At 48.4% G+C, this 72,089-nt stretch overlaps 2 protein-coding genes across 2 annotated transcripts in view; both read right to left on the reverse strand.

Annotated features, from left to right (window-relative positions):
- Nucleotides 1-27,620: 27,620 nt before the first annotated feature.
- Nucleotides 27,621-59,510, reverse strand: LOC140065871 (uncharacterized). The gene is made up of 8 exons (XM_072113430.1): nt 59,307-59,510; nt 54,090-54,144; nt 52,661-52,705; nt 50,575-50,805; nt 37,520-37,658; nt 31,457-31,527; nt 30,676-30,726; nt 27,621-27,856 (listed from the first exon to the last, which is right to left on the reverse strand). The coding sequence occupies exons 2-8, from the start codon at nt 54,127-54,129 to the stop codon at nt 27,621-27,623; spliced, it is 813 nt and encodes a 270-aa protein (XP_071969531.1). The 5' UTR covers nt 54,130-54,144; nt 59,307-59,510.
- Nucleotides 59,511-68,159: 8,649 nt separating this feature from the next.
- The window catches only part of LOC140134620 (chymotrypsin-elastase inhibitor ixodidin-like), a 6,279-nt gene continuing 2,349 nt past the window's right edge, over nt 68,160-72,089 (reverse strand). The window contains exon 4 of the mRNA XM_072155066.1: nt 68,160-68,512. Within this exon, the coding sequence (XP_072011167.1) occupies nt 68,310-68,512 (203 nt within the window). The 3' untranslated portion in view covers nt 68,160-68,309. The remainder of the gene's footprint in view (nt 68,513-72,089) is intronic.

The following is a 72,089-nucleotide window of genomic DNA, read 5'->3' on the forward strand; positions in this document are numbered from 1 at the left end:
TGTCATTAATCTGCCATATATAAACATTTCTGCAATTAGATGTTATTAAAAATAATGTTCATGTGTGAAGATAATTACTCATAAATGTAGTCATGTCGTCCTTTAGAAACCAGACTGTGTCCTTGGATACGACCACCTCTGCTGGAGTAATTGTACAAAGAAACAAAAAGGTTTTTGTATATGAAATGTCTGGGAGTTACTGCAGGTCCCACAGCCGTCCTGTGGTAATGATTGCGGAATCCTGGTGGTCGGGCAGGACTCTATAGCGCATGTCTGACCATTGCTTCCAGAGTGGGAGGTGGTCGTATCCAAGGAAGCTATCTCATTTCTAAGGGACAACATGGTGACATTTATGAGAAATTATCTTCACACAAGAACATTTTTTTCAATAACATCCAATTGAAGAAATGTTTACATATGACAAATACCCAGAAGAGAAAACCCCTTTAAGAGACTCCTTTTGGAGTGAGAGGCATATTGGATTATGCTGTTAAACACAATGTCACCTACGGCCATGAACATCAGAAATGAATTGATCCTACATTACCATTGACATCTCTATTCCTGTCTTTGCTTTATTCATTTATTAAGTTACCGGATGTTTTCATGTGATTGCGGTTCATATTGCAGCCAGCGAAGTTTTATATGTCTTATGTGTTTTTTAATTTTTCTATACTTTGTGTTTGTATATAAAGAATTTATGGCTACAACTCTCCATTACATACATTGATGCACCGCGTGAGACACGGTTACATTGGGTACAATAGGACACAATTCTTCGCTTACCTCATAGCGATTATCGTAGCCATGTTGCCATTCTCCTGTTGTTTCCATGTTCTCTCAAGTGATCGGATCACTATGGAGGCGGGGAACTTCGGTGGAGGGAGGTAAGTAACAGGACTTGCTGTATCACTCTGAGCTGTCTGCTGTGAGATATTGACAATGTAGTACAGGTATAATACAGGTAATTCATATGCTGCTTCAGTGACAACATTTTCAAGCCATCTATGAGATTTCATACACTGTGTCCAATAGGACTGATAATTTCATCAATTCTATAATTGAATTTTGACTTAATTTTTATGGTGTTCAGTGTATACCCCAAATAACATGTTGGGGGGGTACCATGCCAGTGTTGTACAAGACCTAAAATAGTTTATTGCTAGCATTTGTAATTACTTTCCCCTTTCCACCACCTCCATGCCAGGGCGGCAGGCCGGGAGTAGGAGCCGGCACAAGATGTTCCTGTCCCTGCGCATGCGCACTTGTGAAAATTTGCCAGCTGCATTTCTTTCCACGCCAGTATGTGTTTATTTCAGCGCTGCGCAGGACCCCACCGGATACATCAAGAGTCTCAATGTATCCGGCAGCACGGGAGCAGCAGTGGAGCTATCATATGCTGAAACACGAGTGCCGGCGTATGATAAATAACCCCCATTATCTTTATTCTGCAGGTCAGTATCATGCGGACGATACTAAATTTCTGTTTTTTGGGGGTTTTTTTTTGCTTGAGTGCTACTATTTTTGTAGAATAAAACCTGATGTGGGGAAAAAAACTAGAATTTTTGCATCGCCAATTGCCAAGTGTTATACCTCTTTTAGTTTTTGCTTATATTTTGTGTAAAATGATGTACTTTACAGCCGTACCATTTCCGTATTGATACATTTTTTTTATCCGTTTTAATTGGATTGTATGTGTTCTTTTTGTATCTGGTTTAATAATGATTTCCTGTGTTCCTGAAGAAGGCTCAGCCACTCTCCATGCCGTAATAGTAGGTCATGGAGGGGAAACTGGTTAAAGGAAATCTACCATCAAAATCCATCATGTGATTAATGACCCCCAGAGCCCTTCTGACTCATTAGCATAATTTTAATAGATGATATTAGAAGGAAGGAGACCATGGATAAGAAATATAAGCAGATTACCACAGTCCCGGTGCCTGGATCTATGAGTAATGTCCCTGGTTTATCAGGATGGAGTGTGATGGTAGATTTCCTTTAAATTAACCCTTTGACTCCTTTGATTGTTTTGCTGAGTTACATCTCCCGGTTTTTCCTATACTATTGATAGTGTCCCCTGTTCTATTTGTGCACTTTAGTTCTTGTGTTCCATTCATGCACCAGGAGGCACTTGATGAGCATTGGTGTCCGTTTTGTTTATACAGAGACAGGACTCGGTAAAATAACTTTATTAATCCATTTATTAGAGTGACGCACTAGATCCTGCATTGGATCTTTCTTCAACGTCTCACAAGTAAAGGATCTTTTGCAGGTTTGGTTTTCATCTTGGGACATTGGTCCGGGAGAACACAAGGACCAGAGTTTCCATGCAGAAAGATGTGTGGATGGAGGCAGAAACATCCCGGGACACACTTGGACTCACATAACCTGTATCTTGTCTCAACGTTTTCACAGTTGGTTGGGCAGGGGGGTCCACATTCAATCCATTCTTGATTGTCGAGACAATTTTTTTCTAAAAAAATATTTTTTTAAAAAATGAGTGAGTCACCAGATCCTATGAAATCTGAAGTGAAATCAGTCACATCCAGAATATTATGTAGTTTCAAAAAAAATAAAGTCCTATATCTATGGCTTCATGGAGACTATCAGCAAGCAGGTCAGGTGCTTTTGATGGATCCTTTCACACATATCACTTCTCTTTTCCTTTCATCCTATGTAAGTGCACATGGAGACCCAGGCAAGGGAAGGAAAGGGTCAGGATAATACAGGAATGGGATAGTGCGCCCGAGCACCTTACTGGCCCCGCCTACTTGACAATCACCCTAAATTATGGCCCCAACTAGGCAACATTCCATAACCTAACAGAATCACAAGAAAAAAGACAAACCACAGCCACAACAAAGGTCACAACAAGAAGGAAACCTCAGAGGAAGAGCCAAAGGTCAGAAGAATCATCAGACAGAACCATCCAAACAGCAAACAGAATATCAGCCCGGAACCGGGAGACTGGGGTTGTGTTCACACTTTCAGTTTTTCAGATCCAGTTTTTAAGCCAAAAGCAGGTGTGGATGATAATGGGCGATAACTAGTGATGAGCGAGTATACTCGTCCGAGCTTGATGCTCGGTCGAGTATTAGCATACTCGGACCGGCTCGTTGCTCGGACGAGTATTTGCCCTGCTCGATAACGAGCATTTAATTAAAAAAAAAGAAGTGAAGAACAGTAAAAAAATACAATTAAAACATTTAATTTAATCATTTAATTGAAGAAAACAGCGAAAGAACACAGTGCAGAATAGATTGCAGATGTTTGGCAACATCTGCAAGTTGTTCTCTACACATATTGTTCTTCAAATACTATTGCGGAGAACACCGTTCTGCACGCGTGTCTCCGGAACAGATCGCAGATGTTCCCGAACATCTGCAATCTGTTCTGCACTGTGTTCTTTAACTGTGCTCGTTCAGTTTGTAATTTTACTGAAAAATGCTCGGGTCTCCCGCTGATTTCAATGGGGCTCGTTACTCGAAACGAGAACTCGAGCATCTGGAAATGTTCGGCTCGAGTAACGAGCACCCGAGCATTTTAGTGCTCGCTCATCTCTAGCGATAACATATCATGGAGAGAAGCTGCTCCTGGTTTGGACATCAAAAACTGCAGCTAAAAATACTGAACATGTGAACACGTCCTCAAAATGAACTGGCACCTGGTTCAGGACCAGAAGGGATTTTATCTGGTCCATAATCAGCTGTGGTTCTGGACAGGTTCTGGAATTTAACCCATTCTTGCCAAAATTAGACCTGATACATCGTTTTTACCACCAGGCCCTTCACATCCATGTTGGACACAACCAGGAGTACACCTGATACCTGATAGACAAAAGCTCTACTTCAGCACAAGCTTTTATTTTTGGGCCACAGGTCCAAGGATTTCTTCCTTCCCCTAATTCTCAATGATCTAATTGTATGTCGAAAAAAAAAATAATATTGATGCCTTAGTGGAACATTTCAAAATACAGCGGAAAAGGCAACAATGGAGGTATAAATTACTGCAGGGATTTAACACCTTACAAAGTGGTCTTAAAATCCATGCCAACTTCATGACCCCCGACCTCTGACCTGGAAGCCACAAGCAGATAAGAGCCAGTGCTCTCTCTTTACGCCTCACAGGTTTTTAGTCTGTTTATTACCATCTTGTTGTAAATCAGATCTCTGTGTATATATCATTCTGTTTTACAATTTTTTTTACAACCTTTGATGATCACTGCCTAGTTTGTAAAAAATGCTGTTAATTTTCTGTTTCATGCATCATGCCTGACAAAGAGAACTAGTATTTCCGAATGTTCACCGTTAAATATACTCAAAAGGCATGACAAAGGTATCGCCTGATGTCTTCACTGCACAAGTCCATACTACTTGATTTTATACTGACCTACTAACACTTCTGACATAAACTAAGTGATTTTCTAATTTCTGGAAGCAAGTGTCATCAATCTAAGCGCAGAGAGTAAGATTGGATGATTTATGATACTTAAATTGCTAATAGTCAAAGTTTTGTTTTATAGCTTATGCTTTTGAAATTCGTGAAACAACAACTATTTATGCATAAAAAGGGAAAGAGTTGAATGAATTTGGTGAAAAATCCTGTATATTAAGGACTGCGCATCAGGTCTACTCATAGGAGGTGCAGACACCAGACTTTTCCATATTCCACCATGTACTTCATTTACTTCATTACCAACCTTGTATTGCTTCTGGTACATTATCACTGGTGCCATTCGCATGCAGGACTAGAGGAAATAAAAGAGGTGGAGCTTCTTATTAACCCCTAAAAATTAGTAGCCATAATCATCATCATCATATACATAACAACATCTATAACAAACTCAAAGCTATAGACTTTATCATAGAACACTATAGATGACTTTGCTGGAAGTCTCTGTCCGCAGTTAGTTTATAGTCCCAGAAATATAATTTGAAATGCAAAATGCAATCTATAGTTTGGCTTGATAAGGAAAGCTACATTTTGGGGAGTTTTTCAGAAGAAAAATGTATGTTCCCTGTGAGTCCCTCTATCCCAGTCTGTGATTCTGCAGAACTTTCTTTGTTTCACTTTAAACCTCATGAATAGAGATGAGCGAACACTAAAATGCTCGGGTACTCGTTATTCGAGACGAACTTTTCCCGATGCTCGAGTGCTCGTCTCGAATAACGAACCCCATTGAAGTCAATGGGAGACTCGAGCATTTTTCAAGGGGACCAAGGCTCTGCACAGGGAAGCTTGGCCAAACACCTGGGAACCTCAGAAAAGGATGGAAACACCACGGAAATGGACAGGAAACAGCAGGGGCAGCATGCATGGATGCCTCTGAGGCTGCTTAAACGCACCATTATGCCAAAATTATGGGCAACAGCATGGCCATGACAGAGTGACAGAATGAAGCTAGATAGCATCTAAAACATGCAATAATTGACCCTGACACTATAGGGGACGGCATGCAGAGGCAGCGGCAGCAGGCTAGAGAGTGTCATGGCGACATACCCTAAATGGACTCAGGCTTCAAACCAATGGGTGGCAGAGAGGAACCAAAGGAGGTGAGCAAGAAGTGCTCAAATAATATCGGTACATGATAAAAGTTTGCCAGTATATTTTGTGGATTACACAGCAGGGTGGCGACAAAGTTAACATGGAAGCCATGAAAACAACCCAAAATTCTGCCTGACACAGCTCGTTTGATAAGGGGACCATGTATGGAGGCAGTGAACTAGTAGTAGATTAAAGGTGCTGCAGTTAAAACTATGTTAGTTGGATCTTGGCATGGAGCTGGCGCTCCGCTGCCAGGCGAGCTTTCGCCAATCCAAGCCCCTGTCTCTAGGCTACTCCCCAAACAGCACTTTTGTATAAGATCAAGTGTAGTAGCGTTCTTATAAGTTTAGGATATGCCGGGTGAGGGGAATGTAAACAGATACGCAAGAAGCGCATGATGCGCATGGAGCTGGCGCTCCGCTGCAAGGCGAGCTTTCGCCAATCCAAGCCCCTGTCTCTAGGCTACTCCCCAAACAGCACTTTTGTATAAGATCAAGTGTAGTAGCGTTCTTATAAGTTTAGGATATGCCGGGTGAGGGGAATGTAAACAGATGCGCAAGAAGCGCATGATGCGCATGGAGCTGGCGCTCCGCTGCCAGGCGAGCTTTCGCAAATCCAAGCCCCTGTCTCTAGGCTACTCCCCAAACAGCACTTTTGTATAAGATCAAGTGTAGTAGCGTTCTTATAAGTTTAGGATATGCCGGGTGAGGGGAATGTAAACAGATGCGCAAGAAGCGCATGATGCGCATGGAGCTGGCGCTCCGCTGCCAGGCGAGCTTTCGCAAATCCAAGCCCCTGTCTCTAGGCTACTCCCCAAACAGCACTTTTGTATAAGATCAAGTGTAGTAGCGTTCTTATAAGTTTAGGATATGGCGGGTGAGGGGAATGTAAACAGATGCGCAAGAAGCGCTGAAATAATATCCCTAAATGGTAAAAGTTTGCAAGTATATTTTGTGGATTACACAGCAGGGTGGCGACAAAGTTAACAACTTTGATGTGGAATCCATGAAAACAACCCAAATTTCTGCCTGACACACCTCGTTTGATAAAGGGACGATGTATGGAGGCAGCTATATGGACGACTTTTGGAGGTAGCAATGGAGACAACGTGTGGAGGCTGCTATGGAGACAATTTAATTTGGATAGTGCCTGTATGTGGCAGTCCCAAACATTTTTCAAACCAGAGGAGCAGGTAGGTGGCCCTCCAGTAAAATGGGATAGATTGAGTGCCTGTATGTGGCAGTCCCAAAAATTGTTCAAACCAGAGGAGCAGGTAGGTGGCCCTCCAGTAAAATGGAATAGATTGAGTGCCTGTATGTGGCAGTCCCAAAAATTGTTCAAACCAGAGGAGCAGGTAGGTGGCCCTGCAGTAAAATGGAATAGATTGAGTGCCTGTATGTGGCAGTCCCAAAAATGTTTCAAACCAGAGGAGCAGGTAGGTGGCCCTCCAGTAAAATGGGATAGATTGAGTGCCTGTATGTGGCAGTCCCAAAAATGTTTCAAACCAGAGGAGCAGGTAGGTGGCCCTCCAGTAAAATGGAATAGATTGAGTGCCTGTATGTGGCAGTCCCAAAAATTGTTCAAACCAGAGGAGCAGGTAGGTGGCCCTGCAGTAAAATGGAATAGATTGAGTGCCTGTATGTGGCAGTCCCAAAAATGTTTCAAACCAGAGGAGCAGGTAGGTGGCCCTCCAGTAAAATGGAATAGATTGAGTGCCTGTATGTGGCAGTCCCAAAAATTCTTCAAACCAGAGGAGCAGGTAGGTGGCCCTGCAGTAAAATGGAATAGATTGAGTGCCTGTATGTGGCAGTCCCAAAAATGTTTCAAACCAGAGGAGCAGGTAGGTGGCCCTCCAGTAAAATGGAATAGATTGAGTGCCTGTATGTGGCAGTCCCAAAAATTCTTCAAACCAGAGGAGCAGGTAGGTGGCCCTCCAGTAAAATGGAATAGATTGAGTGCCTGTATGTGGCAGTCCCAAAAATTGTTCAAACCAGAGGACCGGGTAGGTGGCCCTCCAGAAAAATGGAATAGATTGAGTGCCTGTATGTGGCACTCACAAAAATTGTTTCAAACAGAGGACCGGGTAGGTGGCCCTCCAGAAAAATTAAATGCATGAAGTATAGCAAGAGCCAGTGGGCCCTGTCAAAAAATAGCCATTTTCCTCTGCTTTACTGTACAAAGAGGAGGAGAAGGAGGAAAATGAGGAGGAGGAGGAGGAGTGGATCAATTATTCAGGTTGAGCTTCCTTCACCTGGTGGAGATTGGAAATTCTGAGAAATCCAGCCTTTATTCATTTTAATAAGCGTCAGCCTGTCAGCGCTGTCAGTCGACAGGCGTGTACGCTTATCGGTGATGATGCCACCAGCTGCACTGAAAACCCGCTCGGACAAGACGCTAGCGGCAGGGCAGGCAAGAACCTCCAAGGCGTACAGCGCCAGTTCGTGCCACATGTCCAGCTTTGAAACCCAGTAGTTGTAGGGAGCTGTGTGATCATTTAGGACGATGGTATGGTCAGCTACGTACTCCCTCACCATCTTTCTGTAAAGATCAGCCCTACTCTGCCGAGACTGGGGACAGGTGACAGTGTCTTGCTGGGGTGACATAAAGCTGGCAAAAGCCTTGTAAAGCGTACCCTTGCCAGTGCTGGACAAGCTGCCTGCTCGCCTACTCTCCCTCGCTACTTGTCCCGCAGAACTACGCACTCTGCCGCTAGCGCTGTCAGAAGGGAAATACTGTTTCAGCTTGTGCACCAGGGCCTGCTGGTATTCATGCATTCTCACACTCCTTTCCTCTGCAGGGATGAGAGTGGCAAGATTTTGCTTGTACCGTGGGTCCAGGAGAGTGAACACCCAGTAATCGGTGCTGGAATAAATTCTTTGAACGCGAGGGTCACGGGATAGGCAGCCTAGCATGAAATCTGCCATATGCGCCAGAGTACCAACGCGTAAGAATTCACTCCCCTCACTGGCCTGACTGTCCATTTCCTCCTCCTCCAACTCCTCCAACTCCTCTTCTTCTGCCCATACACGCTGAACAGTGAAGGACTCAACAATGGTCCCCTCTTGTGTCTCGCCAACATTCTCCTCCTCTTCCTCCTCATCCTCCTCCACCTCCACCTCCTCCGATATGCGCTGAGAAACAGACCTCAGGGTGCTTTGGCTATCAACAAGGGAATATTCTTCCCCCGTCTCTTGTGACGAGCGCAAAGCTTCCGACTTCATGCTGACCAGAGAGTTTTTCAACAGGCCAAGCAGCGGGATGGTGAGGCTGATGATGGCGGCATCGCCACTGACCATCTGTGTTGACTCCTCAAAGTTACTCAGCACCTGACAGATATCAGACATCCACGTCCACTCCTCATTGTAGACTTGAGGAAGCTGACTGACCTGACTACCAGTTCTGGTGGAAGTTGACATCTGGCAGTCTACAATCGCTCTGCGCTGCTGGTAAACTCTGGATAACATGGTCAGTGTTGAATTCCACCTCGTGGGCACGTCGCACAACAGTCGGTGAGCGGGCAGTTGGAGGCGGCGCTGCGCTGCCCTGAGAGTGGCAGCATCTGGGCTGGACTTCCTGAAATGCGCACAGATGCGGCGCACCTTCGTGAGCAAATCAGACAGATTGGGGTATGTCTTGAGGAAACGCTGCACTATCAGATTTAACACATGGGCCAGGCATGGCACATGTGTCAGTCTGCCGAGTTGCAGAGCCGCCACCAGGTTACGGCCGTTGTCACACACAACCATTCCCGGCTTGAGGTTCAGCGGTGCCAGCCACAGATCAGTCTGCGCCGTGATGCCCTGTAATAGCTCTTGGGCGGTGTGCCTTTTGTCGCCTAGGCTCAGCAGTTTGAGCACCGCCTGCTGTCGCTTAGCGACGGCACTGCTGCTGTGCCTAGAGCTACCGACTGATGGCGCCGTGCCCACGGATGGTAGTTCGGAGGAGGAGGTGGAGGAGGGGTGGGAGGAGGAGGAGGCATAGTAGGCCTGAAACACCTGGACCGAGGTAGGCCCCGCAATCCTCGGCGTCGGCAGTATATGAGCAGCCCCAGGGTCAGTCTCGGTCCCAGCCTCCACCAAGTTAACCCAATGTGCCGTCAGCGATATATAGTGGCCCTGCCCGGCAGCACTCGTCCACGTGTCCGTGGTCAGGTGGACCTTGTCAGAAACGGCGTTGGTCAGGGCACGGATGATGTTGTCTGACACGTGCTGGTGCAGGGCTGGGACGGCACATCGGGAAAAGTAGTGGCGGCTGGGGACCGAATACCGAGGGGCGGCCGCCGCCATGAGGTTGCGAAAGGCCTCGGTCTCTACTAGCCTATAGGGCAGCATCTCCAGGCTAAGCAATCTGGAGATGTGCACATTAAGGGCTTGGGCGTGCGGGTGGGTTGCACTATATTTGCGTTTCCGCTCCAGCGTCTGGGGTATGGAGAGCTGAACGCTGGTGGATGCTGTGGAGGATCGTGGAGGCGACGATGGGGTTTTTGGGCCAGGGTCCTGGGCAGGGGGCTGACTAGCAGCTGACACAGGGGAAGGAGCAGTGGTGTGCACGGCCGGAGGTGAACGGGCTTGTTGCCACTGAGTGGGGTGCTTAGCATTCATATGCCTGCGCATACTGGTGGTAGTTAAGCTAGTAGTGGTGGAACCCCTGCTGAGCCTGGTTTGGCAAATGTTGCACACCACAGTCCGTCGGTCATCCGGTGTTTCCTTAAAGAACCTCCACACTTCTGAAGATCTAGCCCTCGCCGCAAGAGCCCTCACCACGGGAGCTTCACTAGTTGACAGTGGCGCTGATGCACCAGCTCTGGCCCTGCCTCTCCGTCTGGCCCCACCACTGCCTCTTCCAACCTGTTCAGGTCGAGGACTCTCCTCCGTCTCAGAAGCACTGTGTTCACCCGGCCTCTCAACCCAGCTTGGGTCTGTCACCTCATCATCCTCCGATCCCTCAGTCTGCTCCCCCCTCGGACTTCCTGCCCTGACAACAACTTCCCCACTGTCTGACAACCGTGTCTCCTCATCGTCGGACACCTCTTTACACACTTCCACTACGTCAAGAAGGTCATCATCACCCACAGACTGTGACTGGTGGAAAACCTGGGCATCGGAAAATTGCTCAGCAGCAACCGGACAAGTGGTTTGTGACTGTGGGAAGGGTCCAGAAAACAGTTCCTCAGAGTATGCCGGTTCAAATGGCAAATTTTCCTGGGAGGGGGCAGACTGGGGGGGAGGAGGCTGAGGTGCAGGAGCTGGAGGAGTGGGGATTTCGGTGACATGGGTGGACTGCGTGGAAGACTGACTGGTGGTGGACAAATTGCTCGAAGCATTGTCAGCAATCCACGACATCACCTGTTCGCACTGTTCTGGCCTCAACAGTGCTCTACCACGAGTCCCAGTAACTTCAGACATGAACCTAGGGAGTGTAGCTCTGCGGCGTTCCCCTGCTCCCTCATCAGCAGGTGGTGTCTCACCCCGCCCAGGACCACGGCCTCTGACCCCTGCAGTAGTTGGACGCCCACGTCCCCGCCCTCGTCCTCTACCCCTAGCCCTGGGGTTAAACATTTTTAAAATGAGAGTTATAACTTTTTTTTTTTTTTTACTTTTTTTTTTTTTTTTGTGTGTTTTTTTGTGTTTTTTGTTTTTTTTTGTGTTTTTTGTTTTTTTTTGAGTTTTTAGAACCAAACAATCCTATCCTATTGCTATGGCTATTTTCTAGCCAAGTATCAAAGGAAGCACACTACTATGCCAGATGAGATGACACTGAGTTATTGCCTAATAGAAATCCAACCCCTACTGAATTTTGCCACTTCAGCCTTTGCTATGGATATGTGCGCCACTAAGCGCAGAACACAGCGGTCGCAAGTCTCACTACAAATTGCTCAGAATTGGCAAGTACATGCACTGCAGAAACTACAGCCACCAGCAGATCAACCAGAAATCAAATATATAGAACGCTACTGTAGGCTTCAAGAAGCTATTTGTATTCTCCTATGGCTATTTTCTAGCCAAGTATCAAAGGAAGCACACTACTATGCCAGATGAGATGACACTGAGTTATTGCCTAATAGAAATCCAACCCCTACTGAATTTTCCCACTTCAGCCTTTGCTATGGATATGTGCGCCACTAAGCGCAGAACACAGCGGTCGCAAGTCTCACTACAAATTGCTCAGAATTGGCAAGTACATGCACTGCAGAAACTACAGCCACCAGCAGATCAACCAGAAATCAAATATATAGAACGCTACTGTAGGCTTCAAGAAGCTATTTGTATTCTCCTATGGCTATTTTCTAGCCAAGTATCAAAGGAAGCACACTACTATGCCAGATGAGATGACACTGAGTTATTGCCTAATAGAAATCCAACCCCTACTGAATTTTGCCACTTCAGCCTTTGCTATGGATATGTGCGCCACTAAGCGCAGAACACAGCGGTCGCAAGTCTCACTACAAATTGCTCAGAATTGGCAAGTACATGCACTGCAGAAACTAAAGCCACCAGCAGATCAACCAGAAATCAAATATATAGAACGCTACTGTAGGCTTCAAGAAGCTGTTTGTATTCTCCTATGGCTATTTTCTAGCCAAGTATCAAAGGAAGCACACTACTATGCCAGATGAGATGACACTGAGTTATTGCCTAATAGAAATCCAACCCCTACTGAATTTTCCCACTTCGGTCTTTGCTATGGATATGTGTGCCACTAAGAGCTAAACACAACGGTAGCAAGTCCCCCTGCTAATTCCTCACAAAATGGTAAAAGATGCAAATTAAAATAAAAAAAGTAGAACGTTATTGTAGCCCTAAGAAGGGCTGTTGGGTTCTTTGAGAATCACTCCTGCCTAACAGTAAGCTAATAGAACACCCTAACGCTTTCCCTGACCAGCAGCAGCTCTCTCCCTAGCGGCATCCAGAGACAGAATGATCCGAGCAGCGCGGCCAGCGGCTAGTCTATCCCAGGGTCACCTGATCTGGCCAGCCAACCACTGCTATCGACGTGTAAGGGTACCACGTCATGCTGGGTGGAGTGCAGAGTCTCCTGGCTTGTGATTGGCTCTGTTTCTGGCCGCCAAAAAGCAAAACGGCGGGAGCTGCCATTTTCTCGAGCGGGCAAAGTATTCGTCCGAGCAACGAGCAGTTTCGAGTACCCTAATGCTCGACCGAGCATCAAGCTCGGACGAGCATGTTCGCTCATCTCTACTCATGAAGTATCATACTCTCTTCTGAAGCAACTTCCTCTCAGCTCTTGCTCTCGGACACTATCTTCCCAGCAGTGAAGCTGTTTACTTTAGTGCTCACACAGCACATACTAAACTTCTTGAAGCTGTTTCACTGCATGTTTCTACTACTTATTAATTGCTGCATATTCCTCCATGTGATGAAAGCTTCCAGGCTAGCGATTCTATAGATAGTGCAACATCCTCACTAGCAGATGTGAAATTGAGTGGCTAGTTTTATTGTTGTCTTACCAGATGCACAAATTAGTAGGAAAATGGTCAGTTTCCACATTTTTGAAGAATACGGGACCTAAAAGACATAAAGATGTTTTCACATTTCACATCCCAATAATTAAACCAGTAGACACCTATTACTGGGGGTCTTAAACTCTATATAAGTTATACCACTGTGTGGGCACACTAGTGATTATGGTGATCTGCTCAATCTCTTTGTTGGCACTACAGTAGTGATGATGCTATAGTCTACCTCTGTTCTGGGATGAAGTGTTGGTAGCATTACCTCTGTGTGGGCACCATAGTAATGATGGCATTGAAATCTGTGTTGACACCGGAATAGTGATACTAACCTGTGTGGGAACCCCAGTAGTGATGCTGGCATACTCCACTTCTGTGTGTGCACCCTTTCAGTGTTGGTGGCATTCTGTACCTCTATAGGTACCACATAAGTCGTCTATATACATAGACAATCAGCTGGAAATAATACTCACACTTCAGCTTCCTGTCTCTTCTGTAACAAAAATTTTTGCTCCCACTGAAGTCCATAATTTTCTTTTTATGCTGAGTATAAATGTGTGGCCAATGGGCGTCCTACACGACGCACCTTATTATACAAACAAAAGGATAACAATAGGATCATATTAGCAGAAACTAGTCTGATTCAGTATAAATCAGAATCTGTAAATCTGTAATATTTTTGCAGGATCGTAATAAAAAAGTAATAAGAATTCTACCTCAAATTCTAATTTTATTTTAAGATAGCGGTCTGTTTTTTGACTCTCTCCTTTTTCTATAATTTGGGGGCTGCCCTCTGTAGAGGTCCTGGGTGTTACCTGTGTAAGGTTGCTTTGTTTAGTGTGTTACAAAATTAAGTAAATGCTGCAGAAAAGATCTACTAAAAAATATTATTTAAAGGTCTGGGGGAGCACAGCACAAGAACAGAGGCGCAGGGGGAGCACAGCACAAGAACAGAGGTCTGGGGGAGCAAAGCACAAGAACAGAGGCACAGGGGGAGCCCAGCACAAGAACAGAGGTCTGGGGGGAGCACAGCACCAGAACAGAGGTCTGGGGGAGCACAGCACAAGAACAGAGGTCTGGGGGAGCACAGCACAAGAACAGAGGTCTGGGGGAGCACAGCACCAGAACAGAGGTCTGGGGGAGCACAGCACAAGAACAGAGGTCTGGGGGAGCACAGCACAAGAACAGAGGTCTGGGGAGCACAGCACAAGAACAGAGGTCTGGGGGAGCACAGCACAATAACAGAGGTCTGGGGAGCACAGCACAAGAACAGAGGTCTAGGGGAGCACAGCACAAGAACAGAGGTCTGGGGGAGCACAGCACCAGAACAGAGGTCTGGGGAGCACAGCACAAGAACAGAGGTCTGGGGGAGCACAGCACAAGAACAGAGGTCTGGGGGGAGCACAGCACCAGAACAGAGGTCTGGGGGAGCACAGCACAAGAACAGAGGTCTGGGGGAGCACAGCACAAGAACAGAGGTCTGGGGGAGCACAGTACAAGAACAGAGGTCTGGGGGAGCACAGCACAAGAACAGAGGTCTGGGGGAGCACAGCACAAGAACAGAGGTCTGGGGGAGCACAGCACAAGAACAGAGGTCTGGGAGAGCACAGCACAAGAACAGGGGCGCAGGGGGAGCACAGCACAAGAACAGAGGTCTGGGGGAGCACTGCACAAGAACAGAGGTCTGGGGGGAGCACAGCACCAGAACAGAGGTCTGGGGGGAGCACAGCACCAGAACAGAGATCTGGGGGAGCACAGCACAAGAACAGAGGCGCAGGGGGAGCACAGCACAAGAACAGAGGTCTGGGAGAGCACTGCACAAGAACAGAGGTCTGGGGGAGCACAGCACAAGAACAGAGGTCTGGGGGGGGGGAGACAGCACAAGAACAGAGGTCTGGGGGAGCACAGCACAAGAACAGAGGTCTGGGGGAGCACAGCACAAGAACAGAGGTCTGGGGGAGCACAGCACAAGAACAGAGGTCTGGGGGAGCACAGCACAAGAACAGAGGTCTGGGGGAGCACAGCACAAGAACAGAGGTCTGGGGGAGCACAGCACAAGAACAGAGGTCTGGGGGAGCACAGCACAAGAACAGAGGTCTTGGGGAGCACAGCACAAGAACAGAGGTCTGGGGGAGCACAGCACAAGAACAGAGGTCTGGGCGAGCACAGCACAAGAACAGAGGTCTGGGGGAGTACAGAACAAGAACAGAGGTCTGGGGGAGCACAGCACAAGAACAGAGGTCTGGGGGAGCACAGCACAAGAACAGAGGTCTGGGGGAGCACAGCACAAGAACAGAGGTCTGGGGGAGCACAGCACAAGAACAGAGGTGCAGGGGGAGCACAGCACAAGAACAAAGGTCTGGGGGAGCACTGCACAAGAACAGAGGTCTGGGGGGAGCAGAGCACAAGAACAGAGGCGCAGGGGGAGCACAGCACAAGAACAGAGGTCTGGGGGAGCACTGCACAAGAACAGAGGTCTGGGGGAGCACAGCACAAGAACAGAGGTCTGGGGGAGCACAGCACAAGAACAGAGGTCTGGGGGAGCACAGCACAAGAACAGAGGTCTGGGGGAGCACAGCACAAGAACAGAGGTCTGGGGGAGCACAGCACAAGAACAGAGGTCTGGGGGAGCACAGCACAAGAACAGAGGTCTGGGGGAGCACAGCACAAGAACAGAGATCTGGGGGAGCACAGCACAAGAACAGAGGTCTGGGGGAGCACAGCACAAGAACAGAGGTGCAGGGGGAGCACAGCACAAGAACAGAGGTCTGGGGGAGCACTGCACAAGAACAGAGGTCTGGGGGGAGCACAGCACAAGAACAGAGGCGCAGGGGGAGCACAGCACAAGAACAGAGGTCTGGAGGAGCACTGCACAAGAACAGAGGTCTGGGGGAGCACAGCACAAGAACAGAGGTCTGGGGGAGCACAGCACAAGAACAGAGGTCTGGGGGAGCACAGCACAAGAACAGAGGTCTGGGGAAGCACAGCACAAGAACAGAGGTCTGGGGAGCACAGCACAACAACAGAGGTCTGGGGGAGCACAGCACAAGAACAGAGGTATGGGGGAGCACAGCACAAGAACAGAGGTCTGGGGGAGCACAGCACAAGAACAGAGGTCTGGGGAGAACAGCACAAGAACAGAGATCTGGGGAGCACAGCACAAGAACAGAGGTCTGGGGGAGCACAGCACAAGAACAGAGGTCTGGGGGAGCACAGCACAAGAACAGAGGTCTGGGGGAGCACAGCACAAGAACAGAGGTCTGGGGGAGCACAGCACAAGAACAGAGGTCTGGGGGAGCACAGCACAAGAACAGAGATCTGGGGGGAGCACAGCACAAGAACAGAGGTCTGGGGGAGCACAGCACAAGAACAGAGGTCTGGGGAGCACAGCACAGGAACAGAGGTCTGGGGGAGCACAGCACAAGAACAGAGGTCTGGGGGAGCACAGCACAAGAACAGAGGTCTGGGGGAGCACAGCACAAGAACAGAGGTCTGGGGGAGCACAGCACAAGAACAGAGGTCTGGGGGAGCACAGCACAAGAACAGAGGTCTGGGGGAGCACAGCACAAGAACAGAGGTCTGGGGGAGCACAGCACAAGAACAGAGGTCTGGGGGAGCACAGCACAAGAACAGAGGTCTGGGGAGCACAGCACAGGAACAGAGGTCTGGGGGAGCACAGCACAAGAACAGAGGTCTGGGGGAGCACAGTACAAGAACAGAGGTCTGGGGGAGCACAGTACAAGAACAGAGGTCTGGGGGAGCACAGCACAAGAACAGAGGTCTGGGGGAGCACAGCACAAGAACAGAGGTCTGGGGGAGCACAGCACAAGAACAGAGGTCTGGGGAGCACAGCACAAGAACAGAGGTCTGGGGGAGCACAGCACAAGAACAGAGATCTGGGGGGAGCACAGCACAAGAACAGAGGTCTGGGGGAGTACAGCACAGGAACAGAGGTCTGGGTGTGTTTTATACAAAATGTTAAAAATGATACATATGTAAGGGTAGGGATTTATTAAAACTTGCAAAGTTGAAATAGTGTATTAACTTTACTCTTTTGTTACAATATTTACTGTTAATTGTTTTCACTTTTCTCTCCTTACATTGATTGTTCTGTTTGTTATCACTTGTCTCCGCCACCATAGCCTTACTTTGTCCGTTTTTGTATAGATTTGTGTTCCACTTAAATGTTTTCTTTTACCCAATGCCTGATGAAGAGACCTGCGGAGTCTTGAAAACTTGGCATTGTCATCATTCTTTTTTTGTTAGCCACAAAACGAATCAACAACTGAGGACTCTCAACTTTTATGTATCCACAGCCAATACAAATCTCAGTTTCAAATCTGAAAACACACAAATCTCATACCGTATATTAGATATGTGTGAAACTGTGAATGCAGCTTTGGATGGGAGTAGAGTATAAGACTCTTTTCCCATGACTAGATTTCATTATAGTGTGTAGAGCAAGAATCGTGGTCATAATAGATATTTTTTATAGAGTCAGGTGCTTGGACCTAATGGGGCACATTTACTTACCTGTCTGGGGGAGTTCACTGAAAGTGCATTGCATAATGCACTGTGCCACAATTCACTAAGATCGTGCGCCCGATATCCTGCATGTGTCGCTTCCCTGCTCAGGTCCGCCGGAGTTCACCATCTTCTTCCTGGTGCATGTAAGTGCTTGGGCTTGCGACACAATTTGAACGATAAATCCGAATCATCCGCGCAGTCTGAATTAGACGGAACTTCCAACGGCATGTCCCCCGATTTCTGTAGCATGAAAGCAGCACAGCGGCTGCAAAATCTCATCGCGTGCGACACAATCCCAGCGCAAACCCCTGTTACAATGCCCGAAAAAAGTCCAACAAAAGGGCGTCCGCGGACCCTTAGTTAATGGATCTTTGAATAAACACAGAAATCATGACATTTGTATGAATTGAACCATTTTAATACAAAATATTTAACCCCTTAAGGACGCAGCCATTTTACAGCTTAAGGCTCAGCCCCATTTTTTAGATTCTGACTTGCGTCTCTTTATATGGTTATAACTTTTGAACACTGTTACTTATCAAAGCGATTCTGAGAATGTTTTTTCCCCACATGTTGTACTTCATTTTAGTGGTAAATTTTGGCTCATAAGTTTTGCGTTCATTTACAAAAAAAAGAAAAAAATGATGAATTTTTAGAAAAATTTTACATTTTCGAAATTCAAAATCCCCGCGTTTTCAGGCAGACGGATTTACCACCTAAATAACTTGCTGAATAACATTTCCCATTTGTCTACTTTACATTTTCATAATTTTTGAAATGTTTGGATAATTTATTTTGACGTCACGCGGCTTACAAATCGAATAGCGATTTTCCGTATTTTCAGAATTGACTATTTTGGGGATAAATACTGTTTGAAATCAAATTTTAGATATTTAGCAACAAAAACCCCCTATATAACCAACCCATTTTCAAATCTGCACCCCTCAAACTATCAGAAACAGCATTTACAAAGATTGTTAACCCCTTGAGATCTTCATAGTAATTGAATCAAAATGGCGGTGAAATTTAGAATGGTCAAATTTTGTCGGTTATACGTTCATTTAGCCCTAAAATTTACACATTTCCAAAAGATAAAAAGAGAAAACCCACCATAAAATTTGTTCTACAATTTCTCCTGAGTGCAGCGACCCCCTACATGTGGACATTACTTGTGTTATGGGGGCACAGAAGGGAAGGAGCACCCTGCAGCTGCCAGGATTTTAGTTTTCTCGTTGCCCCCTTTTGAAGGCTATAAAATTTTCGCTTTTCCGTTATTTGGGTCATGTGATGGCATTTTTTTTGCGGGATGAGATGCTTTTTCCAATGTTACCATTTTGGGGTTGGTATCACCTATTGTTGAAAATGTAGGAACTTTTTTTGAGGTCATGAGTAGAAAAGCATCAATTCTGTACTGGATTTTTTACTTTTTTTTTTTTTCGTGTTCACCGTATAGCCTAATAATCCTGTTGTCTTTATTCTATGGGTCGATACGATTACGGGGATACCAGACATGAATATTTTTTCTTAAGTTTTACTAAATTTGCCAAATAAAACCCTAATGTGGGGAAAAATCTATCATTTTTGCATCGCCATCTTCCAAGTGGCATAACATTGTTACGTTTTTGGCTACAGAGCTGGTTGATGGCTTGTTTTTTGCGGGACATGTTGTTCTTTGCAACAACATCATTCTGGAGTACATATGTTTTGTTGATCACTTTTTATTGCATTTTTAGTGGGATATAATAGGTAAAAATCATAATTTTTGGCGGGTTTTTAACGGTTTTTTTTTACGGCGTTCATCATATGGGTTCAATAGTTATTTAGTTTTATTCTATGGATTGTTACGGACGCAGTGATACTATATATGTGGGGTTTGTGTTATGATTTTGACTTTTTTGAGCGTTATATGTCTCTTTATATGTTTTGGGGCTTATGGGCATTTTTAGTGATTTATAAAGTAATTTTTTATTGAAAAACATTTTTTTTTACATTTTTTTACATGATCCACCTTGGGACATGAACAAGCAATCATCTGATTGCTTGTTCTTGATAATACTCTGCAATACTAATGTATTGCAGGGTATTATCAGTGCCAGCCTATGCAGATGCATAGGCTGACACTAAGCCTTTAAGATGACGTCACAGACGCCAACTTAAAGGTAAACCCTCCAGGCTTCTCTGGGGTCCCGATCGGACCCCAGAGGTGCCAAAGCAGCGATTGGCCCCCCCGAAAACGGTGCGGGGGGGCCGATTGTGGGGTAAAGACCCCCAGAAGGCATGTTAAATGCCGCGGTCGCGTTGACCGCGGCATTTAACGGGTTAAACACCCGCGATCAGAGCCCACTCCGACCACGGGTGTTAGCCAGGGATGTCAGCGGTAAATTACCGCTGAAATCCCGCGGCTAACGATGCCGGTTCGGCTGCCGTGCAGCGCTGAACCGGCATCGTATTTGCGCCGTAGCTGTACTGCGCTGAGCGCTAATCGTCGGAAGCTGCGCAGTACAGCTACGGCGCGGAGCGCTAAGGGGTTAAAGGGATGTGTTACAGCTTTCCTCTCTTTCCTATGATTACACTTCCTGGCTTCCTGTATTTTCATCTATTTTGCCTTAATCCTAATTCTAGAAAAAATTATCTCAATCCTTTCTATTGTATCTTCTGTTGGTTTCTTCATTCACAGACAAAGTTGCAGAAAACTTTGGGCCACATTTATCACTTCTGTGCGCCTAAGTGTAGTAGTTGCGCCTAAATTCTGGCGCACTGTTTTGCCAGAATTATCACAAGCTACAACCATCTGTGATAAGTATATTTTCTGCCTCTTATTAATCACTTTACTTTAACACAGTTTAGGCGCAGTTTAGGCGCAATGTTAGATTCGGGCTCTTACATGTGATCCTGCTACAAGCTCCTCTCTGCTTCTCCCACAGCCCAGAATGAAGATAACACTCACAGCAGCACCCAGGTGTGTGACACCCAGCACCCAGTGACCTCCTCAGCAGCACCCAGGTGTGTGACACCCTGCACCCAGTGACCTCCTCAGCAGGGGCTTCTCCTGGAGGGGATCCCCCAGTGCTGGTCTCCTGCTGCACCCCTGTAATTCTGCACAATAACCCCCTCAGACACTGTGCAGAATTACATGGGGGACACTTGTTTGCAGTATCTGCAAAATTCTGCAAACTTGTGCAAACTTGTGCAAGCTTCTCTTCTCTCTTGCTTTGAGCTCAGGATTCTGCAGAATATTTTGTAAATAGAAGGTGATGAACTGTAAATAGAGTCTGCAGCTCCTGTCTGTAATGTATCTAATGTATCTATTATATGTTCTAGTGTCTGCAGAGTATCTAATGTATCTATTATATGTACTAGTGTCTGCAGAGTATCTAATGTATCTATTTTATGTTCTAGTGTCTGGCTGAGCTCTGCTGATAGAAATGAGCTCTTCTGCAAAGGGGCTCAGTGCTTTCTTCTCAGATAACGCCACCTTCGGACTGGAGTGTTTTTGCGCCCGTTTTTGCGCCTAAATGCAAAAGTCGCACGTGATGAATATCATTAGGCGCAGCAAAACATCTGGAATTGAACGATAGATGAGGGAAAGGTGGTTATTTTTGCTGCGCGGCTAATTTGACGTTTAATCGCAAAAATGGCGCAAAAACGGTGCGCCTATACGAAAAGGCGCAAAAACAACAGAAAAAACAAGTGATAAATGTGGCCCATAGATTGTTAGGTAAGAGAAATACTAAGGGCCACATTTATCACTTGTTTTTTCTGTTGTTTTTGCGCCTTTTCGCTTAGGCGCACCGTTTTTGCGCCATTTTTGCGATTAAACGTCACATTAGCCGCGCAGCAAAAATAACCACCTTTCCCTCATCTATCGTTCAATTCCAGATGTTTTGCTGCGCCTAATGATATTCATCACGTGCGACTTTTGCATTTAGGCGCAAAAACGGGCGCAAAAACACTCCAGCCCGAAGGTGGCGTTATCTGAGAAGAAAGCACTGAGCCCCTTTGCAGAAGAGCTCATTTCTAGCAGCAAAGCTCAGCCAGACACTAGAACATATAATACACACACTACATACACTGCAGACACTAGAACATATAATAGATACATTAGATACATTACAGACAGGAGCTGCAGACTCTATTTACAGTTCATCACCTTCTATTTACAAAATATTCTGCAAAACCTGAGCTCACAGCAAGAGAGAAGAGAACTCTGCACAAGTTTGCAGAATGTTGCAGATACTACAAACAAGTGTCCCCCATGTAATTCTGCACAGTGTCTGAGGGGGATACTGTGCAGAATTACAGGGGTGCAGCAGGAGACCAGCACTGGGGGATCCCCTCCAGGAGAAGCCCCTGCTGAGGAGGTCACTGGGTGCTGGGTGTCACACACCTGGGTGCTGCTGAGGAGGTCACTGGGTGCAGGGTGTCACACACCTGGGTGCTGCTGTGAGTGTTATCTTCATTCTGGGCTGTGGGAGAAGCAGAGAGGAGCTTGTAGCAGGATCACATGTAACTGCCTGAATCTAACATTGCGCCTAAACTGCGCCTAAACTGTGTTAAAGTAAAGTGATTAATAAGAGGCAGAAAATATACTTATCACAGATGGTTGTAGCTTGTGATAATTCTGACAAAACAGTGCGCCAGAATTTAGGCGCAACTACTACACTTAGGCGCACAGAAGTGATAAATGTGGCCCTAAGTATTCACAAGGAAAACATTGGGGCAGATTTACTTATCCGGTCCATTCGCGATCCAGCGGCGCGTTCTCTGCGCTGGATTCGGGTGCGGCCGGGATTCATTAAGGTAGTTCCTCCGCCGTCCACCAGGTGGCGCTGCTGCGCTGAAAAGCATCAGAACGCACTGGAGTTCACCGAGCCGGGCTGAGTGAAGGTAAGTGCAAGCTCCGCGACAGATTTTTTTTTTTTAAATGCGGCGGTTTTTCCGAATACGTCGGGTTTTCGTTTGGCCACGCCCCCCGATTTCCATCGCGTGCATGCCAGCGCCGATGCGCCACAATCCGATCGCGTGCGCCAAAATCCCGGGGGAATTCAGGGGAAATCGGCGCAAATCGGAAATATTCGAGTAACACATCGGGAAAACGCGAATCGGGCCCTTAGTAAATGACCCCCATTGACTTTAAAAGAACAAAGTTTCTACATTTCTTTCCTGATTGTATCAGCACCTGTAGGACTGGTTATAGTACAGGGTGACGGATGTAGCAGTGCTGAGCTGTCAAACTGAGTCATGGGGCACAACTATAGGGAAATCACATTGGGGCAGATTTATCAAGCAGTCTGAAAGTCAGAATATTTCCAGTTGCCCATGGCAACCAATCACAGCTCAGCTTTCATTTCACCAGTGCTCATGAATATTTTAAAGGGGAGCTGTGATTGGTTGCCATAGGCAATTGGAAATATTCTGACTTTCAGACACTAGATAAATCTGCCCCATTGTGTTGTGTCATGCAACACCGGAATACAGGTCGTCTCGCTCCATCATCTGAGCTCCGCCACTCATCAGGATACACTAAAACAAAGCGCAGGAAACGCAGCTCTGCCACAGCTGCTGAATTATAAAGGAATTATTGTCAGGAAACAATAGCATTGAGCTTATTTCATAAATGGTGTGTACTGTAAAGCACAGAGCTAAAATGTAAATGAGACAAATGAGCGTTTTTAAACATGCGTTTTCAGTCCGATTTTAAAAAATGCATCAGTTTTTGAACGTTTTTGTCAGTTGTTCCCTATTATCTTAATAGATAAACAGGTTGTAAGCAGCCAAACGCATGGTAAACGGTAAAAAAAAAACGGTCAAAAACTGATGCGTTTTTAAACGGACTGAAAATGTAAGCATAAAAAGGACCAAACCCGCCATGTGTGGCATCACCCTAAGGCCCCTTCCCCACTTGCGAGTGTGATGCGATGAACTCGCATCACACTCGCAACGCAAGCTGTCGGGAACGCACGGCCCGAACGCTGCACCGCGGGAGTGAACTGACATGCTGAGTTCACTCCCGCGGTGCAGCGTTCAGGCCGTGCGTTCCCGACAGCTTGCGTTGCGAGTGTGATGCGAGTTCATCGCATCACACTCGCAAGTGGGGAACGGGCCTAAGAGAACCTGCAAATTATTGCTGTTAATCTGCACCCTTTGCTAATTTCCTTAAAGGAAACCTACCACCACAAATCTACCTATAAAGGTAGATCGGGTGGTAGGTGAATCAATGGGACGTGAGGATAGCCCTTTTAAGGGCTAATCCTCACGTCCCCGCACTTTTTTGTAAACTTTTATTACCCTAATATGTTAATTTTGTTATGCGGCTACTCCACGCCCCGGCAGCCACTTTACCCCTCCTACTCACCATGTTTGCGCTTGTGCGGTCACTGCTCCGAAGCCGGGGCTGCACAGACGCGGGCCTGCTGTTCTGCGCATGCGCAGACGGCAGGATCGTCGGACGAGGGCGCGCAGCTGCGCGCCGAACATGGTGAGTAGGAGGGGTAAAGTGGCTACCGGGGCGTGGAGTAGCCGCCTCGTGTAACCTCAGATGCGGCTACTCCACGCCCAAGTAGCCGCATAACAAAATTAACATATTAGGGTAATAAAAGTTTACAAAAAAGTGCGGGGACGTGAGGATTAGCCCTTAAAAGGGCTATCCTCACGTCCCATTGATTCACCTACCACCCGATCTACCTTTATAGGTAGAATTGTGGTGGTAGGTGCCCTTTAAAGGACATCTACCATCAGGATTACGGATTATAAACCGAATACACTTACATGCTGGTGTTCGCCCCCTTTTTCAGGATCTGCTCTACTTTAAGCTTTGTGTGCCTTTGTTTTGATGAAAAAAGGCTTCAAAATGAGCCCGAGGGGCTCCATGCTCCATAGAAGTGGCTTTTTAAAGCATGTTTTATTGAAAATCAAGGGTATAAGAAGTTGAAAGTAGAGCAGATCCTGATAAAGGGGGCACACACCAGCATGTAAGTGTATTCGGTTTATAATCCATGATCCTGATGATGGATTTCCTCTAACTATCTGACAACCCCTATGTGTGACTGGCCCCTAAAAATGTTGTGCTGTTCCAAAGTGAATGAACCCCTCCGGGAGCAGGTTTTCTAGGTGAGGGCCAAAGGGGTGACCCTATCATCCATAGTAAGAGCAGCTGGTCCTTCCAAGTCTGTGATTTCTATTATATTGCATCTTTACATCATCACAAACTCATACAAGTCCCACAATGAGGCTTATTGCCCTTGAAAGATAAACGCAAGAGAGGAAAGGATAATGTGGAGAAGGGGCAATTGTCCACATCTGTAGCTAGAATTGCTCTCCAGTTCAGCACTGAACAGGGTAAAGCTCTGCCTCGACGACTATGCAGTGACCAAACCTCTTACTAGCAGAAAGTTCATTTTAGTGATGAAAGCAAGTTTAATTTATTTTGGTCTGATAAGATACATTGGGGCAGATTTACTAACCTGTCCCTGCGCGATCCCCGAGGTGCGTTCCCCGACGAGAGATTGCGCGCATAGATATCCTGCCTGTGTCGCTTCCCCGATCAGATCCGCCGGAGTTCACCTTCTCCTTCTCGGTGCATGTAAGTGCTTGATCTTGCGACACAAATTTGAAGTTAAATCTGCGCTCAGTCCGAATCCATCGGATCGTCCCCCGGTTTGTGTCGCGCGAAAGACGGCGCCGATGCGCCAAAATCCGACCTCATGGGCCAAACCCTGCTAAATGCGATGCAAAATGAAAATCATCCTAATATCCGACAATAGTGGGGTCAATTGACCCTTAGTAAATGAGCCCTAATATGTTCATCGACAAACTGGAGAAAGACTGAACCCAAAGTGTGTAAAGAAGTCAGTGAAAGGTGGTGGAGGAAGTGTCAAGATTTAGGGAATGTTCAGCAGGAGTTGGACTCCTCATACAGCAAAATGTGAAGGGCAGTGTGTATCAGGACCTATTTCAACAACATGTGGTTACTTTTTTGCGTTATCACTCAGTCAGCAATTTTCATTGAAAAATGGACACACATTATGCAAAATGAAGGATTTATATGTTGATATGCTTTGGTAATTGTGCAAAATGTATCTAGTGGCATGATGAGCCTTTACAAACTCTTCTTCATATGTTAAAATATTTCTGGAAAAAAAAATCAAATGACCATACATTGTTCTCTAATTTTGATCTCCAGAATATATGCTTGGGATATACACTCACCGGCCACTTTATTAGGTACACCATGCTAGTAACGGGTTGGACCCCCTTTTGCCTTCAGAACTGCCTCAATTCTTCGTGGCATAGATTCAACAAGGTGCTGGAAGCTCCTCAGAGACTTTGGTCCATATTGACATGATGGCATCACACAGTTGCCGCAGATTTGTCGGCTGCACATCCATGATGCGAATCTCCCGTTCCACCACATCCCAAAGATGCTCTATTGGATTGAGATCTGGTGACTGTGGAGGCCATTTGAGTCCAATGACCTCATTGTCATGTTCAAGAAACCAGTCTGAGATGATTCCAGCTTTATGACATGGCGCATTATCCTGCTGAAAGTAGCCATCAGATGTTACAGGGTACATTGTGCTCATGAAGGATGGACATGGTCAGCAACAATACTCAGGTAGGCTGTGGCGTTGCAACGATGCTCAATTGGTACCAAGGGGCCCAAAGAGTGCCAAGAAAATATTCTCCACACCATGACACCACCACCACCAGCCTGAACCATTGATACAAGGCAGGATGGATCCATGCTTTCATGTTGTTGACGCCAAATTCTGACCCTACCATCCGAATGTCGCAGCAGAAATCGAGACTCATCAGACCAGGCAACGTTTTTCCAATCTTCTACTGTCCAATTTCGATGAGCTTGTGCAAATTGTAGCCTCAGTTTCCTGTTCTTAGCTGAAAGGAGTGGCACCCGGTGTGGTCTTCTGCTGCTGTAGCCCATCTGCCTCAAAGTTTGATGTACTGTGCGTTCAGAGATGCTCTTCTGCCTACCTTGGTTGTAACGGGTGGCGATTTGAGTCACTGTTGCCTTTCTATCAGCTCGAACCAGTCTGCCCATTCTCCTCTGACCTCTGGCATCAACAAGGCATTTCCGCCCACAGAACTGCCGCTCACTGGATGTTTTTTCTTTTTCGGACCATTCTCTGTAAACCCTAGAGATGGTTGTGCGTGAAAATCCCAGTAGATCAGCAGTTTCTGAAATACTCAGACCAGCCCTTCTGGCACCAACAACCATGCCACGTTCAAAGGCCACAAATCACCTTTTTTCCCCATACTGATGCTCGGTCTGAACTGCAGGAGATTGTCTTCACCATGTCTACATGCCTAAATGCACTGAGTTCCCGCCATGTTATTGGCTGATTAGAAATTAAGTGTTAACGAGCAGTTGGACAGGTGTACCTAATAAAGTGGCCGGTGAGTGTAGATGACTATACCATATAAAGCGTATAGACAGTAATAGAACTGGCAGGGTTGATATAGAGATGATATCCATTTGACTACTATTCTATTGCTGACACACTGGTGGTCATTTACTAAGGGCCCGAATCGCGTTTTTCCGACGGGTTATCCGAAAATTTCCAATTTGCGCCGATTTTCCCTGAATTGCCCCGGCATTTTGGCGCACACAATCGGATTATGCCGCATCGGCGCCGGCATGCACGCGACGGAAATCGGGGGCGTGGCAGACGGATTCGGAAAAACCGCCGCATTAAAAAAAAGTGTTGCTTGACACGCGCTTACCTGCACTCGGCCCGGCTTGGTGAACTTCAGTGCATCTCGATGAACTTCAGCGCAGCAGCGACACCTGGTGGACGTCGGAGGAACTGCCTTAGTGAATCCCGGCAGAACCCGAATCCTCCGCAGAGAACGCACCGCTGGATCGCGAATGGACCGGGTAAGTAAATCTACCCCATAGTGTCAGTCTTCACTTTAATTTTCATGTTCTGTTCATGCACCAGGAAGCACTTGATGAGCACCTCAGTTTTGCTTACACACATAACATAACTCAGAATAATTACTTTTTTACTCCATTTATTAGAGTGACATTGTTTCCACACTAGATCCTGTATAATTTATAGGATCATTTTTCCAAGTCAAATGTTGGAAATCTTGGATCGTTGGGTTTCTTTGGACAATCTTCTGGGAGGACACAGGGACCAGAGTCTCCAGCCAGAAAGATGTACGGAAAGATGCAGAAACATCCCTCCTCACATTTCCTTTTACAAAGCCTGAATGTTGACACTTGGTAATTCTCACAGTTGGTCGGGCAGGCGGGCCCACATGTTACCCATTTTTGATTGTCTGGACAGTTATGAACTAAAAAAGAAAAAAAAAATGTGAGTTACCAACAGATCCTATGAAATCTGAACTGCAATCAGTCACATATAGATTATTTTGTAGTTTCAGTGAATAATAATAATAATAATAATAATAATAGTAATTTCTTTATTTATATACAGTCATGGCCAAAAGTTTCGAGAATGATACAAATGTAAATTGTTACAAAGTCTACGGCATCAGGTTTTATAATGGAAATTTGCATAAAATCCAGAATGTTATACAGAGGGATCAGCGTAACAGCAATTCATTGCAAAGTCAATATTTGCCTAGAAAATGAACTTTTTCCCCCCAAAACACATTTCAACTTCATTGCAGGTGCCTTAGGCGGAGCAGCTAACATGGTGTCAGTGATTGCTGGGTAACAGTAAAAGAATAGTGAGCTGCCACCTGGGTGAGGGCAGGAGGGGAAATTATCCGACCTATAAGCAGCTGTGGACAGGTTCTGGAAGTTAACCCATTCCTGCCTCTCAGATTTGTACTTACAAGACTAAATACATAGTTTGTGCACCCAGGCCCCTCACGTCCATATTGGACACAACCATGGGTATACCTGAAGACATAAAGACCCCAGGACAGCTGAACTTCCCTTACTCCCAATAATCTATTTCTATTTGTATGTTGAAAAAAGAATATTAATAACAGATCTAGAATATCAACTCTATGTAAGGAGTAACGAATGGCAACTTAGATGAAGCTCAGCTCTATGTATACAATGGTAGGTTCTATACATCAGCTTAGCTCTATGTAGGGTGGATGCCTATGCGGCAGATGAAGCAGGCTGGCTTTTTGTAAGTTGAATGCCTACATTAAGGCTATGAAGATAAACCTACACAGATCTGTGATTGTTAATGTGTGAATGTGGAAATATGGGGGAAAGTTGTTCCAGACTAACTCAAATCAAAAGACGAGGGGGCACTGTCTCCATCTGGAGAAAACAAGGTTTAATCACCAGAGGCAACAGGGCTTTTTTACTATGAGAACTGTCAATCTGTGGAATAGCCTGCCTCAGGTGCTGGTCACAGCAGGGACAGCAGAGAGCTTCAAGAAGGGTCTAGATGCCTTTTTACACCTAAATAACATTGATGATTATGTTATATGGAATTGTTTCCCCTAAATCCCTTCCTCATCCAATCCCTTCCTTTCCTTGGTTGAACTTGATGGACAAGTGTCTTTTTTCAACCTTATAAACTATGATACTATGAATGTTAAATACATATAACAACTGTATGTATTCCCTGAATGCAGTGACAATGGTGTAAAAGGAGAACTCTGTAACCCCCGCAGCTGAACCTTTCTCTTTAGCCTCAGTTACTTTACTTTATGCTCATTCTACTACCACTACTTGTGAGCTAAACTGAATGATCTTCATTTATGATACTTTAATTGCTAGAAGCCAAATAAGATGGAAGTGTTGTATTGTGATATTACATTGATAGCGTTATCAGAAACCTCCGGTAACGCTATCTAACACCGCTGCGGAGCACAATTGAAACATCGAACCGGCGTATTAATGAGGGGGTCGCCCCGATCTCTATAGCTTGGCGGTAACTGCCACGCTTCATGCTGCAGTCACTACCCTAAACACTCCCACAATCCCGCCCCCCCCCATGAATACGCCGGACCACTTTGCAAGCGGTCCGGCATATCTATTGTGCTCTGCTTCGGTGTTAGATAGCGTTATCGGTGGTTTCCGATTGTAACATACTTTAGTAACATCTCCTAGTGCCGAATTTATGGGAGACGGGTTCTCTTTCAGTTCTGTGGTTGGGAAGCTGTACAGTAGGTAGAGTTTCTTGGTAGTGAGGCAATGACTACATTGTATAATTTGTGGCCAGAGGACTTTATTTTTCTTCTGTTTAGTTTTGTCACTTTTTTCCTGCTTCAAATAAGCTAAAAAAAACCAGTGGTGGCCAGTTGTGCCCTACTTGTCTGGAGTGGACTGTGTCTGATAACTGCTAAACAGTGCGGTGATTTCAGAACGAATCCCGATTTTTATAGTAGATAAATAAGCCCCCCCCTTCACAACCTTTAAAACAAACTAAGGCTATATTCACACCACCGTATGGTAGCCTAAGAGTATACACCCCAAAAAGTTTGCATTTCATTAATAGAATTCTGGAGCAGCTGGACTTGTGTCTGTAACCTGTGCCAATTCCAAGTTTAGGCTGCATTCACACTACAGTATGGGGGACGTAAATACGGCCAACGTATGTGGGGCAGATATACGTCCCCCATACACTTCTAGGGCTCGCGGCGCTCTACGGGAGCGGTATGGTGCCGCACGTGTGCCGACATGTCCTATCTTTTCCCATATTATGGCGCCACGGCCACACATCGCTATGGAGAGGGGCGGGGATGAGTGGCGCTCACCTCCTCCTCCTCTCCCCGCGCTGACGTGTGCCCCCCGTGCTACGGTGCGGCGGGCTCACGGCAGTGGGAATGTAGCCTTACACTGTATTTCAACAACAAATGTTAGAAACCTGTCAAGTAGGCGGTGCCAACTAAGCTGAAGCTTCGAACTTCCAAAGTAGAGAGTCTAATTAGCATATTACATGCCAAAACTAATGACACTGATTGCTCAAGAACCGTCAGGGCTAAGAAGAAATGTTCTAATTACATCAGAATTATTGGAACAACAACTATTTAGGAATAAAAAGAGAAAGAGAGTTTAAACGTTGTCTATAATAAGGACTGGACATCATGTCTCCTTCGTAGAGGTGCAGACCTTGGACTCTTCCATATTCCATCATGTACGGAACAAGGGAAATCCGTAAGGAATTATTATCATTACCAACCTGGCAAGTCAACTGGTGGATAGTACTTAATGGCGTCAATCACGTGGAGAACTACAGGAGACAAAGAAGAGAAGCTTCTTATTAATCCATAAAATTACATAGCCACATTCATCAGCTATAGACAATGGGGGTCATTTACTAAGGGCCCGATTCGCGTTTTCCCAACGTGTTACCCGAATATTTCCGATTTGCGACGATTTCCCCTGTATTGCCCCGGGATTTTGGCGCACGCGATCGGATTGTGGCGCATCGGCGTTGGCATGCACGCAGCGGAAATCGGGGGGCGTGGCCGAGCGAAAACCCGACGGATTCGGAAAAATCGCCGCATTTAAAACAATAAAGGTGTCGCGCTTACCTTCACTTGGTCCGGCCCGGTGAACTCCAGCGCATTCAGATGCTTTTCAGAGCAGCAGCGCCACCTGGTGGACGGCGGAGGAACTACCTTGATGAATCCCGGACGGACCTGAATCTACCGCAGAGAAAGCGCCGCTGGATCGCGAACGGACCGGGTAAGTAAACCTGCCCCAATGTTATCATCTCTTTACTAATTCAATAACTCACTTTGTGAATCATAAAAGACTTTACTGCTGGAATCTCTTTCCTAGTTAGGGTTTAGTCCCAAAAATATGGTTTGATATATAGTCAATATTTCAAAGGCTGTATATGCTGTATATGTGTGTATACTGTATATACTAAATGTGTGTATAAATTTATATCATTGTCCTTAACCCAAACACACATACTGTTATGTGATCTGAAATTGTCATTATGGTTGTCATACCGGATGTAGAAATTAGGAGGATTGCGCTCAGTTTCCACATTTTTGAAAGGAGAACTGTGGCTTCTCTGTATCTGAAAGACAGAAAAACAAAATATTTCCCTATTTCTATTTTATGTTCAAGTTATGAAAGGGCTGGCCCTCCCAAAATCACTACACCCTAGTGATTATGGTGCCATATTCGACCCTTGTGAGATCACCCTAGTGATTATAGTGTTGTATTCTTCCCCTGTGTGGGCCCCCTAGAGATTATAGTGTTGTATTCTACCCCTGTGTGGGCACCCTAGAGATTATAGTGTTGTATTCTACCCCTGTGTGGGCACCCTAGTGATTATAGTGTTGTATTCTACCCCTGTGTGGGCACCCTAGTGATTATAGTGTTGTATTCTACCGCTGTGTGGGCACCCTAGAGATTATAGTGTTGTATTCTTCCCCTGTGTGGGCACCCTAGAGATTATAGTGTTGTATTCTACCCCTGTGTGGGCACCTTAGAGATTATTGTGTTGTATTCTACCCCTATGTGGTTACCTGCTGACTATGGTACCGTATTCTACCCCTGTGTGGGCACCCTAGAGATTATAGTGTTGTATTCTACCCCTATGTGGGCACCCTAGAGATTATAGTGTTGTATTCTACCCCTGTGTGGGCCCCCTAGAGATTATAGTGTTGTATTCTACCCCTGTGTGGGCACACTAGAGATTATAGTGTTGTATTCTACCCCTGTGTGGGCACCCTAGAGATTATTGTGTTGTATTCTACCCCTGTGTGGGCACCCTAGAGATTATAGTGTAGAGATTATATGTACTGGCACACTCCACCTATGTACTGGCACACTCTACCTATGTACTGGCACACTCCACCTAGGTACTGGCACACTCCACCTATGTACTGGCACACTCCCCCTATGTACTGGCACACTCCACCTATGTACTGGCACACTCTACCTATGTACTGGCATACTCTACCTATGTACTGGCATATTCCACCTCTGTTAGGGCTTCCGATTAGTAACAAGCTTTATCTATTTGCTGACACAATAGGGTTGATAAGGAAGCATATATCACCTCTCCATAATGATGGTGTCATACTTTACATATATATGTGTGCGCCACTTTAGCATTGGTATGATACTTTACCGATATAGGCAACATTATAGTTACCTATAAAAATAGACTATTGGATGAATATACTGCATTAGGATGTTATACTCACACTTCAGCGCTTGTCTCTTCTCTGCAGAATATCTTTGCCTCCACTATCCTTTTTATGGCCAATGTGTGGCCAATAGGAGACACGCAGGACACTCCTCATTGTACACACACAATGATAACAATAAGATCTCATTACAGAAAGATATATCAAAAAAATAAATATTCACTGTAAATCTAATGATTTTGAATAGAAATTAAGAAAAATTCGGGCTGCAGGTTAATTTGTAAGTTGTCGAAAAGAGTTAAAAGAAATCTGCCACGTAATCTTTTTAAAAAGAAAGATCTACTCCAAATAATAAATTAAAAAATAAAGCTCTGTGGAAGCAAGGTACAAGAACAGAGATCTGGGGGAGCACAGCACAAGAACAGAGGTCTGGGGGAGCACAACACAAGAGCAGAGGTCTGGGGGAGCACAGCACAAGAACAGAGGTCTGGGGGAGCACAGCACAAGAACAGAGGTCTGGGGGAGCACAACACAAGAACAGAGGTCTGGGGGAGCACAGCACAAGAACAGAGGTCTGGGGGAGCACAGCACAGAAAACAGAGGTCTGGGGGAGCACAGCACAAGAACAGAGGTCTGGGGGAGCACAGCACAAGAACAGAGGTCTGGGGGAGCACAGCACAAGAACAGAGGTCTGGGGGAGCACAGCACAAGAACAGAGGTCTGGGGGAGCACAGCACAAGAGCAGAGGTCTGGGGGAGCACAGCACAAGAACAGAGGTCTGGGGGAGCACAGCACAAGAACAGAGGTCTGGGGGAGCACAGCACAAGAACAGAGGTCTGGGGGAGCACAGCACAAGAGCAGAGGTCTGGGGGGAGCACAGCACAAGAACAGAGGTCTGGGGGAGCACAGCACAAGAGCAGAGGTCTGGGGGAGCACCGCACAAGAACAGAGGTCTGGGGGAGCACAACACAAGAACAGAGGTCTGGGGGAGCACAACACAAGAACAGAGGTCTGGGGGAGCACAGCACAAGAACAGAGGTCTGGGGGAGCACAGCACAAGAACAGAGGTCTGGGGGAGCACAACACAAGAACAGAGGTCTGGGGGAGCACAGCACAAGAACAGAGGTCTGGGGGAGCACAGCACAAGAGCAGAGGTCTGGGGGAGCACAGCACAAGAGCAGAGGTCTGGGGGGAGCACAGCACAAGAGCAGAGGTCTGGGGGAGCACAGCACAAGCACAGAGGTCTGGGGGAGCACAGCACAAGAACAGAGGTCTGGGGGAGCACAGCACAAGAGCAGAGGTCTGGGGGGAGCACAGCACAAGAGCAGAGGTCTGGGGGAGCACAGCACAAGAACAGAGGTCTAGGGGAGCACAGCACAAGAACAGAGGTCTGGGGGAGCACAGCACAAGAACAGAGGTCTGGGGAGTGCAACACGAGAACAGAGGTCTGGGGGGAGCACAGCACAAGAACAGAGGTCTGGGGGAGCACAGCACAAGAACAGAGGTCTGGGGGAGCACAGCACAGGAACAGAGGTCTGGGGGAGCACAGCACAAGAACAGAGGTCTGGGGGAGCACAGCACAAGAACAGAGGTCTAGGGGAGCACAGCACAACAACAGAGGTCTGGGGGAGCACAGCACAAGAACAGAGATCTGGGGAAGCGCAGCACAAGAACAGAGGTCTGGGGGAGCACAGCACAACAACAGAGGTCTGGGGGAGCAGAGCACAAGAACAGAGATCTGGGGAAGCGCAGCACAAGAACAGAGGTCTGGGGGAGCACAGCACAAGAACAGAGGTCTGGGGAAGCGCAGCACAAGAACAGAGGTCTGGGGGGAGCATAGCACAAGAACAGAGGTCTGGGGGAGCACAACACAAGAACAGAGGTCTGGGGAGCACAGCATAAGGACAGAGGTCTGGGGGAGCACAGCACAAGAACAGAGGTCTGGGGGAGCACAGCACAAGAACAGAGGTCTGGGGGAGCACAAGAACAGAGGTCTGGGAGAGCACTGCACAAGAGCAGAGGTCTGGGGGAGCACAGCACAAGAGCAGAGGTCTGGGGGAGCACAGCACAAGAACAGAGGTCTGGGGAGCACAAGAACAGAGGTCTGGGGGAGCACAGCACAAGAACAGAAGTCTGGAGGAGCACAGCACAAGAACAGAGGTCTGGGGGAGCACAGCAATAGAACAGAGGTCTGGGGAACACAGCACAAGAACAGAGGTCTGGGGGAGCACAGCCCAAGAACAGAGGTCTGGGGGAGCGCAACACAAGAACAGAGGTCTGGGGGAGCACAACACAAGAACAGAGGTCTGGGGGAGCACAGCACAAGAACAGAGGTCTGGGGAGTGCAACACAAGAACAGAGGTCTGGGGGAGCACAGCACAAGAACAGAGGTCTAGGGGGGGGGGGCAGCACAAGAACAGAGGTCTGGGGGAGCACAGCACAAGAACAGAGGTCTGGGGGAGCACAGCACAAGAACAGAGGTCTGGGGGAGCACAGCACAAGAACAGAGGTCTGGGGGAGCACAGCACAAGAACAGAGGTCTGGGGGAGCACAGCACAAGAACAGAGGTCTGGGGGAGCACAGCACAAGAACAGAGGTCTGGGGGAGCACAGCACAAGAACAGAGGTCTGGGAGAGCACAGCACAAGAACAGAGGTCTGGGGGAGCACAGCACAAGAACAGAGGTCTGGGGGAGCACAGCAATAGAACAGAGGTCTGGGGGAGCACAGCACAAGAACAGAGGTCTGGGGGAGCACAGTACAAGAACAGGGATCTGGGGGAGCACAAGAACAGAGGTCTGGGGAGTGCAACACAAGAACAGAGGTCTGGGGGAGCACAGCACAAGAACAGAGGTCTGGGGGAGCACAGCACAAGGACAGAGGTCTAGGGGGGGGGACAGCACAAGAACAGAGGTCTGGGGGAGCACAGCGCAAGAACAGAGGTCTAGGGGGGGGCAGCACAAGAACAGAGGTCTGGGGGAGCACAGCACAAGAACAGAGGTCTAGGGGGGGGGACAGCACAAGAACAGAGGTCTGGGGGAGCACAGCACAAGAACAGAGGTCTGGGGGAGCACAGCACAAGAACAGAGGTCTGGGGGAGCACAGCACAAGAACAGAGGTCTGGGGGAGCACAGCACAAGAACAGAGGTCTGGGGGAGCACAGCACAAGAACAGAGGTCTGGGGGAGCACAGCACAAGAACAGAGGTCTGGGGGAGCACAGCACAAGAACAGAGGTCTGGGGGAGCACAGCACAAGAACAGAGGTCTGGGGGAGCACAGCATACAATTATGGCAGGTAGCCAGGAAAGCTTCGTAAGTATCCCAATGAAAACTTGGCAAGGAACATACAATCGGCTTTAAGAAACTGTCATCATGAAAAAATGAACTTTTTGATGTGGGGAATTTCTCTGGTAGATGCTTTGTAGCAGTGCAGGAAGCAGGGACACATGCAGAGTTAAAGTCCAAAAATCAAGTGTTTATTCACACTTCCTTGACAAAACACAAATTCAGCCTTGGCTTAGGCACATACAAAATAACAAAAATAAACCCTGCCCAGCTGGGCACTTCCTAATACAATAACAACCCCTAACTATACATGTACCAGGCTGCCTGGCACATGCTCTTGGCCAGCAGAATACCAGGAGGCACTCAGTTACCTTTGCTGTGTGAACACGGTCCAGCCTTCAGCTCTCCAGGTAGTGCCTCACCTACTGCTTCTGGCCTGCAGTCTTAATCAGGCTCTAAGGAGACCAGTGACCCGCCCCTGTGACCCCCCACCTGTGACCCGCACCTGTGACCTGCACCTGTGGGCTATACAAAAACCCAGGACTGAAGCCCGGGTGGAGTAGGACTCCCACTACCAGCCTACCCCTACTCCATAATAAGCAGGCCCATTACAAAGGTGTCTATGCTAGCGAGGCCAACATAGACCAAACAGACTTCCCCTGCTTACTATATGTCTGCATTAACCCTTGGGTTACTGCAGACAAATCCAGGGCTTTTACCAAGTATTTTTTTTATCTGCCTGTAGAGCAGATAGCGGTTATCCCGTGCGATACCTCTTACTTTCTCCCATACCATCCCCCTCAGTTCAGACCCACCGGGGCGAACTCCTGACATTAAACAATGGGGGTCATTTACTAAGGGGCCGATTCACGTTTTCCCGACGTGTTATCTGAATATTTCCGATTTGCGCCGACTTCCCCTGAATTGCCCTGGAATTTTGGCGCACGCGATCGGTTTTTGGCGCATCGGCGCTGGCATGCACGTGACGGAAATCGTGGGGGCGTGGCTGAACGAAAACCCGACGGATTCGGAAAAACCGCCGCATTTTTAAAAAAAACATGTGTTGTGAAACTTGCACTTTCCTTCACCAGGTACAGGCTGGTGAATTTCAGGGCATTCAAGCGGGCCTCGGGGAAATTCTGCGCAGCAGCGACATCTGGTGGACAGCGGAGGAACTACCTTAGTGAATCCCAGCCTGACCCGAATCCACCGCAGAGAACGTGCCGCTGGATCGCGAATGGACCGGGTAAGTAAATCTGCCCCATTGTGTCCGTGACAAGGCCCTGTAGTTTCCCAGCTCTGTGCTCCACCGTAAAACTGAAATTTTGGAGGGACAAGAACCACCTAGTGACCCTGGCGTTCTTCTCCTAAGTTCTACTCATCCATGTGAGATGAGAGTGGTCAGTTATGAGACGGAACTGTCATCCCAGCAAGTAGTACCGTAGGGACTCTAATGCCCACTTTATCGCCAGACATTCCTTCTCTACGATACTGTAATTTTCCTCTGCTGGCGTGAGCTTCCTGCTCAGGTAGGTAATGGGGTGTTCCTCTTCCTGCTCAGGTAGGTAATGGGGTGTTCCTCGCCATTCACCTCCTGAGAGAGGACAGCTCCCAGCCCTACATCTGACACATCCTTAATAAACTCTGCCTTGAAGTTTGGCGTTATGAGGACGGGGGATCCACACAGCGCAGACTTCAATGTCTGAAAAGCACCTTCTGCTTGTTCATTCCGCCGCACCATGGCAGGCGTTTTTCCCTTCAGCAGGTCTGTCAGGGGAGCGGACATGGTGGCAAAGTTTGGTATAAACCGTCTGTAGTACCCAACAATGCCAATGAATGCTATGACTTGTTTGGTGCTCACTGGTTGAGGCCAACCCGGGATAGAGTTGATCTTGTTGACCTGAGGTTTAATTATGCCTCGATCAATCACATACCCCAAATAGTGTGTCTCCTCCATTCCCAGCGCACACTTCTTGGGGTTTGCGGTCAGACCCGCTGCCCTTAGAGAGTTTACTATGGCCTGTACCTTGGCCAAGTGACTCTCCCAGTCATGGCTGAAGATGATGATATCATCCAGATAGGCGGAGGCGTATCTCCTATGTGGCTTTAACACTATGTCCATTAACCGTTGGAATGTTGCTGGGGCCCCGTGAAGCTGGAACGGTAACACAACATAGTGAAAAAGGCCCTCAGGGGTGGTAAAGGCTGTCTTTTCTTTAGCCCCATCTGTCAGGGGTACCTGCCAATAACCTTTAGTTAGATCCCGGGTAAAGTACCGAGCACCCCCTAGTCTCTCTATAAGCTCATCAACCCGTGGCATGGGATAGGCATCAAACTTAGACACCTCATTCAATTTTCTAAAATCGTTGCAAAATCGCAACGTTCCATCAGGTTTTGGAATTATGTACAGAGAATGTGGGCACTAAAATAGAAACTGTCTCAGATTGTTTCAGAATGTATGAACAATATATTAAATTTGATTAACTTATACCGATACAGTGATAAACAATAGCTGTTAAAAAACAGTAATTAAAAAGACCAATGTATAACACAGGAAAAATCTTCTAATAAAGTATATTTGTATATGTTTTCTGAATGTAAAGTAGTCCAAAAAGAGTACTGTTTCCCCGTGGCTGCTACTTTTCGGATCCCCAGTTACGTTTGTTGTTTTCCCATTACGGCGTTCCCCAAAACGGGAAACAACAAACGTAACTGGGGATTTTTGCCCACATTCTCTGTACATAATTGGTCAATCTCTATCCTTTATTGGTGAAAAGGTTTTATTGGCAGCACATAGAACTGGAAAGGTTGGAAATTGATAATTGCCACAACAACATCACCCAGGTTTGGGAATTAGAACATTTGGACTGGCCCACTCACTTTTTGACTCCTCAATAACTCGTAGTTTTAGCATCTTCTGAACCTCCTCTGATATGGCTTGTCTATGAGCCTCAGGTACGGCCTTGATCTTACCCTTACCCCTGGCTCAGTGACAATATCATGTTTAATTACAGATGTGTAGCCTGGCAACTCTCAGAACATATCTGTAATTCTTACTACAAACTCTCGAGCCTCTCGCGGTTGTCCTTTGGTAAGGGTATCGGCTATTCGCACCTCTGCATCCGGTACTGGCTTATCTGCAGCCTGTGAGGGTATCGCAGGAGGTGGACTAGCCTGAACCATCTCTGTAAGCAGACTGTCTTTGTCTTTCCAGGCCTTTAACAGATTTACATGATATGTCTGCTCGGGTTTTCTCCGTCCGGGCTGACGTATCCTGTAGTTCACCTCTCCTATTTTCTCTAGAATCTCATACGGTCCTTGTTATTTGGCAAGAAATTTACTCTCTACAGTGGGGACTAGCACAAGTACCTGATCACCGGGATTTTGCTGACCTGTTATAAACCTTCTTTGTGCCTTCTCCATATGCTATTACACTTTTGTGGGGGGTGGGTTCCCATGTCTCCTTGGCTATGTCTAGAAGGCCCATGGGATGTCTGCTGTACGCTAACTTGAACGGCGGAAACCCAGTAGAGGCTTGTGGGACTTCTCGGATGGCGAACATTAAATATGGCACCTACTGTAGCATACTCATTAGAGTTTTGTTAAACCGTTCTACCAATCCATCCGTCTGAGGATGATACACAGAGGTGCGTAACTGTTTAATATTAAAGAGCCGACATAGCTCCTTGGTTACATTTTAACATAAAAGGGGTTCCCTGATCTGTGAGGATCTCCTTGGGTAGTCCTACTTGGCAAAACATGGCAAACAATTCTTTAGCAATTAATTTTGCAGAGGTGTGCCGTAGTGGGATGGCCTCAGGATATCTGGTAGCATAGTCCATGACTACCAGAATCTGCTGGTGCCCCCGAGCAGATTTAACCAGAGGACCAACCAAATCCATAGCGACCCTTTGGATGGTACCTCAATAATGGACCAATGGACTTCGAAAGTGTACCATGGGAGCATGCAATTGACAATCAGGACAAGTTTCACGATATTTTTTTACCTTATCATACACTCCTGGCCAATAGAAATGCTGCAAGATGCGTTCCAGTGTTTTTGTGGTGCCTAGTTGTCCTCCCATAACATGTTTATGTGCAAGGTCCAATACCATTTGGCGATATGGCTGGGGAACCATTAATTGCTCCCGGGTTTCACCGTGCACCTTATCAACACGGTACAATAATTCCTGCTTAACCACCACTCGAGGAAACAACTTATCAGCACCTCTGTGCTGAGGAGGTACTCCATTAATTTCTACTACATTTTCTCTGGAGCGGACCAGAGTGGGGTCCTGGAGTTGTTCGGTACCGAAGTTGTCATGGGATACCTCCAAATCTGACAACTGCGGCCCTGTCACTACCTCCTCAGTTTCGCCTGCCATAACATCTAGGGGAAATGTTAAACTACCATCTTCTTCTATGGCTGCCACCCCTACAGCAGGAACCCCCGAGTGTGGGTCATTAGGTTCGGGTTCTGAGATCTGACCCGACGACACAGGAGAGTGAACCCGCAACTCTTAGTTTCCCCGCCATAATGTCCAGAACATGGGGAAGTCTCGTCCCAAGATAAGGTCAAGTATGACAACCCCTGCCTCATGTAGAGTCTCTCCACAAGAGGTCTGGAAGTTAATAACTGTAGTGGGGTAGTCCTTTACATCCCCATGGATGCACAGGACACCAATTGTGCGTCCTGTGACTGTCTTGGGGTCTATGAGGGACCCATTAATCAAGGTCACCCGACTGCCTGGGCCAACGCTGGATGCCCTGCCACAGTCACCCGGCACAGGTGGCGCTCATCAGCAGAGTCGGGGCTAGTAGCTGTGTAGACTGGGGAAGCATAGGGAGAAATCCTAGGTATTGCTTTTAGCCTGAGGGCTCAGAGGTGACATGACCTTCCGTGCTTTAGGGCCTGCCCTGGTATAAGGGGCTCCCTTATTTAGGGACTGGGTAGCACAAAATCTCTCCACCAACCCCACCAGTGCCCTGGCATCAGACAGGTCCCCATGTCCCACCCCGTGCTGGATCTCACCCGGCAAGGCCCTCAGGAAACGGTCCAAAACAACTTTCTCCACAATCTAGGCTGGGGTTTCTGCCTCCAACTTGAGCCACTTGCGGACCAAGTTAATTAGTTGGTGCATCTGTCCCCTCAGTGGTAGCGCCTCCTGGTAACTCCAGCTGTGCACTCTTTGAGTGCGTAGATGCAGATCCACTCCTAGTACCCTTGGGGTAGTCCCGGGCATCCTCCTCACTCAGATCATAGTATGCCTGCTGGGGATCAGCGACAAGGAAGGGGGCCAACACCTCTGCCCAGTATTGCTGTGGCAACCTCTCACGGGCGTCCTTCACAGTCATCGCTGGTACAGTCCTGTGTTGAGCAGTTGCCATAGCTGTCACCTGCTGGAGCAGCTGTTGCTATGCAGCAATTGCCTCCTCATGCCTTTTCTGTTGCTGCATGTTTGCCTGCTGCTGAGCCGCTAAGGCTTGTTGCTGAGCCTGTTGCTGCTGCTCATTGGACTGCACAAGCTGCTTTATTAACACTTCCATGGCTGTGGCTTGCAGCTTCAGCGCTGTCGACATCCAGGACATGGACTAGTGTGTACTTCACTGCAATTTGCCCGCATCCTCCACCATGTGTGGGGAATTTCTCTGGTAGATCCTTTGTAGCAGTGCCGGAAGCAGGGACACTTGCAGAGTTAAAGTCCAAAAATCAAGTGTTTATTCACACTCTCTTGACAAAACATAAATTCAGCCTTGGCTTAGGCACATACAAAATACAAAAAGAAACCCTGCCCGGCTGGGCACTGTCTCATACAATAACAGCACCTAACTATACATGTACCAGGCTGCCTGGCACATGCTCTTGGCCAGCAGAATATCAGTAGGCACTCAGTTACATTTGCTGTGTGAACACCATTTTTGTGCCATATTTGATCAAAATAATCAAATGAAGTTCATTTAGAAATGTCAAATCTCAAAACACACAAATCTCTAATATAAGTTACGTGAAATTGTGAATGTAGCTTTGGAAGGGAGTAGAGTATTAGTCGCTTTTCACAGTTCTGTGTAAAACAAGAACCTGGATTAGAAAAGATAATATAATAAGACTCGGGGGCATGGACTCATTTTCTGGGCTCAGTTCATCCATTAAGAAAGTAAATGGATCCGTGAAGAAAAAAAAAAAAATGTATGAATTTAATCATATATTAATGCAAAATATTTTAATTGGGGGTGTTAAGAATTTTTCCTCCTTCCTATGATAACACTTCTTGTCTCATGTATTCAAATTCACTTCATTATTTTGATATATTCTCAATCCTTTTATTTTTACTTCTCTGATCACAGACAAATCTTTTGTTAGGTAACAGAAATACAAGGAAACTGTTGAATACTGTTGATTACAAAGTTGCTACATTTCTTTCCTACTTGTATCAGCACCTGTAGGACTGGTTATAGTACAGGGTGACGGATGTAGCAGTGCTGAGCTTTCAAACTGAGTCATGGGGCACAACTATAGGGAAATCACATTGTGTTGTGTCATATGACACCAAAATACAGGTCGTCTCGCTCCATCATCTGAGCTCCGGCACTCTTCAGGATGCACTAAAACACAGCGCAGGAAACGCAGCTTTGCCACAGCTGTGGAAATCTAAATGCATTAATTAAATTGTTGTCCGGACACTTATCCGGGGAGTAAATTAAGGAACAAAATTGCCAGAAACCTCGGAATTAGATCTGTTTTCAGGTTAGGTGCTTGAAATCCACACGAGGACTGCTTTTGTTTGACATCTGCCTTTCAGCATGTGTTCATTGGGGAAAGCTGGGTTGTCATTCGGCTATGTCCTGACTGATGGACAGTTGACTCAGTCAGCTGCTGGGTGTGGCGTCCATTTCACCTTTTATGTTCACTGAGTTTTTTATAGGTTGTAGGTTAATTTCCCTCCCCTGACACTTGTTGTCCATGAACCCTACCACTGATTTTGTTATTCTGTGTATCTGACCTCTGCTACATTTGCTCAAGTAGCTCTTCCCTCTCGAGAGTCGGCCACAATATGAGGGGGCACAATATGAAGGGGAGATGACAGTCGTCGTGTGGACAGTCGTCCTCTACCCCTACATAAGAGGCTGCTCTACCATTACCATAGACACAGGTATCATCTACACCTAGAGGAGAGGCTGTTCTACCATAACCATAGACAGGGGGAATCCTCTACACCTAGAGGAGAGGAGGTTCTACCATCACCATAGACAGGGGCATCCTCTACACCTAGAGGAGAGGAGATTCTATCATCACCATAGACAGAGGGCATCCTCTACATCTAAAGGAGAGGAGGTTCTACCATCACCATAGACAGGGGACATCCTCTATACCTAGAGGAGAGGCAGTTCTACCATCACCATAGACAGGGGGCATCCTCTACACCTAAAGGAGAGGAGGTTCTACCATAACCATAGACAGGGGGAATCCTCTACACCTAGAGGAGAGGAGGTTCTACCATCACCATAGACAGGGGCATCCTCTACACCTAGAGGAGAGGAGATTCTATCATCACCATAGACAGAGGGCATCCTCTACATCTAAAGGAGAGGAGGTTCTACCATCACCATAGACAGGGGACATCCTCTACACCTAGAGGAGAGGAGGTTCTACCATCACGATAGACAGGGGGCATCCTCTACACCTAGAGGAGAGGCAGTTCTACCATCACCATAGACAGGGGACATCCTCTATACCTAGAGGAGAGGCAGTTCTACCATCACCATAGACAGGGGGCATCCTCTACACCTAAAGGAGAGGAGGTTCTACCATCACCATAGACAGGGTCATCCTCTACACCTAGATAAGAGGCTGCTCTACCATTACCATAGACAGGAGGCATCCTCTACACCTAGAGGAGAGGTGGTTATATCATCACCATAGACACGGGTATCCTCTACACCTAGAGGAGAGGTGGTTATATCATCACCATAGACACGGGTATCCTCTACACCTAGAGGGGAGGAGGTTCTACCATCACCATAGACAAGGGAGATCCTCTACACTATAGACAGGAGGCATCCTCTACACCTAGAGGAGAGGAGGTTCCACCATCACCATAGAAAGGGGGCATCCTCTACACCTAGAGGAGAGACTGTTCTATCATCACCATAGACGGGGCATCCTCTACACCTAGAAGAGAGGTGGTGCTACCATCACCATAGACAGGGGAATCCTCTACACCTAGAAGAGAGGAGGTTCTATCATCACCATAGACAGGGGAATCCTCTACACCTAGAAGAGAGGAGGTTCTATCATCACCATAGACAGGGGAATCCTCTACACCTAGAGGAGAGGAGGTTCTATCATCACCATAGACAGGGGAATCCTCTACACCTAGATGAGAGGAGGTTCTATCATCACCATAGACAGGGGCATCCTCTACACCTAGAGGAGAGGAGGTTCTACCATCACCATAGACAAGGGAGATCCTCTACACGTAGAGGAGAGGCTGCTCTACCATTACCATAGACACAGGTATCGTCTACACCTAGAGGAGAGGCAGTTCTACCATCACCATAGACAGGGGGCATCCTCTACACCTAAAGGAGAGGAGGTTCTATCATCACCATAGACAGAGGGCATCCTCTACATCTAGAGGAGAGGAGGTTCTACCATCACCATAGACAGGGGACATCCTCTATACCTAGAGGAGAGGCAGTTCTACCATCACCATAGACAGGGGGCAACCTCTACACCTAGATAAGAGGCTGCTCTACCATTACCATAGACAGGAGGCATCCTTTACACCTAGAGGAGAGGTGGTTATATCATCACCATAGACACGGGTATCCTCTACACCTAGAGGGGAGGAGGTTCTATCATCACCATTGACAGGGGGCATCCTCTACACCTAGAGGAGAGGAGGTTCTATCATCACCATAGACAGAGGGCATCCTCTACATCTAGAGGAGAGGAGGTTCTACCATCACCATAGACAGGGGACATCCTCTACATCTAGAGGAGAGGAGGTTCTACCATCACCATAGACAGGGGACATCCTCTACACCTAGAGGAGAGGAGGTTCCACCATCACCATAGAAAGGGGGCATCCTCTACACCTAGAGGAGAGACTGTTCTATCATCACCATAGACAGGGGGCATCCTCTACACCTAGAGGAGAAGAGGTTCTACCATCACCATAAACATGGGGCATCCTCTACACCTAGAGGAGAGGAGGTTCTACCATCACCATAGACGGGGCATCCTGTACACCTAGAAGAGAGGTGGTGCTACCATCACCATAGACAGGGGAATCCTCTACACCTAGAAGAGAGGAGGTTCTATCATCACCATAGACAGGGGAATCCTCTACACCTAGAAGAGAGGAGGTTCTATCATCACCATAGACAGGGGAATCCTCTACACCTAGAGGAGAGGAGGTTCTATCATCACCATAGACAGGGGGCATCCTCTACACCTAGAGGAGAGGCAGTTCTACCATCACCATAGACAAGGGAGATCCTCTACACGTAGAGGAGAGGCTGCTCTACCATTACCATAGACACAGGTATCGTCTACACCTAGAGGAGAGGCAGTTCGACCATCACCATAGACAGGGGGCCATCCTCTACACCTAGAGGAGAGGCAGTTCTACCATCACCATAGACAGGGGGCATCCTCTACACCTAGAAGAGCGGAGGTTCTACCATCACCATAGAGAGGGGACATCCTCTACACCTAGAGGAGAGGAGGTATCAGCACCTGTAGGACTGGTTATAATACAGGGTGACGGATGTAGCAATGCTGAGCTGGCAAACTGGGTCATGGGGCACAACTATAGGGAAATCACATTGTTGTCCGGACACTTATCCGGGGAGTAAATTAAGAAACAAAATTGCCAGAAACCTCGGAATTAGATCTGTTTTCAGGTTTACGTGCTTGAAATCCACACCGAGGACTGCTTTTGTTTGACATCTGCCTTTCAGCATGTGTTTATTGGGGAAAGCTGAGTTGTCATTCGGCTATGTCCTGACTGATGGACAGTTGACTCAGTCAGCTGCTGGGTGTGGCGTCCATTTCACCTTTTATGTTCACTGAGTTTTTTATAGGTTGTAGGTTAATTTCCCTCCCCTGACACTTGTTGTCCATGAACCCTACCACTGATTTTGTTATTCTGTGTATCTGACCTCTGCTACATTTGCTCAAGTAGCTCTTCTCTCGAGAGGGTCGGCCACAATATGAGGGGGCACAATATGAAGGGGAGATGAAAGTCGTCGTGTGGACAGTCGTCCTCTACCCCTAGATAAGAGGCTGCTCTACCATTACCATAGACACAGGTATCATCTACACCTATAGGAGAGGCTGTTCTACCATAACCATAGACAGGGGGAATGCTCTACACCTAGAGGAGAGGAGGTTCTACCATCACCATAGACAGGGGTATCCTCTACACCTGGAGGAGAGACGGTTCTACCATCACTATAGACAGGGGAATCCTCTACACCTAGAAGAGAGGCAGTTCTACCATCACCATAGAAAGGGGCATCCTCTACACGTAGAGGAAAGGCTGCTCTACCATTACCATAGACCCAGGTATCGTCTACACCTAGAGGAGAGGCTGTTCTACCATCACCATAGACAGGGGGCATCCTCTACACCTAGCGGAGAGGAGGTTCTACCATCACTATAGGCAGGGGGCATCCTCTACACCTAGAGGAGAGGAGGTTCTACCATCACCATAGACAGAGGGCATCCTCTACACCTAGAGCAGAGGAGGTTTTACCATCACCATAGACAGGAGGCATCCTCTACACCTAGAGGAGAGGAGGTTCTACCATCACCATAGACAGGGGGCATCCTCTACACCTAGAGGAGAGGAGGTTCTACCATCACCATAGACAGAGGGCATCCCCTACACCTAGAGGAGAGGAAGTTCTATCATCACCATAGACAAGGGACATCCTCTACACGTAGAGGAAAGGCCGCTTTACCATTACCATAGACACAGGTATCGTCTACACCAGGGGTCTCAAACTCAATTTACCTGGGGGCCGCTGGAGGTAGATTCTGGGTAAGGCTGGGCCGCATCAAGTTTTCCACACAAAATGCGCTTACAAAATATCATTATTCAGATTCAAATGTCATGGCGTCTCCCAGTGCAAGGAAAGCCCCAAGCTGGGAGACGTGTTTTCTCTATGAACGCGTCCTGTGTACCGAGGGGTCCCAAGCTCCTACCGCACTGAGCCCAGTCAGGGACACTCCATTCCATAAAAACTCCTGTACAAAAATAATTTTTTTTATTTGCCGGCAGCCATCGCTGTGAAAGCACCCGCGATCGGTGCTAGTACTGATCGCGGATGTTACCGGTAAGCAGTGGCGTAACTAGAGTCCTCTGGGCCCCAGGGCAAAATTCCCAACAGGGCCCCCCCCCCCAGTATGCATAAAAACATTGAACACCATCCACCAGTAGCAGTAATCAATGTCCCCCCCCACCACCATAAGCCATAATCAATGTCCCGCCTCACCAGAAGCCATAATTAAAGTCCCCCCTCACCAGTAGCCATAATTAAAGTCCCCCCTCACCAGTAGCCATAATCAATGTCCCCCCCACCAGTAGCCATAATTAAAGTCCCCCCCAGCAGTAGCCATAATCAATGTCCCCCCCACCAGTAGCCATAATTAAAGTCCCCCCCAGCAGTAGCTATAATTAATGTCCCCCCTCCAGTAGCCATAATCAATGCCCCCCCTCCACCAGTAGCCATAATTAATGCCCACCCCAGCAGTAGCCATAATTAATGTCCCCCCTCACCAGTAGCCATAATTAATGTCCCCCCCAGCAGTAGCTATAATTAATGTCCCCCCCAGCAGTAGCCATAATTAATGTCCCCCCTCACCAGTAGCCATAATTAATGTCCCCCCCAGCAGTAGCTATAATTAATGTCCCCCCCCCCTCCAGTAGCCATAATTAATGTCCCCCCCACCAGTAGCTATAATTAATGTCCCCCCCTCCAGCAGTAGCCATAATTAATGCCCCCCCCCACCAGTAGCCATAATTAATGTCCCCCCCAGCAGTAGCCATAATTAATGTCCCCCCCAGCAGTAGCTATAATTAATGTCCCCCCTCCAGTAGCCATAATTAATGTCCCCCCCAGCAGTAGCCATGATTAATGCCCCCCCCCTCCAGTAGCCATAATTAATATCCCCCCAGCAGTAGCCGTGATTAATGTCCCCCATAGGTAATATCCCCCCAAATTTCCTAACTTTCACCTATGCCCCCCCAAATAGAAACAGGGCCCCATATACTTAAGCAAGATAAAAAATAAAACTCTTACCTAGTTATCCCGCTCCTCTTCGCGCTCTCTCTTCTGCAGATCGGCGCAGGCGACGGCTGATGACGCGTCTGCCAGGTCAGGTGCCGGGTCATGGACCTCAGCAGACCCGGCGCAGGCAGACGTGTCGGCGTCTATGGATGCGATGGGTGGGAACGGCCGCTGAGGTGGGTGGGACGGTGGGCGGATCGGGGGCCCGTTCTTATTTTGAATTGGGACAGCTCCGGGCCCTCCCTGATCCAGCGCACGGACCAGATACAGAACAGTCCGTGCGCTGTAACGGGAAGGCCCGCGGCTGTCACAATTTAAAACATCTGCCCGCTGGGCTGCGCCGAGTTATCAGCGCAGCGCAGGGGTCAGGTGCGGGCCTCTGACTGACCATGGGCCCGGTCTCAGTCGCGACCCCTGCGACTGCGATCGGTACGCCACTGCCGGTAAGCCTTTGCTGCAATATGCAGCAAAGACTTACCGGCTGAGCCCTCTCCATGCAGCGCGACCAGGTGGGGGCCACAAAATATTGTCCCGCGGGCCGCAGTTGGCCCGCGGGCCGCGAGTTTGAGACCCCTGGTCTACACCTAGAGGAGAGGCTGTTCTAACATCACCATAGACAGGGGGCCATCCTCTACACCTAGAGGAGAGGCAGTTCTACCATCACCATAGACAGGGGGCATCCTCTACACCTAGATAAGAGGCTGCTCTACCATTACCATAGACAGGAGGCATCCTTTACACCTAGAGGAGAGGTGGTTATATCATCACCATAGACAGAGGGCATCCTCTACACCTAGAGGGGAGGAGGTCCTACCATCACCATAGACAGGGGGCATCCTCTACACCTGGAGGAGAGGTGGTTCTATCATCACATTAGACAGGAGACATCATCTACACCTAGAGTAGAGGAGGTTCTACCATCACCATAGACAGGGGGCATCCTCTACACCTAGAGGAGAGGAGGTTCTACCATCACCATAGACAGGGGGCATCCTCTACACCTAGAGGAGAGGAGATTATACTATCACCATAGACAGGGGGCATCCTCTACACCTAGAGGAGAGGAGGTTCTATCATCACCATAGACAGGGGGCATCCTCTACACCTAGAGGAGAGGAGGTTCTACCATCACCATAGACAGGGGACATCCTCTACACCTAGAGGAGAGGGGATTCTACCATCACCATAGACAGGGGCATCCTCTACACCTAGAGGAGAGGAGGTTCTACCATCACCATACACAGGGGCATCCTCTACACCTAGAGGAGAGACGGTTCTACCATCACCATAGACAGGGGCATCCTCTACACCTAGAGGAGAGGAGGTTCAACCATCACCATAGACAGGGGGCATCCTCTACACCTAGAGGAGAGGAGGTTCTACCATCACCATAGACAGGGGCATCCTCTACAACTAGAGGAGAGGAGCTTCTACCATCGCCATAGCCAGGGGGAATCTTCTACACCTAGAGGAGAGGAGGTTCTACCATTACCATAGACAGGGGGCATCTTCTACACCTGGAGGAGAGGAGGTTCTACCATCACCATAGACAGGGGGCATCCTCTACACCTAGAGGAGAGGAGGTTCTACCATCACCATGGACAGGGGGCATCCTCTACACCTAGAGGAGAGGAGATTATATCATCACCATAGATTATACCATCACACCTAGAGGAGAGGTGGTGCTACCATCACCATAGACAGGGGGCATCCTCTACACCTAGAGGAGAGGAGGTTCTACCATCACCATAGACAGGGGACATCCTCTACACCTAGAGGAGAGGAGGTTCTACCATCACCATAGAAAGGGGGCATCCTTTACAACTACAGGAGAGGAGGTTCTACCATCACCATAGACAGGGGGCATCCTCTACACCTAGGGCAGAGGAGGTTCTACTATCACCATAGACAGGGGGCATCCTCTACACCTAGAAAAGAGGTGGCTCTACCATCACCATAGACAGGGGGCATCCTCTACACCTAGAGAAAGAGGAGGTTCTACCATCGCCATAGACAGGGGCCATCCTCTATACCTAGAGGAGAGGAGGTTCTACCATTACCATAGACAGGGGACATCCTGTACACCTAGAGGAGAGGCAGTTCTACCATCACCATAGACAGGGGGTATCCTCTACACCTAGAGGTGAGGCATAGAGTTGCTCCTTATTCTACATAGGTGCAGGGTATAAGGAATGCTCAGATGGGGGGCAGTAATGCCATGTTTTGGCCAATTCCACCGCCGCCTGTGTAGCTCTTCACACTCCTCCACGCCCCTTGGCATGAAAGTGCTTTTTTAAATAAAGACAATTCAATTTAATTAGTTTAATAACTCCATTTATTAAATTGGGATTTTTCCATCCTTTACCATGTAGAATCATACCTCAAGGATTCACAACTTGGTGCTTTTTAGGAATTTGTTGTTTAGCGTCGCGGCAATACATGGGAAGGACACAAGGACCGGAGTTTCCAGATAAGAAGACGTATGGATTTCGGCAGAAACACCCCGGCACACATTCCTTTTCACACGGATCACCTTCATTTACTAAATGATCACAGTTGGGTGGGCAGGCGGAACCACATGCCTTCCATATTTTTTTCGAATGGCAGACTTTATCTATAAATAAATAAATAAATTAGTGAGTAGGGATGTGCAGACCCGTTTTAGTTCAAGTAAGATCAGAACTTGAAAATCCTGTTTGGGTAGGATCAGAGCTCCCTATGATATAATTACGCATGTTAAAGCGCATGCGCCAGGTCACATTAAACGTTACCGGCAACTTTACCAGAGGCACTAAAACACCTGTGATCGGTACTAGTGGCAGAGGGGGCGGGTTAAGCCAGATTTGGTATGAATCTGAACTTTGCCATTTGGGTCCGCTCATCCCTATTAGTAGGTCACAAAAAAATCCTGTGAAATCTGACTTGAAATCAGCCACATCTATATTATTTCGAAGTTGCTGTATCTTTAGCTTCATGGAAACAGTTCAGGTCCGACACTTTTGACAAATCCTGCATATTTTGCGTAGTGTCCCATTAAAGCACATGGGTCAGTGTTGTTATCTATCTATAGTAACTTCAACCCATTGGGGGTCATTTACTAAGGGCCCGATTTGCGTTTTCCCGACGTGTTACCGGAATATTTCTGATTTGCGCACGCGCCCCGGGATTTTGGCGCACGCGATCGGATTGTGGCGCATCGGTGCTGGCATGCACGCGACGGAAATCAGGGGTTGTGGCCGAACGAAAACCCGACAGATTTGGAAAAACCGCCACATTTAAAACAAAAAATTGGTTGCACGGGCCATACTCACATGCACCAGGAAGAGATCAGTGAACTCCGACGCAACTCAGCGGACCTCGGCGCAGCAGCGACACCTGGTGGACATCGGGCGCAGGACCTTCATGAATCGCCGGAAGACCCGATCGCTCGTCCGAGAAGCCGTCGCTGGAACACTAATGGACCGCGTAAGTAAATGAGCCCCAATATCGGGACACTCAGAAATCCACGTGATAGGGGATAACAATCTGATCAATGAGGGTCCCTTATCAATACAGAAAGCACAGCACAGCACTCAGGTCTACCTACAAGTCAGTGGGGCACATTTACTAAGGGTCCGCGGAACGCATTTCCGTTGGGTTTTTCCTGAGTTTTTCTGTTTTGCACCGCATTTAACAGGGGATTGTGGCTCAAGCAATCGGATTGTGGCGCATCGTCGCCTGCTTTCACATGACACGAATCTGGGGGGTGGTCGTCGGACGATCTGACGGATTCGGACAACGCGCAGGATTTAACATGTCAAATTGTGTCGCAAGACAAGCACTCACATACACCGGGAAGAAGAAGGTGAACTCCAGCGGACCTCAGCGGGGAAGCGAAACATGCAGGATCGGGCGGACCGTCCGGATCGGGGATCTCAACAGGACAGGGGAAGTAAATGTGCCCCAGTGTCCGTGAAAGTGGTGCATTACAAATTTCGGACACTATCATACTATAGAATAGAATGCCAGCACAGGACCCATGCTCAGTCTGTTACTCCTCCTATTACTCAGAGGTAGAGGTCCTGCATTGCCATTCCTGTGATCTGTGGTTCCCAACAGTTGGACCCTTACCGATCAGATAGCTATTCTCTGGATTGCTGTGTTCCCATTCTCGTGTTCGGTGTTGGTACCAGCCATCTTCTAACTAGGGGATAACTTTAAAGGAAATCTACCCCTAAAGTACAGTAAAATCCAGCTAAACCTACTCACATCAGGTGATCAATGTGCGGCAAAATGAAAGAAGACAGGCACCAGGATCAGGAATGAAGAGGACAATGGCTGAGGATGTGTGGCCTCATTTTACTGTCCTAGTGGTAGATTTCCTTTAATAGGGGGTGCAGACCAGACCCCTGGAAGGGTTGGGGGATCTACTACATTCCCATCATGTGAGTAACAAACAATATTATTAACTATTTCCTTTGAATACCAACCATTTTTTGGCCCTGAATAATCTTCGGCACCAATTGTGATCAGAGCTACAGGAGACAAAAGAGGAAGATCTTATTGACACACAAATATCCGTAGCCGTATTCAGCACCATAGACAGTTACATATACCACCAATATGGGACAATAACCCTGTAGTGTCTCGCAGAATCATGGAGGACTGTAGATGATCCTGTTGCTGGGAGCCTCTGATCCCAATTAGGATATCACCCAACCATCCAGGATCCAGCGGGACAGTCCCTAAATTTGTGCTCTGTCCCGCTGTCCCCTCCGGCTCCCGCTCCACACGCCTATAGGCTGCCATAATTGGCACAGTCTCTATAAAGAGAACTCTTAATTCCTGACCACAGAACAAACCCAAATCAGAAGAGCTTACAGCTTGGTGGCCATAATATAATAGGAAGTTGTGTGTTGGGGGCAGGACCGGATTATGACCCCCATGGTCCCTGGGCTGTAGGAATACTATAGCCCCTATAAGTGTGGAATCACTTCCTACATATGGGACTGGAAAAAGTTTCTTGGGGAATGAAGGATGCTGCTGCTTTTAATCTACAGTTTCAGGACTTTTGGAGGACCTTTTAAGGTCTTGAAATGGCTCTTGTGTATTGAGATGTATGATGGGCATTTCTCAGTAAGCATAGAGTGCTTATTGGGCATTATATGAGAGAGAGATGCTTGGGGGGCATAATATTAGGGGACGTTGTGTGGGGAGGGACATAATATGAGGGAGAACTGCATGGGGGGAGATATTATTCGGGGGAGTGCCTGGGATGGTCATAATATTAAGGGGATCTTCTGTGGGGCACAATATGAGAGGGAGCTGTGGATATATGACCATAATGGCCACTGAGGCCACAAAGTGAAGGGGAACTGGCAAAGGCACAAGGTGACAGATAGGGGGCACTAAGGGGGGCTTAAAACTGCAGCAAAAATGGTTTCAGATGGTTTCAAGTGAGGTTTTTAGACATTTTTTTGTGGGGGCACCAAAAGGTTAAATCCCGCAGCGATTATCAGATTCCGCAGATGTTGCAGGTTTTTGTCGCAGCGCATGGATGAGATTTCTACGGGATTTTACTTGTGTAGTTTGCAGCTAACTCACAGCCAAGTTACACCTCATGTCCCCAGGGGGTATTTTTTGGAATTTTACTTTAAAGGGTTTCTGTAATAACAACAAAACTGTCTGTATTACCAGAAACAGCGCCACCATAGTGTATAGGACATGTCTGGTATTGCAGATCCGTAATAATAACGATGACAGTGGAGATACCATTGATATACACCACAGTCTATAAAACAATAGGTTACATTCATCTGCCCTGTAAATTTAACACACAAGCATGACCACTGCCCATACCCCAAACTCATTAACCCTTAGAAAGTGACAATGCAGAATTTGACATCACAATTGGCTTACCAGATGCAGAAAGTAAGAGGGTTAAGCTCAGATTCCACATCTTTAATGGACCTCTCTGTATATGAAAGACAGAAAAGGGAAAAAAGGAACATTAATTTTTAAAATTTTTTGCCCCAATGTAATCTCCTGAATGGGAATGAAACCAGTGGGCTCCTGGTATAGATGGTGGTATGGGCAATGTCTGCGTGGGCACCAAAGAAATGAAGATGACCCTAATACTGACGGCTGTATGTTCTACCTCTATCTGGGTAACCTGGTAGTAATGGTGTTATACTCTGCCTCTATATGGGCACCCTAGTAATAATACTTGCATACTCTGCCTCTATGTGGGTGCCCTGGTAATAATACGTGCATACTCTGAGTCTATGTGGGCACCCCAGGAGTAATTCTTGCATACTTTGCCTCTATGTGGGCACCCTGGTAATAATACTTGCATACTCTGCCTCTATGTGGGCACCCTAGTTGTGATGTTGGCATGACCCACCTCTATGCGGGCACCCTAGTAATAATACTTGCATACTCTTCCTCTATGTGGGCACCCTAGTTGTGATGTTGGCATGACCCACCTCTATGTGGGCACCCTAGTAATAATACTTACATACTCTGAGTCTATGTGGGTGCCCTGGTAATCATACTTGCATACTCTGCCTCTATGTGGGTGCCCTGGTAATAATACTTGCATACTCTGAGTCTATGTGGGCACCCCAGGAGTAATTCTTGCATACTCTGCCTCTATGTGGGCACCCTGGTAATAATACTTGCATACTCTGCCTCTATGTGGGCACCCTAGTTGTGATGTTGGCATGACCCACCTCTATGTGGGCACCCTAGTAATAATACTTGCATACTCTTCCTCTATGTGGGCACCCTAGTTGTGATGTTGGCATGACCCACCTCTATGTGGGCACCCTAGTAATAATACTTACATACTCTGAGTCTATGTGGGCACTCTAGACGTAATTCTTGCATACTCTGCCTCTATGTGGGCACCCTGGTAATAATACTTGCATACTTTGCCTCTATGTGGGCACCCTAGGAGTAATTCCTGTATACTCTGCCTCTATGTGGGCACCCTAGGAGTAATTCCTGTATACTCTGCCTCTATGTGGGCACCCTAGGAGTAATTCCTGTATACTCTGCCTCTATATGGGCACCCTAGGAGTAATTCCTGTATACTCCGCCTCTATATGGGCACCCTAGGAGTAATTCCTGTATACTCAGCCTCTATGTGGGCACCCTAGAAGTAATTCCTGTATACTCTGCCTCTATATGGACACCCTAGGAGTAATTCCTGTATACTCTGCCTCTATGTGGGCACCCTAGGAGTAATTCCTGTATACTCAGCCTCTATATGGGCACCCTAGGAGTAATTCCTGTATACTCTGCCTCTATGTGGGCACCCTATGAGTAATTCCTGTATACTCAGCCTCTATATGGGCACCCTAGGAGTAATTCCTGTATACTCTGCCTCTATGTGGGCACCCTAGAAGTAATTCCTGTATACTCTGCCTCTATATGGACACCCTAGGAGTAATTCCTGTATACTCTGCCTCTATGTGGGCACCCTAGGAGTAATTCCTGTATACTCAGCCTCTATGTGGGCACCCTAGGAGTAATTCCTGTATAATCTGCCTCTATGTGGGCACCCTAGGAGTAATTCCTGTATACTCAGCCTCTATGTGGGCACCCTAGGAGTAATTCCTGTATACTCAGCCTCTATATGGGCACCCTAGGAGTAATTCCTGTATACTCTGCCTCTATGTGGGCACCCTATGAGTAATTCCTGTATACTCAGCCTCTATATGGGCACCCTAGGAGTAATTCCTGTATACTCAGCCTCTATATCGGTGCCCTAGGAGTAATTCTTGTATACTCAGCCTCTATATGGGCACCCTAGGAGTAATTCCTGTATACTCAGCCTCTATATGGGCACCCTAGGAGTAATTCCTGTATACTCTGCCTCTATGTGGGCACCCTAGGAGTAATTCCTGTATACTCTGCCTCTATGTGGGCACCCTAGGAGTAATTCCTGTATACTCAGCCTTAATGTGGGCACCCTAGGAGTAATGCCCTAGTAATAATACTTGCATACTCTGCCTTTATGTGGGCACCCTAGGAGTAATTCCTGTATACTCAGCCTCTATATGGGCACCCTAGGAGTAATTCCTGTATACTCAGCCTCTATGTGGGCACCCTAGGAGTAATTCCTGTATACTCTGCCTCTATGTGGGCACCCTAGGAGTAATTCCTGTATACTCTGCCTCTATATGGACACCCTAGGAGTAATTCCTGTATACTCTGCCTCTATGTGGGCACCCTAGAAGTAATTCCTGTATACTCTGCCTTTATATGGACACCCTAGGAGTAATTCCTGTATACTCTGCCTCTATGTGGGCACCCTAGAAGTAATTCCTGTATACTCTGCCTCTATGTGGGCACCCTAGAAGTAATTCCTGTATACTCTGCCTCTATATGGACACCCTAGGAGTAATTCCTGTATACTCTGCCTCTATGTGGGCACCCTAGGAGTAATTCCTGTATACTCAGCCTCTATGTGGGCACCCTAGGAGTAATTCCTGTATACTCTGCCTCTATGTGGGCACCCTAGGAGTAATTCCTGTATACTCTGCCTCTATGTGGGCACCCTAGAAGTAATTCCTGTATACTTTGCCTCTATATGGACACCCTAGGAGTAATTCCTGTATACTCTGCCTCTATGTGGGCACCCTAGGAGTAATTCCTGTATACTCAGCCTCTATGTGGGCACCCTAGGAGTAATTCCTGTATACTCTGCCTCTATGTGGGCACCCTAGGAGTAATTCCTGTATACTCTGCCTCTATGTGGGCACCCTAGAAGTAATTCCTGTATACTCTGCCTCTATATGGACACCCTAGGAGTAATTTATGTGTACTCTGCCTCTATGTGGGCACCCTGGTAATAATACTTGCATACTCTGCCTCTATGTGGGCACCCTAGGAGTAATTCTTGTATACTCTTCCTCTATGTGGGCACCCTATGAGTAATTCTTGTATACTCTGCCTCTATGTGGGCACCCTGGTAATAATACTTGCATACTCTGCCTCTATGTGGGCACCCTAGGAGTAATACTTGCATACTCTGCCTCTATGTGGGCACCCTAGGAGTAATACTTGTATACTCTGCCTCTATGTGGGCACCCTAGGAGTAATTCCTGTATACTCTGCCTCTATGTGTGCACCCTAGGAGTAATTCCTGTATACTCTGCCTCTATGTGGGCACCCTAGGAGTAATTTCTGTATATTCAGCCTCTATGTGGGCACCCTAGGAGTAATTCCTGTATACTCTGCCTCTATGTGGGCACCCTAGGAGTAATTCCTGTATACTCTGCCTCTATGTGGGCACCCTAGAAGTAATTCCTGTATACTCTGCCTCTATATGGACACCCTAGGAGTAATTCCTGTATACTCTGCCTCTATGTGGGCACCCTAGAAGTAATTCCTGTGTACTCTGCCTCTATGTGGGCACCCTGGTAATAATACTTGCATACTCTGCCTCTATGTGGGCACCATAGGAGTAATTCTTGTATACTCTGCCTCTATGTGGGCACCCTATGAGTAATTCTTGTATACTCTGCCTCTATGTGGGCACCCTGGTAATCATACTTGCATACTCTGCCTCTATGTGGGCACCCTGGTAATAATACTTGCATACTCTGCCTCTATGTGGGCACCCTAGGAGTAATACTTGTATACTCTGCCTCTATGTGGGCACCCTAAGAGTAATTCCTGTATACTCTGCCTCTATGTGTGCACCCTAGGAGTAATTCCTGTATACTCTTCCTCTATGTGGGCACCCTGGTAATAATACTTGCATACTCTGCCTCTATGTGGGCACCCTAAGAGTAATTCCTGTATACTCTGCCTCTATGTGTGCACCCTAGGAGTAATTCCTGTATACTGCGCCTCAATGTGGGCACCCTAATAATGACAGCTGTATGTCCTACCTCTATTTTGGCACCTCTATATAGGTCTGGCATACTCTAAAAAGTGAAGTTTCTGATCCAGATGCAACTTCCTATACAGTAATTCCTGTATATTCTGCCTCTATGTGGGCACCCTGGTAATAATACTTACATACTCTGCCTCTATGTGGGAACCCTAGGAGTAATTCCTGTATACTCAGCCTCTATATGGGCACCCTAGGAGTAATTCCTGTATACTCTGCCTCTATGTGGGCACCCTAGGAGTAATTCCTGTATACTCAGCCTCTATGTCGGTGCCCTAGGAGTAATTCCTGTATACTCTGCCTCTATATCGGTGCCCTAGGAGTAATTCCTGTATACTCTGCCTCTATGTGGGTGCCCTAGGAGTAATTCCTGTAAACTCTGCCTCTATATGGATACCCTAGGAGTAATTCCTGTATACTCTGCCTCTATGTGGGCACCCTAGGAGTAATTCCTGTATACTCTGCCTCTATGTGGGCACCCTAGGAGTAATTCCTGTATACTCTTCCTCTATGTGGGCACCCTGGTAATAATACTTGCATACTCTGCCTCTATGTGGGCACCCTAGGAGTAATTCTTGTATACTCTGCCTCTATGTGGGCACCCTAGGAGTAATTCCTGTATACTACGCCTCAATGTGGGCACCCTAATAATGACAGCTGTATGTCCTACCTCTTTTTTGGCACCTCTGTCTGGCATACTCTAAAAAGTGAAGTTTCTGATCCAGCCGTGTTAGAAGCAACTTTTATTCTTTTTTCAAATTGTTACAATCCCTGGTGTGAATCTGGTTAACGCGCTTCGAACTGACTAGCCGTTCTTTGTCATGGAATACTCTAAACTCTTTGTGGGCACCGGAAAAGTGATGGTTGTGTGGTCGACTTTCTTTGTTGGCGTCCTAGTGATGGTGCTGAGATACTATTGTTATGTGTGACTACCCTTTAATTTAGCGCTCAGTACTCAGTGCGCACTCTTTTAGTGATGGTGTTATAGAATGCCACTGTGTTTTCAACCTATTAATTATACTGCAATATTCTACTGCATTGTGGGCTTCCTAGTATATGGTCCACCTATATATGAGACCCACACAAGAGATACTGGTGTACAATACCGCTACCGCGTTACAATCATGCGTTGTGTGGGCACCCTAATATTGTTGCTGGCATACTCTACTACTCTAGGTGCCTGAATACATAGAATATCAGATGAATATAATGTAGAAGGTCCTTATACTCACAATTCAGCGATCGTCTCTTCACTACAGAATTTTCTTTCTCCCACTGCAGCAATAAATCTTTTGATGCCCGGTAAAAATGGGTGGCCAGTGGGTGTTTTACATGACACACCCCATTATACACACACGATGATAACAATAGTGTCCCATGGGCAGAAAACAACCATTTTCATATTATTATTATTAGAAATATTATTATTTTACAAGAAATTTTGGATAGATTCAGATTATATGTCAAAAGGTAGGCTATAAGTGGTGGCTGATATTCTGTAGAGATCCTGAGTGTTAATTAATTGCTTTCTTTTTTGGGTTGAACAGAGGTCTGGGGGAGCACAGCACAAGAACAGAGGTCTGGGGAGCACAGCACAAGAACAGAGGTCTGGGGGAGCACAGCACAAGAACAGAGGGCTGGGGGAGCACAGCACAAGAACAGAGGGCTGGGGGAGCACAGCACAAGAACAGAGGTCTGGGGGAGCACAGCACAAGAACAGAGGTCTGGGGGAGCACAGCACAAGAACAGAGGTCTGGGGGAGCACAGCACAAGAACAGAGGTCTGGGGGAGCACAGCACAAGAACAGAGGTCTGGGGGAGCACAGCACAAGAACAGAGGTCTGGGGAGCACAGCACAAGAACAGAGGTCTGGGGGAGCACAGCACAAGAACAGAGGTCTGGGGGAGCACAGCACAAGAACAGAGGTCTGGGGGAGCACAGCACAAGAACAGAGGTCTGGGGAGCACAGCACAAGAACAGAGGTCTGGGGGAGCACAGCACAAGAACAGAGGTCTGGGGGAGCACAGCACAAGAACAGAGGTCTGGGGGAGCACAGCACAAGAACAGAGGTCTGGGGGAGTACAGCACAAGAACAGAGGTCTGGGGGAGCACAGCGCAAGAACAGAGGTCTGGGGGAGCACAGCACAAGAACAGAGGTCTGGGGGAGCACAGCACAAGAACAGAGGTCTGGGGGAGCACAGCACAAGAACAGAGGTCTGGGGGAGCACAGCACAAGAACAGAGGTCTGGGGAGCACAGCACAAGAACAGAGGTCTGGGAGAGCACAAGAACAGAGGTCTGGGGGAGCACAGCACAAGAACAGAGGTCTGGGGAGCACAGCACAAGAACAGAGGTCTGGGGGAGCACAGCACAAGAACAGAGGTCTGGGGGAGCACAGCACAAGAACAGAGGTCTGGGGGAGCACAGCACAAGAACAGAGGTCTGGGGGAGCACAGCACAAGAACAGAGGTCTGGGGGAGCACAAGAACAGAGGTCTGGGGGAGCACAAGAACAGAGGTCTAGGGGAGCACAAGAACAGAGGTCTAGGGGAGCACAAGAACAGAGGTCTGGGGGAGCACAGCACAAGAACAGAGGTCTGGGGGAGCACAGCACAAGAACAGAGGTCTGGGGGAGCACAGCACAAGAACAGAGGTCTGGGGGAGCACAGCACAAGAACAGAGGTCTGGGGGAGCACAGCACAAGAACAGAGGTCTGGGGAGGCACAGCATAAGAACAGAGGTCTGGGGGAGCACAGCACAAGAACAGAGGTCTGGGGGAGCACAGCACAAGAACAGAGGTCTGGGGGAGCACAGCACAAGAGCAGAGGTCTGAGGGAGCACAAGAACAGAGGTCTGGGGAGGCACAGCATAAGAACAGAGGTCTGGGGGAGCACAGCACAAGAACAGAGGTCTGGGGGAGCACAGCACAAGAACAGAGGTCTGGGGGAGCACAGCACAAGAGCAGAGGTCTGGGGGAGCACAGCACAAGAACAGAGGTCTGGGGGAGCACAGCACAAGAACAGAGGTCTGGGGGAGCACAGCGCAAGAACAGAGGTCTGGGGGAGCACAGCACAAGAACAGAGGTCTGGGGGAGCACAGCACAAGAACAGAGGTCTGGGGGAGCACAGCACAAGAGCAGAGGACTGAGGGAGCACAAGAACAGAGGTCTGGGGAGGCACAGCATAAGAACAGAGGTCTGGGGGAGCACAGCATAAGAACAGAGGTCTGGGGGAGCACAGCACAAGAACAGAGGTCTGGGGGAGCACAGCACAAGAACAGAGGTCTGGGGGAGCACAGCACAAGAGCAGAGGTCTGGGGGAGCACAGCACAAGAACAGAGGTCTGGGGGAGCACAGCACAAGAACAGAGGTCTGGGGGAGCACAGCGCAAGAACAGAGGTCTGGGGGAGCACAGCACAAGAACAGAGGTCTGGGGGAGCACAGCACAAGAACAGAGGTCTGGGGGAGCACAGCACAAGAACAGAGGTCTGGGGAGCACAGCACAAGAACAGAGGTCTGGGAGAGCACAAGAACAGAGGTCTGGGGGAGCACAGCACAAGAACAGAGGTCTGGGGGAGCACAAGAACAGAGGTCTGGGGGAGCACAGCACAAGAACAGAGGTCTGGGGGAGCACAGCACAAGAACAGAGGTCTGGGGGAGCACAAGAACAGAGGTCTGGGGGAGCACAGCACAAGAACAGAGGTCTAGGGGAGCACAAGAACAGAGGTCTGGGGGAGCACAGCACAAGAACAGAGGTCTGGGGGAGCACAGCACAAGAACAGAGGTCTGGGGGAGCACAGCACAAGAACAGAGGTCTGGGGGAGCACAGCACAAGAACAGAGGTCTGGGGGAGCACAGCACAAGAACAGAGGTCTGGGGAGGCACAGCATAAGAACAGAGGTCTGGGGGAGCACAGCACAAGAACAGAGGTCTGGGGGAGCACAGCACAAGAACAGAGGTCTGGGGGAGCACAGCACAAGAGCAGAGGTCTGAGGGAGCACAAGAACAGAGGTCTGGGGAGGCACAGCATAAGAACAGAGGTCTGGGGGAGCACAGCAAAAGAACAGAGGTCTGGGGGAGCACAGCACAAGAACAGAGGTCTGGGGGAGCACAGCACAAGAACAGAGGTCTGGGGGAGCACAGCACAAGAGCAGAGGTCTGGGGGAGCACAGCACAAGAACAGAGGTCTGGGGGAGCACAGCACAAGAGCAGAGGTCTGGGGGAGCACAGCACAAGAACAGAGGTCTGGGGGAGCACAGCACAAGAACAGAGGTCTGGGGGAGCACAGCACAAGAACAGAGGTCTGGGGGAGCACAGCACAAGAGCAGAGGTCTGAGGGAGCACAAGAACAGAGGTCTGGGGAGGCACAGCACAATAACAGAGGTCTGGGGGAGCACAGCACAAGAGCAGAGGTCTGGGGGAGCACAGCACAGGAACAGAAGTCTGGGGGAGCACAGCACAAGAAAAGAGGAGCAGGGGGAGCACAGCACAAGAACAGAGGTCTGGGGGAGCACAGCTCAAGAACAGAGGTCTGGAGGAGCACAGCACAAGTACAGACAACTGGGGGAGCACAGCACAAGAACAGAGGTCTGGGGAGCACAGCACAAGAACAGAGATCTGGGGAGCAAAGCACAAGAACAGAGGTCTGGGGGAGCACAGCACAAGAACAGAGGTCTGGGGGAGCATAGCACAAGAACAGAGGTCTGGGGGAGCACAGCACAGGAACAGAGGTCTGGCGGAGCACAGCACAAGAACAGAGGTCTGGGGAGCACAGCACAAGAACAGAAGTCTGGAGGAGCACAGCACAAGAACAGAGGTCTGGAGGAGCACAGCACAAGAACAGAGGTCTGGGGGAGCACAGCACAAGAACAGAGGTCTGGGGAGAACAGCACAAGAACAGAGGTCTGGGGGAGCACAGCACAAGATCAGAGGTCTGGGGGAGCACAGCACAAGATCAGAGGTCTGGGGGAGCACAGCACAAGAACAGAGGTCTGGGGAGCACAGCACAAGAACAGAGGTCTGGGGAGAACAGCACAAGAACAGAGGTCTGGGGGAGCACAGCACAAGAACAGGGGTCTGGGGGAGCACAGCACAAGATCAGAGGTCTGGGGGAGCACAGCTCGAGAACAGAGGTCTGGGGGAGCACAGCACAAGAACAGAGGGCTGGGGGAGCACAGCACAAGAGCAGAGGTCTGGGGGAGCAGAGCACAAGAACAGAGGTCTGGGGAGCACAGCACAAGAACAGAGATCTGGGGAGCACAGCACAAGAACAGAGGTCTGGGGGAGCACAGCACAAGAACAGGGGTCTGGGGGAGCACAGCACAAGATCAGAGGTCTGGGGGAGCACAGCTCGAGAACAGAGGTCTGAGGGAGCACAAGAACAGAGGTCTGGGGAGGCACAGCACAAGAACAGAGGTCTGGGGGAGCACAGCACAAGAGCAGAGGTCTGGGGGAGCACAGCACAAGAACAGAGGTCTGGGGGAGCACAGCACAAGAACAGAGGTCTGGGGAGCACAGCACAAGAACAGAGATCTGGGGAGCACAGCACAAGAACAGAGGTCTGGGGGAGCACAGCACAAGAACAGAGATCTGGGGAGCACAGCACAAGAACAGAGGTCTGGGGGAGCAGAGCACAAGAACAGAGGTCTGGGGAGCACAGCACAAGAACAGAGGTCTGGGGGAGCACAGCACAAGAACAGAGGTCTGGGGGAGCACAAGAACAGAGGTCTGGAGGAGCACAACACAAGAACAGAGGTCTGGGGGAGCACAGCACAAGAACAGAGGTCTGGGGGAGCACAGCACAAGAACAGAGGTCTGGGGGAGCACAGCAATAGAACAGAGGTCTGGGGGAGCACAGCACAAGAACAGAGGTCTGGGGGAGCACAGCACAAGAACAGAGGTCTGGGGGAGCACAGCACAGGAACAGAGGTCTGGCGGAGCACAGCACAAGAACAGAGGTCTGGGGAGCACAGCACAAGAACAGAGGTCTGGAGGAGCACAGCACAAGAACAGAGGTCTGGAGGAGCACAGCACAAGAACAGAGGTCTGGGGGAGCACAGCACAAGAACAGAGGTCTGGGGAGAACAGCACAAGAACAGAGGTCTGGGGGAGCACAGCACAAGATCAGAGGTCTGGGGGAGCACAGCACAAGATCAGAGGTCTGGGGGAGCACAGCACAAGAACAGAGGTCTGGGGAGCACAGCACAAGAACAGAGGTCTGGGGAGAACAGCACAAGAACAGAGGTCTGGGGGAGCACAGCACAAGAACAGAGGTCTGGGGGAGCACAGCTCGAGAACAGAGGTCTGGGGGAGCACAGCACAAGAACAGAGGTCTGGGGAGCACAGCACAAGAACAGAGATCTGGGGAGCACAGCACAAGAACAGAGGTCTGGGGGAGCACAGCACAAGAACAGAGATCTGGGGAGCACAGCACAAGAACAGAGGTCTGGGGGAGCAGAGCACAAGAACAGAGGTCTGGGGAGCACAGCACAAGAACAGAGGTCTGGGGGAGCACAGCACAAGAACAGAGGTCTGGGGGAGCACAAGAACAGAGGTCTGGAGGAGCACAACACAAGAACAGAGGTCTGGGGGAGCACAGCACAAGAACAGAGGTCTGGGGGAGCACAGCACAAGAACAGAGGTCTGGGGGAGCACAGCAATAGAACAGAGGTCTGGGGGAGCACAGCACAAGAACAGAGGTCTGGGGGAGCACAGCACAAGAACAGAGGTCTGGGGGAGCACAGCACAGGAACAGAGGTCTGGCGGAGCACAGCACAAGAACAGAGGTCTGGGGAGCACAGCACAAGAACAGAGGTCTGGAGGAGCACAGCACAAGAACAGAGGTCTGGAGGAGCACAGCACAAGAACAGAGGTCTGGGGGAGCACAGCACAAGAACAGAGGTCTGGGGAGAAAAGCACAAGAACAGAGGTCTGGGGGAGCACAGCACAAGATCAGAGGTCTGGGGGAGCACAGCACAAGATCAGAGGTCTGGGGGAGCACAGCACAAGAACAGAGGTCTGGGGAGCACAGCACAAGAACAGAGGTCTGGGGAGAACAGCACAAGAACAGAGGTCTGGGGGAGCACAGCACAAGAACAGAGGTCTGGGGGAGCACAGCTCGAGAACAGAGGTCTGGGGAGCACAGCACAAGAACAGAGGTCTGGAGGAGCACAGCACAAGAACAGAGGTCTGGAGGAGCACAGCACAAGAACAGAGGTCTGGGGGAGCACAGCACAAGAACAGAGGTCTGGGGAGAACAGCACAAGAACAGAGGTCTGGGGGAGCACAGCACAAGATCAGAGGTCTGGGGGAGCACAGCACAAGATCAGAGGTCTGGGGGAGCACAGCACAAGAACAGAGGTCTGGGGAGCACAGCACAAGAACAGAGGTCTGGGGAGAACAGCACAAGAACAGGGGTCTGGGGGAGCACAGCACAAGATCAGAGGTCTGGGGGAGCACAGCTCGAGAACAGAGGTCTGGGGGAGCACAGCACAAGAACAGAGGGCTGGGGGAGCACAGCACAAGAGCAGAGGTCTGGGGGAGCAGAGCACAAGAACAGAGGTCTGGGGAGCACAGCACAAGAACAGAGATCTGGGGAGCACAGCACAAGAACAGAGGTCTGGGGGAGCACAGCACAAGAACAGGGGTCTGGGGGAGCACAGCACAAGATCAGAGGTCTGGGGGAGCACAGCTCGAGAACAGAGGTCTGAGGGAGCACAAGAACAGAGGTCTGGGGAGGCACAGCACAAGAACAGAGGTCTGGGGGAGCACAGCACAAGAGCAGAGGTCTGGGGGAGCACAGCACAGGAACAGAAGTCTGGGGGAGCACAGCACAAGAACAGAGGTCTGGGGGAGCACAACTCAAGAACAGAGGTCTGGGGGAGCACAGCACAAGAACAGAGGTCTGGGGGAGCAGAGCACAAGAACAGAGGTCTGGGGAGCACAGCACAAGAACAGAGGTCTGGGGGAGCACAGCACAAGAACAGAGGTCTGGGGAGCACAGCACAAGAACAGAGATCTGGGGAGCACAGCACAAGAACAGAGGTCTGGGGGAGCACAGCACAAGAACAGAGGTCTGGGGAGCACAGCACAAGAACAGAGGTCTGGGGGAGCACAGCACAAGAACAGAGGTCTGGGGGAGCACAAGAACAGAGGTCTGGAGGAGCACAACACAAGAACAGAGGTCTGGGGGAGCACAGCACAAGAACAGAGGTCTGGGGGAGCACAGCACAAGAACAGAGGTCTGGGGGAGCACAGCAATAGAACAGAGGTCTGGGGGAGCACAGCACAAGAACAGAGGTCTGGGGGAGCACAGCACAAGAACAGAGGTCTGGGGGAGCACAGCTCAAGAACAGAGGTCTGGGGAGCACAGCACAAGAACAGAGATCTGGGGAGCACAGCACAAGAACAGAGGTCTGGGGGAGCACAGCACAAGAACAGAGGTCTGGGGGAGCACAGTACAAGAACAGAGGTCTGGGGGAGCACAGCACAAGAACAGGGGTCTGGGGGAGCACAGCACAAGATCAGAGGTCTGGGGGAGCACAGCTCGAGAACAGAGGTCTGAGGGAGCACAAGAACAGAGGTCTGGGGAGGCACAGCACAAGAACAGAGGTCTGGGGGAGCACAGCACAAGAGCAGAGGTCTGGGGGAGCACAGCACAGGAACAGAAGTCTGGGGGAGCACAGCACAAGAACAGAGGTCTGGGGGAGCACAACTCAAGAACAGAGGTCTGGGGGAGCACAGCACAAGAACAGAGGTCTGGGGGAGCAGAGCACAAGAACAGAGGTCTGGGGAGCACAGCACAAGAACAGAGGTCTGGGGGAGCACAGCACAAGAACAGAGGTCTGGGGGAGCACAAGAACAGAGGTCTGGAGGAGCACAACACAAGAACAGAGGTCTGGGGGAGCACAGCACAAGAACAGAGGTCTGGGGGAGCACAGCACAAGAACAGAGGTCTGGGGGAGCACAGCAATAGAACAGAGGTCTGGGGGAGCACAGCACAAGAACAGAGGTCTGGGGGAGCACAGCACAAGAACAGAGGTCTGGGGGAGCACAGCTCAAGAACAGAGGTCTGGGGAGCACAGCACAAGAACAGAGATCTGGGGAGCACAGCACAAGAACAGAGGTCTGGGGGAGCACAGCACAAGAACAGAGGTCTGGGGGAGCACAGTACAAGAATAGAGGTCTGGAGGAGCACAGCTCAAGAACAGAGGTCTGGGGAGCACAGCACAAGAACAGAGATCTGGGGAGCACAGCACAAGAACAGAGGTCTGGGGGAGCACAAGAACAGAGGAGCAGGGGGAGCACAGCACAAGAACAGAGGTCTGGGGAGCACAGCACAAGAACAGAGGTCTGGGGGAGCACAGCACAAGAACAGAGGTCTGGGGGAGCACAGCACAAGAACAGAGGTCTGGGGGAGCACAGCACAAGAACAGAGGTCTGGGGGAGCACAGCAATAGAACAGAGGTCTGGGGGAGCACAGCACAAGAACAGAGGTCTGGGGGAGCACAGCTCAAGAACAGAGGTCTGGGGAGCACAGCACAAGAACAGAGATCTGGGGAGCACAGCACAAGTACAGAGGTCTGGGGGAGCACAGCACAAGAACAGAGGTCTGGGGAGCACAGCACAAGAACAGAGGTCTGGGGGAGCACAGCACAAGAACAGAGGTCTGGGGGAGCACAGCACAAGAACAGAGGTCTGGGGGAGCACAACACAAGAACAGAGGTCTGGGGGAGCACAGCACAAGAACAGAGGTCTGGGGGAGCACAGCACAAGAACAGAGGTCTGGAGGAGCACAGCACAAGAACAGAGGTCTGGGGGAGCACAGCACAAGAACAGAGGTCTGGGGGAGCACAGCACAAGAACAGAGGTCTGGGGGAGCACAGCACAAGAACAGAGGTCTGGGGGAGCACAGCACAAGAACAGAGGTCTGGGGGAGCACAGCACAAGAACAGAGGTCTGGGGGAGCACAGTTCTAAGTTCTTTCTTCTGTATGTTCTTTATGTGGGTTCCCCATGTGAGCACCAATGAGGACAAGTAGTAATGGAGCACAGCACAAGACAAGTAGTAATGGAGCACAGTAGAGCAGATAGAAGTCTGTAGATGCTTATTTTTATTAGCAGAGGACTGGTTGTACATCGTTACTGTCTATGTGACATCTATCTTACAGACATTGCTACTTCTGATGTTATTATACAATCAGTTATCACAGTCCGGCCGCCATCTCCTGACTTCTTATGCCTCAGTATGGAAGGAACCTCTTTGGGCAGTTCTGGAACAGGACACAGTCGCCAGAATTCCCTTGCTTAAAGATGTACGGATATTTACAGAAGCAGCCACTTATGCATTGCTTTGTGCAGACCAGATTGGCTTGGTAGGCGTAATTGGCGCAGTTTGCAGGGCAGGCAGATCCGCATGTTATATGTTCCTGGTGCGTGGAGCAATCTGGAAAATGCAAAAGAAAAAGGACAAAAAAATTAGGTACAAAACAAGGCTGGTGCAGAGGTACCAAACCCAATAGTGATAAAAGGTCCTGGATTTTCAGCCGTCTTGTTTTTCATTCTAAAACTACCTTTTCAAATTATTAATGAGCCTGATGGACTCTGGGAGACGTTACCAGAGCCCCTTTATGCTGCATCTTCACAGGCTATTACACTGTCTCATCTTCCTTCTGCTACCTCAGTTCTTTCTCTTCCCTCTACCTAATGTAATATCTCTGCTGCAGAGGAAGTTTCAGCACAGAGGAGCTCTGGTAACACACCCAGTACCCTTCAGGATCATTAGCATGATTTATAAGTTGATTTTAGAAGAAAGGAGGCCACCTACAACAAATATAAGACGATTACCACGGTCATTGCTGGATTTTGATGGTACACTTCCTTTTATTTTCTATTTACTTTACTCCATTCACATTCAAAGCTGTTGCAAAATTTGGTGCCTTCTTTTGGACACAAATAGTAGTAAAACCATATCTCTGCTGTGCTACCAAACTGCACTGATCAATGTTACACAGGATTTCAGTAAAATTGTGATTTCATCTTTGGAAGGGACTAGAACAGTGGTTCTCAACTAATGGGTCACAAACCTTTTGTGTCTACTGACTGCTGGGGGCATCACTGTATCTGCTGCCTACTGGGGGATTCATTGTAACTATTGGGGTCATCACTGTAACTAGGGACTTCTGGGGACATCACTGTGTCTATTGGTGGTCATAGCTGTGACTACTGACTTCTAGGGAGCATCACGGTGACTACTGGGGTCATCACTGTGACTACTGACTGCTGGGGGCATCACTGTATCTGCTGCCTACTGGGGGAATCATTGTAACTATTGGGGTCATCACTGTAGCTAGGGACTCCTGGGGACATCACTGTGTCTATTGGTGGTATAGCTGTGACTACTGACTTCTAGGGGGCATCACTGTGACTACTGGGGTCATCACTGTGACGACTGACTGCTAGGGTCATCACTGTAACTCATGACTGCTGGGGGCATCTCTGTGTCTACTGATTACTGGGGGTATCACTGTGACTATTGGGGTCATCACTATAACTACTGTCTACTCGGAGCATCACTGTGACTATTGGTGTCAACATTGTGACTACTAGCTATTAGTGGCATCACTGTGACTACTAATTACTTATGTCATCACTGTGAATACTAGCTATTAGGGGTATCACTGTGACTATTGGGCCATCACTGTGACTACTGGCTACTGGGAGCATCACTGTGACTTTTGGGGTCACGTCTGATTACTTGAGTCATTAATGTGACTACAAGCTACTAGGGGCATCACTGTGACTATTGGGGTCATCACTGTGACTACTTGCTACTGGGGGGGATCACTGTGACTGCTGGCTACTGGGGGAATCACTGTGTCTACTGACTACTTGGGGCATCTCTGTGACTGTTGGATCATCACAATGACTACTGGCTACTGCGAGCATCACTGTGACTATTGGTGTCATCAGTGTGACTACTGATTACTTGGGCCATCACTATGACTATTGAATCCAGGGAGCATCACTGTGATTTTTTGGGTCACTAGTGGTTACTTGGGTCATCAATGTGACTATTAGCTACTAGTGGCATCACTGTGCCTACTGGTTACTTTGGTCATTACTGTAACTACTGGATGGATCAATGAGACTACTGGCAGCTGGGGGTTTCTTTGTGACTACTGGGTGGGATCACTGTGACTACTGGATACTGGGGGGATCACTGTGACTACTGGGTACTGGGAAGATCACTGTGACTACTGGGTACTGGGGGGGTCACTGTGACCACTACTGGGGGGATCACTGTAACTACTGGATACTTGGGGGATCTGTGACTACTAGATTCTCGGGGGACTATTGTGACTACTGGATACTCAGGAGATGACTGTGACTACTGGATACTCGGGGGATCTGTGACTACTGGATACTGGGGGGACTATTGTGACTACTGGATACTCGGGAGATGACTGTGACTACTGGATACAGGGGAGATGACTGTGACTACTGGATACTGGGGAGATGACTGACTACTGGATACTGGGGAGATGACTGTGACTACTGGATACTGGGGAGATGACTGTGACTACTGGATACTGGGGAGATGACTGTGACTACTGGATACTGGGGAGATGACTGTGACTACTGTGGATACTGGGGAGATGACTGTGACTACTGGATACTGGGGAGATGACTGTGACTACTGGATACTGGGGAGATGACTGTGACTACTGGATACTGGGGAGATGACTGTGACTACTGTGGATACTGGGGAGATGAATGTGACCACTGGATACTGGGGAGATGACTGTGACTACTGGATACTGGGGAGATGACTATGACTATTGAATCCAGGGAGCATCACTGTGATTTTTTGGGTCACTAGTGGTTACTTGGGTCATCAATGTGATTATTAGCTACTAGTGGCATCACTGTGCCTACTGGTTACTTTGGTCATTACTGTAACTACTGGATGGATCAATAAGACTACTGGCAGCTGGGGGTTTCTTTGTGACTACTGGGTGGGATCACTGTGACTACTGGATACTGGGGGGATCACTGTGACTACTGGGTACTGGGAAGATCACTGTGACTACTGGGTACTGGGGGGGTCACTGTGACCACTACTGGGGGGATCACTGTAACTACTGGATACTCGGGGGATCTGTGACTACTAGATTCTCGGGGGACTATTGTGACTACTGGATACTCAGGAGATGACTGTGACTACTGGATACTCGGGGAATCTGTGACTACTGGATACTGGGGTGACTATTGTGACTACTGGATACTCGGGAGATGACTGTGACTACTGGATACAGGGGAGATGACTGTGACTACTGGATACTGGGGAGATGACTGTGACTACTGGATACTGGGGAGATGACTGTGACTACTGGATACTGGGGAGATGACTGTGACTACTGGATACTGGGGAGATGACTGTGGCTAATGGATACTGGGAAGATGACTGTGACTACTGGATACTGGGGAGATGACTGTGGCTGGTGTGGATACTGGGGGGACTACTGTGACTACTGGATACTGGGGAGATGACTGTGACTACTGGATACTGGGGAGATGCCTGTGACTACTGTGGATACTGGGGAGATGACTGTGACTGCTGGATACTGGGGGGATCACTGTGACTACTGGATACTGGGGAGATCACTGTTACTACTGGATACTGGGGAGATCACTGTGACTACTGGATACTGGGGAGATCACTGTTACTTCTGGATACTGGAGAGATCACTGTGACTACTGGATACTGGGGGGATTACTGTGACTAGTGTGGATACTGGAGGGATCACTGTGACTACTGGATACTGGGGAGATGACTGTGACTACTGGATACTGGGGAGATGACTGTGACTACAGAATACTGGGGAGATCACTGTGACTAGTGTGGATACTGGAGGGATCACTGTGACTACTGGATACTGGGGGGATTACTGTGACTAGTGTGGATACTGGAGGGATCACTGTGACTACTGGATATGGGGGTGATTATTGTGACTACTGGG

Source organism: Engystomops pustulosus, chromosome 6 (genome assembly GCF_040894005.1).
Source record: "Engystomops pustulosus chromosome 6, aEngPut4.maternal, whole genome shotgun sequence".
NCBI classification, from domain to species: domain Eukaryota; kingdom Metazoa; phylum Chordata; class Amphibia; order Anura; family Leptodactylidae; genus Engystomops; species Engystomops pustulosus.

Bases quoted from the DNA above. Each gene is read 5' to 3' on its own strand.
- LOC140065871 (XM_072113430.1), bottom strand. From the start codon at position 54,129: ATGTGGAATCTGAGCTTAACCCTCTTACTTTCTGCATCTG. The intron at 37,659-50,574 runs GAGGTATGATTC...CTCCCCTGACAG, and splicing joins GCACCAAGTTGTGAATCCTT to ACCTGCTGAAGGGAAAAACG. The intron at 27,857-30,675 runs GTTGGTAATGAT...TTTCTTTTTTAG, and splicing joins TCCACCAGTTGACTTGCCAG to TTCATAACTGTCCAGACAAT.